The sequence below is a fragment of the Bactrocera dorsalis genome, chromosome 3 (genome assembly GCF_023373825.1).
Source record: "Bactrocera dorsalis isolate Fly_Bdor chromosome 3, ASM2337382v1, whole genome shotgun sequence".
Taxonomy (NCBI): domain Eukaryota; kingdom Metazoa; phylum Arthropoda; class Insecta; order Diptera; family Tephritidae; genus Bactrocera; species Bactrocera dorsalis.
The window spans coordinates 30,957,945-31,030,033 of record NC_064305.1 but is presented as its reverse complement, the minus strand read 5'-3'; the positions used below and the strand labels follow the sequence as shown (position 1 = coordinate 31,030,033).

General features: G+C 38.2%; 2 protein-coding genes and 1 long non-coding RNA gene across 3 annotated transcripts; all 3 read left to right on the top strand.

Moving 5' to 3' along the window:
• Nucleotides 1-9,335: 9,335 nt before the first annotated feature.
• On the top strand, nt 9,336-12,293 carry LOC125777418 (uncharacterized). The gene is made up of 2 exons (XR_007422299.1): nt 9,336-10,184; nt 11,215-12,293. It is a non-coding gene; the product is annotated as an uncharacterized LOC125777418 (long non-coding RNA).
• A 30,348-nt stretch (nt 12,294-42,641) lies between these two features.
• LOC125777379 (putative nuclease HARBI1) lies at nt 42,642-45,446 on the top strand. Its single transcript, XM_049452143.1, has 4 exons — nt 42,642-44,070; nt 44,128-44,425; nt 44,504-45,048; nt 45,311-45,446. The coding sequence occupies exons 1-3, from the start codon at nt 43,820-43,822 to the stop codon at nt 44,642-44,644; spliced, it is 690 nt and encodes a 229-aa protein (XP_049308100.1). The 5' UTR covers nt 42,642-43,819; the 3' UTR covers nt 44,645-45,048; nt 45,311-45,446.
• Nucleotides 45,122-46,134, top strand: LOC125777391 (uncharacterized). Its single transcript, XM_049452155.1, has 2 exons — nt 45,122-45,558; nt 45,624-46,134. The coding sequence occupies exons 1-2, from the start codon at nt 45,316-45,318 to the stop codon at nt 45,810-45,812; spliced, it is 432 nt and encodes a 143-aa protein (XP_049308112.1). The 5' UTR covers nt 45,122-45,315; the 3' UTR covers nt 45,813-46,134.
• Nucleotides 46,135-72,089: the final 25,955 nt, after the last annotated feature.

Below are 72,089 nucleotides of genomic sequence, written 5' to 3'. Positions count from 1 at the left end.
AACAACCGTTATGTGAACAAAACTATAATACTCTCCTTAGCAACTTTGTTGCGAGAGTATAAAAATATTCGTATGACTAATATACATACGACTACTATGAATTCGTATACAAATGCAAGTGAGAATACTCATATGTAAATCAAAAGCATCTTGAGCAAATATAAACACATCTGAAGTTTCTTTTCAAAACTGCAGTGACTTTTTTTACAAGAAATCATATGCAAATTTTCAAATACACATATCACAGCTGCTGTAGCTACATATGGTATATACCCTGCTTGCATAAATCTAGGTATGCAACTGACAGCATATCCAAAGATATCCAAAGTTGGATGGTATGGTAAACAATTGCACTACAACTTATGTACAGTTACACGTATGTACATGCGTCTACAACGTATTTATAGTATATTCAAACACATATTTATGCTTGCAAACAAACAAACTCGAGCAGTGTTTGCCAAAACAAATGCAAAGTTTACACATCAAAAACTGCATGTAAAACCGCATTTCTGTAGTTTGGATTTAGCAAATAAACAGTGCTTGCGAAAATATGACGGGCTTACAAAGCATGTGAGTATATAACTGTGTTATGTGCAACATGGACGGCGGCAGCTCTGAAAGTGGACGCGAAATTTCAAATTGTATACAAAAAAGCAAGGAAGACTCAAAGCCAGGGTAATACCGGAAGGTGTAAAACCAATCATAGAGAGAAAGTCAGTCAGATGTTCGAAAATCTTGATATTAGTTATATAGAGGCTAGAGCAAGTTTTCGCTCAAATTTATGTTTTTTTAGGCACAAAGATACACTGTTAACGAAACATAAAAACGGAGTAAAACACACCCTCTCATTTTCATTGAGATTACTGATGGACCAATATATGATGGACGAAGTCACCCCGAAGTTCAAAAACCTTTATATTAAGTATATGGAGGCTAAGGGAAGTATTGGCCTGATTTAATCCATTTTTGACATACCATACCACTACGAGTATAAGAGAAGGATTACCCCTTAATTTCAGTCCTACTATATATCACACACAATGACCGACATTTTCGATAAAAATACATATTTGGTCATAAGGTCTTCTTCTTTACTGGCGTAGACACCGCTTACGCGATTATAGCCGAGTCAACAACAGCGCGCCAGTCGTTTCTTCTCTTCGCTACGTGGCGCCAATTGGATATTCCAAGCGAGGCCAGGTCCTTCTCCACTTGGTCCTTCCACCGGAGTGGAGGTCTTCCTCTTCCTCTGCTTCCCGCGGCGGGTACTGCGTCGAATACTTTCAGAGCTGGAGTGTTTTCATCCATCCGGACAACATGACCTAGCCAGCGTAGCCGCTGTCTTTTAATTCGCTGAACTATGTCAATGTCGTCGTATATCTCGTACAGCTCATCGTTCCATCGAATGCGATATTCGCCGTGGCCAACGCGCAAAGGACCATAAATCTTTCGCAGAACTTTTCTCTCGAAAACTCGCAACGTCGACTCATCGGTTGTTGTCATCGTCCAAGCCTCTGCACCATATAGCAGGACGGGAATTATGAGCGACTTATAGAGTTTGGTTTTTGTTCGTCGAGAGAGGACTTTACTTTTCAATTGCCTACTCAGTTCCAAGATAGACGAAATTATCTACAACTTCAAAGTTATGACTGTCAACAGTGACGTGACTGCCAAGTCGCGAGTGCGACGACTGTTTGATGACAGGAGATATTTCGTCTTGCCCTCGTTTACTGCCAGACCCATTTGCGTTGCTTCCTTGTTCAGTCTGAAGAAAGCAGAACTAACGGCGCGGGTGTTGAGACCGATGATATCAATATCATCGGCATACGCCAGCAGCTGTACACTCTTATAAAAGATTGTACCTGCTCGGTTCAGTTCTGCAGCTCTAATAATTTTCTCCAGCAGCAGATTGAAAAAGTCGCACGATAGGGAGTCGCCTTGTCTGAAACCTAGTTTGGTATCGAACGGCTCGGAGAGGTCCTTCCCGATCCTGACGGAGCTTTTCGTGTTGCTCAACGTCAGTTTACACAGCCGTATTAGTTTTGCGGGGATACCAAATTCAGACATCGCGGCATAAAGGCAGCTCCTTTTCGTGCTGTCGAAAGCAGCTTTGAAATCGACGAATAGGTGGTGAGTGTCGATTCTCCTTTCACGGGTCTTTTCCAAGATTTGGCGCATGGTGAATATCTGGTCGGTTGTTGATTTACCAGGTCTGAAGCCACACTGATAAGGTCCAATCAGTTTGTTGACGGTGGGCTTTAATCTTTCACACAATACGCTCGATAGAACCTTGTATGCGATGTTGAGGAGGCTTATCCCACGGTAGTTGGCGCAGATTGTGGGGTCTCCTTTTTTATGGATTGGGCAGAGCACACTTAAATTCCAATCGTTGGGCATGCTTTCATCCGACCATATTTTGCAAAGAAGCTGATGCATGCTCCTTATCAGTTCTTCGCCGCCGTGTTTGAATAGCTCGGCCGGCAATCCGTCGGCCCCTGCCGCTTTGTTGTTTTTCAGGCGGGCAATTGCTATTCGAACTTCTTCCTGGTCGGGCAATGGAACGTCTGCTCCATCGTCATCGATTGGGGAATCGGGTTCGTCTTCTCCTGGTGTTGTGCTTTCACCAGGCTGGAGAAGTGTTTCTGGGCATCGGTGGCTAGATCACCTTTGGGGGTTCTACAGGAGTATGCTCCGGTCTTGAAATGTAAGCCGCCGCGCCAGCTTATCAAGCTGCTCGTACTCACGCATTTCGGCCTCTTTTTTCTTCTGTCTGCAAATGCGTCTCGCTTCCCTCTTCAACTCTCGGTATCTGTCCCATCCCGCACGTGTTGTGGTCGATCGTAACGTTGCGAGGTAGGCAGCCTGTTTTCTCTCCGCTGCGACACGGCACTCCTCGTCGTACCAGCTGTTCTTTTGCACTTTCCGAAAACCAATGGTTTCGGTTGCAGCTGTACGTAAGGAGTTTGAAATGCCGTCCCACAGTTCCCTTATACCGAGTTGTTGATGAGTGCTCTCAGAGAGCAGGAGTGCAAGCCGAGTAGAAAATCGTTCGGCTGTCTGTTGTGATTGCAGCTTCTCGACGTCGAACCTTCCTTGTGTTTGTTGGCGTGCGTTTTTTGCTGCACAGAGGCGGGTGCGAATTTTGGCTGCAACAATATAGTGGTCCGAGTCAATGTTAGGTCCTCGGAGCGCATGCACATCTAAAACACTGGAGACGTGTCTTCCGTCTATCACAACATGATCGATCTGGTTGGTGGTTTTTCGATCCGGAGACAGCCAGGTAGCTTGATGTATCTTCTTATGCTGGAATCTAGTACTACAGATAACCATATTTCGGGCCCCGGCGAAGTCGATCAGCCTCAACCCATTTGGGGATGTTTCCTCGTGGAGGCTGAATTTACCGACCGTAGTGCCAAAGATACCTTCTTTGCCCACCCTGGCGTTGAAGTCGCCAAGCACGATTTTGACATCGTGGCGGGGGCATCTCTCATAAGTGCGCTCCAAGCACTCATAAAAAGCATCTTTGGTCACATCGTCCTTCTCTTCCGTCGGGGCGTGGGCGCAAATCAGCGATATGTTGAAGAACCTCGCTTTGATGCGGATTGTGGCTAGACGTTCATTCTCCGGAGTGAATGATAGTACTCGGCGACGGAGTCTCTCTCCCACCACGAATCCAACACCAAACTTGCGCTCCTTTATATGGCCACTGTAGTAAATGTCACAAGGACCTACTCGTTTCTGTCCTTGTCCCGTCCATCGCATTTCTTGGACGGCGGTGATGTCAGCCTTTATCTTTCCGAGGACATCTACCAGCTGGGCAGCGGCACCTTCCCAATTAAGGGACCGGACATTCCAGGTGCATGCCCTCAAATCATAGTCCTTATTTCGTTTGCCATGGTCGTCATCAAAAGGGGGGTCTCTCATCCGAGGCTGTGTGTTGTTTTTCATTGGGGAAGGTTTTTACGTGGCGGGTCCCAAACCCAGCGCACAACCCTATGCAGGGGATTTTTCGCCTTCTCACTTTAGCTCGCCTTCAAACGGATGTTCTTAGGCTGGTCATAAGGTCGCATACATTAAAAACATGATTCGTGCAAAGTCTTATACCGTTATCTTAATTGCTTATTGATTTGCATACTGGAAACTACTCACATAAGTATATGTTTGGATTCTCCATTAGTTACAGATTTATTTAAATTATGTAATTTTGAGCAAAAGAATTTTTTAAACAAAGATGCAAAAGAATTCCAAGCTTTAATCAAATAAGCTTTAAAAATAATCAACTCGTCTCTTCACCTGATTAATTTGATGTGAGGAATCCATATCGGTTTCTTACAAAACACTATTTGTGGGTATTCGAAAAAAGTTTTTTAATATTTATAAACAACTTCAACTTATTTTTTTATACTAATAAATAAATAAACAAATTTGTACCATTTTGTTTGACCTTTTTTTGCAAAAATTATTATTCCGTCAGTGTAAATCGAAATACGAAAAGATTTTTTCGACTACCCGATATGTTTCCAGATTAAGATTGTGAAGATTTTGCTAATGTAATTATTGCTAGGAGTACATTAAATAACGTTATTACTATTGCCAATGACAAACGCTCTAATTAATATGGTTGTAAGTTATTGAATATCCCGATGGAGTCCTCTACTAAAACAATTGGTTGGAGAAACAGCTTTCAAATAATTTTGGAGAGCAGCGGTTAATATTTTCACAAAATTGATGACCCATTATAGGAATGTAGACAGAAAGTATATATAAGTACACATAACATCGAAAATAAAAAATCAGGAGAAAAAAACTTTAATAAAATTCATGTCGATAGCAAAGGAGCAAAATTTGGACCGGTATTTTAGGTTAAGTAAGGTGAGGTAAATAAACTGATTTTTAATGATGCTACGAATAATCCCACTTGGACACTTGGTGCTAAAGACGCTTGTCTATTGTGATGCCTTAACTCTATTCTTCAGAATCGATCTCCAGTAGTCGAAGTCGATTAAGAATCGGTTCTTGACATTCGAAAAATCGATTATTTCACGAGAAACTCGATTCTCGAGTGGAATCGGAATCGAGTTTACTATCCCTACTGGCAGCTATCGGGGCACATATAAAACCTCCGCACAATAACCACCACAGAAAAAAATGATTTTTTTTCCATGTAATTTATATGGAAAACAGAAAATTTGAAATAGGCACCTCTTAATATTAATATTAGGAGCTCATCTTTTGAGTGACTTTTTTTTACACATTTTCGAAAGTTTTGAGCCTGTTTTTCAAATAAAAAAAAGGTTGCCTCAGAATGACACACCCTAATGTACATATATTTTGTTGTAGAAATTTTTCTACAAAAGATTTTTTTTTTATTTTTTAGGAACCATTCTAATATTGTACTGATATTAGACCAGGAGAGATAAATGCGAAAAGAATAAAATTTGTTATAATATGATACCCATTAGAAACGAGATTAAAAATTAAAGGAAGAATTATTTTAAGCGATATGAGGTCGAGAAGAAGAAGGGGAGGAGCGTGGTTAACTCGGTTTCCGACAAAACTACGAGCCCTATGGAAGGGAAGGGAACTTGTATGACAAAGTTATAGGTAGTAAAAAGATCTATAACTTTTGTAACATAACCTCAAAAATTGTGTGAAAAATTTAAGTAAACAAGATTTTATCTTTTTTTATCTTCCCGACCTCAGATCACCCGTATATTATTACTGCCTACTGTTTTGTTATTATGTTACATCAGTCGAGTAAATCTAAAACTTTCAAAAAAATCATATTCTAGTAAATTTTTTTCGCAGATAGAGATCTTCCTGACTTTAAAATCATTTTCCATATATCAAATGTGTCTTACATGATCTTTAGATTCTGTGTTGCACATACGACATGGTGTACTATGTGAATACAGTTTACAAGTATTCTTGTATACAAGTATACTTGTATTTCAAACATGACTTTATCTCCGTAAAACCATTTATGAAAAGGTTTGATATTAAAAAATTATCTAAAAATTTGTTGCATGGCTTTTCGCCAGATGATTATACCAATATTAAGTGTTTATCTGTTTCAGAGATAAAAAATTTATTAGAAAAAACCCATTTAAATATGTGAGAAAAACAATCAGTTAGGCAGGATATAAATCGAAAAAACAGATTCTGTGGAGGGAAGTTGCAAAAATATAATCAGCTTTAGAAATAACGGATGCCATAATATATATGGATGTGCGTACAACAATTATTTAATCATACAAAACCAATTACATAGGTATGGCATGTGAGTCAGCACTTCACTGAGCACACCATTGCACATTTGAACGTACTCAACTATATACATATATATGTATTATATTGTGTGTGAGAATTCATTTTAGTTGAATAAATTTTGATGTACCGCGTGACACTAAACCCAATGAATTGAGAGATAGTGAATTTCCGTTGTGATAATATTGCCATTAAAATGCTTTATATCGTCTGAAGTTTTCGTTTATTTTTTATTGTTGCATGTAATAATGGGATTTGCAACCACCTACTGTATGGACATACATACATACACGTCCGCATATCCACTTATACTCATACGCTCATGCATTCGCTCTCCATATTCAATTCACTCACTTGTTCGATTACACCACGCCAATTCATACTCGAAATGTATTTTAATTTTATGTATGTGAAATATCTCAACAAATGTAATCGTTAAATTTATTCATTGTATTCGAATTTGTCGCAATTTTTTCGCCCATAAATGTGAACGAATTAAACTATAATTGTGTTGAGCGAAGCCCATGCATTAAGAGTGCTGCAAATACGAACGCACAAACACGCAATCAGATGACAGATTTAAGAATGCCCAATAAGAAAATATCATTTAGCTTTAGTAGATAACTTTTGACCTTTTAGAGTTTAGATTTGCTATAAATATATATGGTAGAGTATAAGACAAATAAAAAGATTTTCCAGAGATTCAAATTCAATAACAATAACAATTCAGTTTCACCCAAGGTCACCTTCAATTTCAGTCTTAATCTTAACCTAAACGCCAACCTCAATATCAACCTAAACCTCAATCTCAACTTCAACCTCAACTTCATTCTCAACATTCATCAAAAACTCAATCAACAAAACTAACAATTATAATCAAGCAAGTAAAATTTTTAGTAGACAAGTGGTGTTCATTATGCGTATAATTTTAAACAGATTCTTCCTCAAAAATAATACAATTGCTAAGTATTAGGAATAGCAGAAAAGAACTGCAACCAAATACGCAGTGAAATAGATTATAACTGGCTCAGTAATCAGTCACTGACGTGAATTCCAGCCGACTTTTTCGTCTTTCTACCACAGTGAGGTCCACTAGAATGACTGTCGATTGCACTCCAGTGGGAAACGATGGAACTATGTTTCTATTGTCACATACCGTTGCAAGAATTTTTTTTTATTGCGATTAAAAAGCACTCAAACACTTTTCAGAATCAGTTTTGTTGGATTATGAACTTGCGAGGCACACATTTTGTATAGAGCTTTCGCCTCTTTAGAGCATCATTGTCCTCGGTGCTCATTTCGCCGTTTTCCAGCTTAGCAAAAATATTTTCAACGGGGGATTTCTCGGAGCCCAAATTCAACAGTATTTGCTCCAAAAAAGCATTGCTTTATTAACACACAAAATGCTTTATGATCCACTTTTTTGTAAACTAAGACAAGTTGCTTTACAAAAATGCTGTATCTCATTAAGTAATAGTTAGCAGTAGTATTATCTATGTATCAGCCACAGTGAAGTGTAGACGGGTCTTGTAGTTTTAAATTAATCTGGATCCATATATTTTAAAGGAAAACAATCCATAAACTATAGTGAGAGCGTCGAAATGTGTTAAATATTGAAGAAATACGTATGTGTAGATTCAGGAGAGATTTCTCGTAGTGACAGAGAGGTCTTACCATTGTGTTCAATTAAATTTTGCGGCGTCGTTGTTAGAGTGGACGTATGTGAATATATGATAGATCTGTTAGATATATTTTTCCAACAAGAAGCTATTCTTGCTCATTTAGTACACTAACAACTTGTAGTACTTTACTTGTACATGCGTTCGACTTACACATAAGGTGCATACTAAAATGAAAGGAATCCTGAATCAGCAACTGCAAACGAGGACGGACAGAAATTTTTTGTGCACTTTACACAAACTTTTTTCCATTAGCGTTTCGTGGTGTGGCGCCCCAATGTCTTTACTATGCTGCTGTTCGTAAAAAGTGACCGGATTTCATTTACAGCAATTATAGGAACATTGTCGTGGCAGACATTGTAATTTTTCGCACCTAATTTTTTCCACTTTATTCAAGTGTATTTATGTTGCAAATTCATTGTCACAGCACAACGTGAAAACCACACCTGCAGTACGCCTCTCAATCCACTCCAACAAAGAGACAATCTCAAGCGGCCGAGTTCCTAAATGGGCATGTTTATAATGGACACCCCACATTCAATATGCTGGCTTCAATGTTGCAACAGTATCGCTTTTTGGTTTTTGTTACACAAATTCTGAAACGCCGCATCGCACAGTGGCACCGCTCCATACATTTCTTGGAAAAAAATAGAAGGAATGGTCGTACAACAATGAAACTTTGCAGAAACACTTCTCTGGACTAAATTAAGAAATTTTGAAAAAATCTTGGAAAACCGCCCACTGCCACACCCACCTCCCATATAACTGCAATTGCCAAATTTTTTATTTTTGGACCTAGGGACTTGAAATTCGGGACACTTCTTAATTGAGTTCTCCTGATGAAAAAAACTAAACTTAAACGCAAAGTGACGTTATTTATACCTTTACCTTGATAAAAATCCCATATAATATGCAATGTTTTAATTGAATATGTAACAGGCGTAAAATTGTGTTAGTTTTTATTTGTAATATTATGCAAGCACCATATCTTTAACAATGGGATCTAGTTCTAAAGAAATTTTGTTCGAATGACGCCTTAAGCTACTTATGTAAGGATCCGAAGTTATAAGAAGTCTGTTGAAGTCTTCTACATTAATGTTTTCTGGATAGCATTTTTCTTTTTCAGTCGATAGCTTGTTGTAAGGTGGAAGAATATTATACCCTTCAGATTGCAAAACATTTCTTATGGTATTGTATTGCATCTTTGTTAAATCAGCATCAATTATTAATGCTAATACAATTGAAGAATCAATATAGGCCTGTGGGTTTTTGTCCTTTCCAATCATTTCACTTGCCAGTGAAAGTTGTTGTTGTGGAAATTGTGACGCCAAGGCTGCAGCTTTATACCGTTTCGCGCGATCACTACATTCCTCAAAAGCTTTTGTTTTTCTCCCCTCGCTCTACTTCAATTCCCGAGAGCCTGAAAGTATACTACATTTTTTGTCTTATTGACCATTTGTATGAAATATTGGAAGTGACTTTTGAAATTAAAATCGATGTTACTAAAAGGGACGGTAATTGGCGGTTGTTTTTTTCTTTTTAATTGAAAGTACAGACTCGGAACTTTCATTTTTTTATAGTAAGAGGGCTAAGCAAGGCAAAGCACATAAAGTTTTTTTCCATCAAAAAATGAAAAGTTGATATTTTTTAGTATCATTTTTGAAAAATTATAAAAATTATCTTACTTTGCCAATTTCAATAAATTTTTTTTTATAAACAAGTAGGTGCTATATTTTCACTAAAAAATAAAAGAAAAGCCATAGCTATAAACTTACACACAAAAAAAAGAATCTTTATTTGGACAATTATTTTAATCTGATTTTATTGAATAACTTTCCGTCGAATTCTGTTAGTTTTTTTAACTATAAAATTTCACTTTTTATAAAAAACCTTGTTGAATTTTTCTTATCCAAATATTTCTTTACAAAACAAAATCATTAAAGTTTTGAAATTGGAAAGTGGAAAAATCCTATTTTTTCCGCCGAAATGCCACTGTGCATCGCACTTATCCCTCACTCTTTTTACAGCGAAACATTCGACACATTTTCGATACGCTCGTTTATTTGATGAGTTGTTGCTTGCTCACTATCGTGCATACACGTACGCGTTTATAAACTATATGTTTGCATTATTTTTTGCGAACTCGGTGCAATTATATACCCCGTCTTTTTTAACTATGATTTTTATTGCAACAATTTGATTCACAAATTTTATTACGAATACGTGGTGAGAACGGTAAGAGGGACACAAAACGATGTGCCAGTTATCTTTATAACGGGTGATTTTTTTGAGGTTAGGATTTTCATGCATTAGTATTTGACAGATCACGTGGGATTTCAGACATGGTGTCAAAGAGAAAGATGCTCAGTATGCTTTGACATTTCATCATGAATAGACTTACTAACGAGCAACGCTTGCAAATCATTGAATTTTATTACCAAAATCAGTGTTCGGTTCGAAATGTGTTTCGCGCTTTACGTCCGATTTATTTTGTTCAGCGATGAGGCTCATTTCTGGTTGAATGGCTACGTAAATAAGCAAAATTGCCGCATTTGGGGTGAAGAGCAACCAGAAGCCGTTCAAGAACTGCCCATGCATCCCGAAAAATGCACTGTTTGGTGTGGTTTGTACGCTGGTGGAATCATTGGACCGTATTTTTTCAAAGATGCTGTTGGACGCAACGTTACGGTGAATGGCGATCGCTATCGTTCGATGCTAACAAACTTTTTGTTGCCAAAAATGGAAGAACTGAACTTGGTTGACATGTGGTTTCAACAAGATGGCGCTACATGCCACACAGCTCACGATTCTATGGCCATTTTGAGGGAAAACTTCGGACAACAATTCATCTCAAGAAATGGACCCGTAAGTTGGCCACCAAGATCATGCGATTTAACGCCTTTAGACTATTTTTTGTGGGGCTACGTCAAGTCTAAAGTCTACAGAAATAAGCCAGCAACTATTCCAGCTTTGGAAGACAACATTTCCGAAGAAATTCGGGCTATTCCGGCCGAAATGCTCGAAAAAGTTGCCCAAAATTGGACTTTCCGAATGGACCACCTAAGACGCAGCCGCGGTCAACATTTAAATGAAATTATCTTCAAAAAGTAAATGTCATGAACCAATCTAACGTTTCAAATAAAGAACCGATGAGATTTTGCAAATTTTATGCGTTTTTTTTTTTTAAAAAAGTTATCAAGCTCTTAAAAAATCACCCTTTATTTAGAATATACATACAAAAATACATTTTTTTTTTCGTTTTTAGGGGTGACACGATGACATGCACATGTCGAAGTTGCGAAATGTCATTGCTCAAAGTGGAAATGACAGAAAAGTGATAGCATATCGTAAATTTTAAAATGGCTGGAGGTAGCTAAACGGGTATTGACAGGTATGGTAACGCTCAAACTGGTGTTATATTTATGAGGTTAAAGCGAAATAAATTCGAGCCACTATAAATATTCGCCCCAATCCAACACATCCACTGATATAGTGATTGACTAAAAAGAGCAAAGCAAATGTGTAAAGCTATTTATGCCAACAACTGACAAATTATCACATACATCTTCACACACTCAAAAAAATAAATAAATAAAAGCAATTGGAAAACTATAATGTGAAATCTAGGACATTCATCAGAAAGTCGAGAACTACGAAAACACAACCAACCAACGACAAGACACTATGCCTCTTGAATTCGGAACCATGTCAGATTTTTAAAGCATTAATGAGCATTGGCAGCAGGCAGTTCCTCAACAGAGTTTAATGGTTACATGAATCCGAAACAAAATAAGTGGACCATAAACTCACTTCAATACCTACTTCGTCTGAATCCGAATAGGTATTACAGTTACAGTATAGGGCAATGCTAGACAGATGTTGACTTAACTATTGCATCTCGAAAAAAAACTAGTAAATTAAATCTCAAAATACGAGAAATATTGCTCTCAAATAATAAGACGAGGTTCCTTTTTTGTTTCTAGAGATCTTACTGGCGTCGTTGAAATATCGGAAAGCTCAGTGAAAATTATTTTGAAAGTACATGTGAGTCTAAAAAACTTTACGGTGGGTGCCAAAATCAGTAAACCGACGGGGCATTTCTTTATTTCTTTTTGATTGCGCTAACTGCATTACTGTCATAGCTGGTGGAGAGAAAAAAGTATGCCCAATCGTACACGTGTATTTAAATGTATAAATGTAGGTGTATGTTAGTGCAGTGGTGGTGGCAATGCAACTAATGCGGAACGTTGGAAATATCCCGGAGTGCAATTAAGATATTAACGAACTGTTTGCAAATTCTGCAGAAATGCAAAAAAAAACATGTCCATGTAAATATATTGTAACTGCTACAATAATGTAGATTAATCCATCACTCACACTGCTGTAACGCCATAATCTCGAGTTTTTTGATAATTTTAATATATTTTTATTTGGCCATAAACACTCTACTATTGCTTGAAAGATCAGCGCATTCGCATTGCGACATAAACTCAAGTTTTCAAACGTTGGAACTACCGAGACTAACCATTAAGTTCAGTTAGCCCTCTAGTATAGCATAGAACGATCTACAACACGAGTATGGAAACTTTGCGCAAAAAATCGAGTTTACTAGCCGTTTAAGAGTTTGACATCAAACAATGGCCGCAAACAAGAAAAATTCAAATATTTACATTTAAATTTTGGTGTTCGTTAAGATACAAACCCGCTTTGGAACAGTATTTTGCTCTACTCTTGAAATAATACTGTAGAATCGTTTTCCACATGTAACAATATATCTGGGGACTTCTATCAAGAAAATGAACATAAATTTGAACATTGTTAACAAAAATACAGTTGACGCTCACAAATTAGAACCACTTTGTTTTAAAGGTGATTATATTTTCTGACAAATGCTAATTTCCCAAAGTGTTTATTTGTCTATTAATAAAACCAGAGAACAAAAGCAGCAATACATATCACACATTTTTGTTTAACTGAACATACGTTGTGACAAAAAATCGTTCTGGACGACCTTCGACCTCTCCAATTGATGAAAATATTAAAAAATTTAAGTATATGGTTCTTGAAAATAGGCAGGTAAGTATTAGAGAAATGACTCTCGCGAGTCCATTCCAATGATTTTCGTGGATATTTTTAGTACAAAACTCGTTCTTGTTCAACTCGTCCCGACAAAACTAATTATTTTTTTCAAAAAGAGTACCGTGAACCGGTCTCTTTGGACTAGTTTTATGGTGCGCATTCCGATCATGGGTTTATGAGTATGAAATGTAGACAAGTATATAATCAGCGGAAAGGAGGGAAAACAACGAACCAAATCATAAAAACACGCCAAAGCCGCTCAAAAATGCATGACAACATCTGTCGAAAATGGCCAAAATTGTGGAGAACAATCTGCGGATTTTACGGAATTTAAAGACAAAAAGCAATAACGGATTGTTTCTTGTTCCCCAAACTGAAATTTCTTTTACGTTTTCAAGGTTAAAATAAATGTGATTTTTCTCAAATTGCTACATTTTTTTGTGAACACTATTACCACGCCCCTGTTAGTGATAGAGGGGAGGTTGAGGGCCCCATATTGCCCCAACTGGAGCGAAACAAAAGGAGGGACATGGTGAAAACTGTACTTATCCTTGTTTTTGTGATAATTACTCACCTGTTCAATTTTTATAAGTGACTTACACCTCTAATTAACGTACACACCTGCGGTTACATGAATCACATTGCTAATATAAACAAAATTCGCAGAGAGAGCTGAAGGCCATCCCAAAAAGTTATTATTATGAAAAGTATTTCGAGAGCTGATCGTTGGCATAAGTGTACTTGTATTACATTTGGTGGGCATTACTTTGGACGGAATAAAATAAATATTGGTGAAAGTAGTTTACATTTTATTTACAATTTTCGGGTACTTTTTTGTTATACGCATAATGTATACGTACTGATGTATACTTTATATCAAAAATAGATGTAGGAAAGCAAAGCATAGAGAAGAAATTCAACTAATTTATTTTTTCCCAGTAAAAATAAAGATCAGTACTAATCCTCACTTGACATATAGGCAGTTATATTTTTTGTTTTTCATACTTTTGCATCCAGGTGCGACAGAGTAATATAGTTTTGTTAACCTAACGGTTGTACGTATTACATAAAACTAATCTCGATAGATAGAGGGTTAAATAAATATAAATGATCAGAATGTCAAGAAAGGTTATAATCTGGTTGACTGTCTGTCTGTCCGTCCATCTCTCTGTGCAAGCTGTAAGCTTAGAAATTAAAATATTGGGTTGTCAAAAAGTCTTGGGGTATTTTCGCTAGTTGGCGCTGAAAGCGCGTAGTTCTAGTTTTATTCGTCGCATCGGGTCACGCTATAGCTTTTTGGAAATCTCATTTCACGCGCTAACACGTGTTTGATTGATTGTCGTTTCTTTTAAGTCCTTCGTGAGTTATAGCGTCGCAAACATGGAGCAAAATATAGTGAAAATACGGCATATTTTACAGTACTACTACGATAAAGGCAAAAATGCATCTCAAGCCGCCAATAAAATTTGTGCAGTTTATGGACCCGATGCAGTTTCCATTTCCACCGCACAACGATGGTTTCAACGTTTTCGTTCTGGTGTAGAACGCTCCGGAAGGCCTGTCGTCGAAAATTGCGACAAAATCGCTGAATTGGTCGAAAGAGACTGGCATAGTAGTCATCAAACCGTTATAAACCATTGAAGAAGCTTGGAGTCACTAGAAGCTTGGAGTCACTAAGAAGCTCTGAATCACTAAGAAGCTTGGAGTCACTAAGAAGCTCGATGTATGGGTGCCACACGAATTGATGCAATAAAAATACCGCAAGACTTTTTTGACAACCCAATATATAGTTGTCATACAAAAGGAACTACCGGATTCAAGTGTTTGTGGGAAAAACTTTTTCATTCGTAGAAATATCTTAAGAAAATTCTAAATGAATTTTTGTCTAAAACAACTGTACAATCTCTATAGATTACAGACAAACTCACTATAGCATATAGCTGCCATACAAAGCGTTTAATAAATAATTTATAAAATAATAATTTATAATTATTAAACTAATTCTAAATAGCTTTCACCTACAGCTAGCACGAATATTTAGTAAAAATGTATTGAAATCAAACAATGGACAGAAATTGCCGAAACTACTGAAATTTGCGTAGAATATATTTTAACTTTACTGAAAGCCTTTACATGTTGTATACTATTACATTGTTGTTAAATGAAATTGAGAAATTGCGCTTGAACTCACAATATTGTTGAAAACACTCAGCTTAAAAACACCATTTATCAATATGATTGCCGGGTTGCACAACTTGCACACATTGTTAGCACACTCACGCAGCTCATGATAGCTCGATTTCTCAAAGCGCTCAACTCTACGACTGCCACTCATCCGCAGGTTTGAGTTTTATTTATGTACATCGCATTTATCTATTTATTTATTTATCTATTTGAATATTGAAATTGAAAAATTATTGTAGATCTCTGTTCCAAGGCGTACGTTTTTTGCTAATGCAAACGAAACGAGAGTTATGCCTTTGTTTGGATTTCTGTACGCAGGCGTTCGGACCACACATGTTGCCGAGATAGATTCACATATATTGCGATATTTCAATCCGGTATTCACACAAACGCGAGCAGACTGCGCACGTCCATGCATACTTCCTTAAGTATATTCGATTGCCTATTTATTCAAGCAGTATTGGGAAAGCTTCAACTGTATAACAGCTTAATTTGAATGGATGTTGAATGTGTGCGTTCGTACGGGTATGCGTGTGTGTACAGGATAATGAAGCCGTGTTGGAGAGTTTGTGGGTTTTTGGTTTTTAAATGTTAAATATGTTAATATTTAGCAGAAAGTAAACAAGTGAAAGGAAAACGTAGTTATGTGAAAAACGTGCAAAATGCGCGCCAGAAAGTAACCAATGTTTGGTATGCGAACTATTTCAAAAAATATTTCTTTCCACAATATAGAAAAAGTTACAAAATAATTTGCAAAATTTATTCAATTTAAGCTAAAAAAATCTCCGAAATAAAAATAAACATAAATATTTGAGGTTTTAATATCCTATATCCTCTGAAAAGTATTTAGAATTTCACAATTGCATTCATTTCTTATCATATACATATGTGAAAACATTTTTTAAATTTTATTTTATCTTCCTTTTTATGCTGAATATTGTCAAAATGTATTTATTAGTGCTTCACTTTATAATTTTAATTAAGGCACCAGTAGCTGAATTTCTGGTTGCAGGCAAAAAATATTTCTAATATGCAGAAGTAATTTAAAATCATAACAAATGATCAGTTATCTTCAATTAATGGTGAATTAGTGAACAAAAAATCATTTAATTACATAATTTCTTTAAAAACTGTAGATTTACGCTACTTTTCCTAAGAGTAAAAAAATGGTGGGCTTTTAAAGGCCACACAAATTGAATGAAAGACCTATACGAAGTAGTCTGGAATTTAAATTTGGAGGAACAACTCTTCTGAAACCTTTCACTAAAAAACTTTCATTAGTGATATGCTCCAGATCTATGATGAAGCGACTAATTAGAAGGTTTACTGAAAAGGGCTTTTACTGCATTCGGAGGTAGATGCTCAAAGGCACATGCAACTTAAGTGAAGAGTTATAACGAAATAATATTCCATTTCCACGTCTCCGAATGTGTAGTGAAATGACTTAAGGCGAGGTATAATGACGATACATGCAATACATAGTTACATATTTATAATTGACCTATCTCCAAATCCGAAGAAAACAATAAGAATCTTTGAGCAACTCTTGAATGCACCACCTGCCTACTTTTATGGAAAGCAAGGTTAAAAGAAAGTTCATAAACACTCAATATCTGACAAAGTCAAATTATATATTCTTTCTCATATATGTTTGTGATAGCTATAAGCAAGTAACCATAATATATGGGGAAAAACATGAAATCAATTCTGTGCGAAGCCTAAAATGTTCTCGGTTCTAGCAGCGACGGTAATACAAATTGAAGCAGTGCGTGCCAAATAGTTCGATTACTTGAGTGAAAGTAAAAAGTAACCCGTTTCTAATAAAATTTTGTACAAAATTCAGTTAGTATACATTTTCTTCTTCTTCTTTACTGGCGTAGACACCGCTTACGCGATTATAGCCGAGTCAACAATAGCGCGCCAGTCGTTTCTTCTCTTCGCTACGTGGCGCCAATTGGATATTCCAAGCGAAGCCAGATCCTTGTCCACTTGGTCCTTCCAACGGAGTGGAGGTCTTCCTCTTCCTCTGCTTCCCGCGGCGGGTACTGCGTCGAATACTTTCAGAGCTGGAGTGTTTTCATCCATCCGGACAACATGACCTAGCCAGCGTAGCCGCTGTCTTTTAATTCGCTGAACTATGTCAATGTCGTCGTATATCTCGTACAGCTCATCGTTCCATCGAATGCGATATTCGCCGTGGCCAACGCGCAAAGGACCATAAATCTTTCGCAGAACCTTTCTCTCGAAAACTCGTAACGTCGACTCATCAGTTGTTGTCATCGTCCAAGCCTCTGCACCATATGGCAGGACGGGAATTATGAGCGACTTATAGAGTTTGGCTTTTGTTCGCCGAGAGAGGACTTTACTTTTCAATTGCCTACTCAGTCCGAAGTAGCACCTGTTGGCAAGAGTAATCCTGCGTTGGATTTCCAGGCTGACATTGTTGGTGGTGTTAATACTGGTTCCTAAATAGACGAAATTATCTACAACTTCAAAGTTATGACTGTCAACAGTGACGTGGGAGCCAAGTCGCGAGTGCGACGACTGTTTATTTGATGACAGGAGACTAACGGCGCGGGTGTTGAGGCCAATGATATCAATATCATCGGCATACGCCAGCAAAAAGATTGTACCTCGATTTGTCGATTAAGTTCTGCAGCAGGAACTATTTTCTCTGGCAGCAGATTGAAGAAGTCGCACGATAGGGAGTCGCCTTGTCTGAAACCTCGTTTGGTATCAAACGGCTCAGAGAGGTCCTTCCCGATCCTGACGGAACTTTTCGTGTTGCTCAACGTCAGTTTACACAGCCGTATTAATTTTGCGGGGATACCAAATTCAGACATCGCGGCATAAATGCAGCTCCTTTTCGTGCTGTCGAAAGCAGCTTTGAAATCGACCAATAGGCGGTGAGTGTCGATTCTCCTTTCACGGGTCTTTTCCAAGATTTGGCGCATGGTGAATATCTGGTCGGTTGTTGATTTACCAGGTCTGAAGCCAAACTGATAAGGTTCAATCAGCTTGTTGACGGTGGGCTTTAATCTTTCACACAATACGTTCGACAGAACCTTATATGCGATGTTGAGGAGGCTAATCCCACGGTAGTTGGCGCAGATTGTGGGGTCTCCTTTTTTATGGATTGGGCATAGCACACTTAAATTCCAATCGTTGGGCATACTTTCGTCCGACCATATTTTGCAAAGAAGCTGATGCATGCACCTTATCAGCTCTTCGCCGCCGTATTTGAATAGCTCGGCCGGCAATCCGTCGGCCCCTGCCGCTTTGTTGTTTTTCAGGCGGGCAATTGCTATTCGAACTTCTTCATGGTCGGGCAATGGAACGCCTGCTCCATCGTCATCGATTGGGGTATCGGGTTCGCCTTCTTCTGGTGTTGTGTGTACACTGCCATTCAGCAGGCTGGAGAAGTGTTCCCTCCATAATTTAAGTATGCTCTGGGCATCGGTGGCTAGATCACCTTAGGGGGTTCTACAAGAGTATGCTCCGGTCTCGAAACCTTCTGTAAGTCGCCGCATCTTTTCGTAGAATTTTCGAGCATTACCCCTGTCGGCCAGCTTATCGAGCTGTTCGTACTCACTCATTTCGGCCTCTTTCTTCTTCTGTCTGCAAATGCGTCTCGCTTCCCTCTTCAACTCTCGGTATCTATCCCATCCCGCACGTGTTGTGGTCGATCGTAACGTTGCGAGGTAGGCAGCCTGTTTTCTCTCCGCTGCGACACGGCACTCCTCGTCGTACCAGCTGTTCTTTTGCACTTTCCGAAAACCAATGGTTTCGGTTGCAGCTGTACGTAAGGAGTTTGAAATGCCGTTCCACAGTTCCGTTATACCGAGTTGTTGACGAGTGCTCTCAGAGCAGGAGTGCAAGCCGAGTAGAGAATCGTTCGGCTGTCTGTTGTGATTGCAGCTTCTCGACGTCGAACCTTCCATGTGTTTGTTGGCGTGCGTTTTTTGCTGCACAGAGGCGAGTGCAAATCTTGGCTGCAGCAATATAGTGGTCCGAGTCGATGTTAGGACCTCGGAGCGCACGCACATCTAAAACACTGGAGACTTGTCTTCCGTCTATCACAACATGATCGATATGGTTGGACGTTTTTCGATCCGGAGACAGCCAGGTAGCTTGATGTTTCTTCTTATGCTGGAATCTAGTACTACAGATAACCATATTTCGGGCCCCGGCGAAGTCGATCAGCCTCAACCCATTTGGGGATGTTTCATCGTGGAGGCTGAATTTACCGACCGTAGTGCCAAAGATACCTTCTTTGCCCACCCTGGCGTTAAAATCGCCAAGCACGATTTTGATATCGTGGCGGGGGCATCTCTCATAAGTGCGCTCCAAGCACTCATAAAAGGCATCTTTGGTCACATCGTCCTTCTCTTCGTCGGCGCGTGGCGCAAATAAGCGATATGTTGAAGAACCTCGCTTTGATGCGGATTGTGGCTAGACGTTCATTCACCGGAGTGAATGATAGTACTCGGCGACGGAGTCTCTCTCCCACCACGAAGCCAACACTAAACTTGCGCTCCTTTATATGGCCACTGTAGTAAGTGTCACAAGGACCTACTTGTCTCTGTCCTTGTCCCGTCCATCGCATTTCTTGGACGGCGGTGATGTCAGCCTTTATTTTCACGAGGACATCAACCAGCTGTGCAGCGGCACCTTCCCAATTAAGGGACCGGACATTCTAGGTGCATGCCCTTAGTTCGTAGTCCTTATTTCGTTTGCCATGGTCGTCATCAAAAGAGGGGTTTCTCATCCGAGGCTTATAGTTGATTTTCATTGGGGGTGTTTTTTTACGTGGCGGGTCCCAAACCCAGCGCACAACGCCAAGTAGGGGATATTTCGCCTTCTCACTTTAGCTCACCTCCAAACGGATGTTCTTAGGCTACCCAGAGGATACTTGGTCAAAGACCGGAAGTCGTGAGCTGCTTGAGTCATATGTAAAGAATCGTTTCTGGCCACTCCCAAGTGAATGGCGATCAGAGAACTTTCCTCACTTGCGTGAACTTCTACACATGACTCCATCCTCCTATACATTTTATTAAATAAAATTAATTCTATTGTAAAATTTATTAACATTGTGTCTTTGTAACAGCCTGAACTTTGTAACAGAACTTATTGGTGAAAGCAGCATACGCTCCAGGAAAACAGTTATAATCCTTACGTGCAGTTTCAGCGAAAAGCTGACGCTAGGTAGCAATAAAATAAGATTTAAACTATGCATTCGGTTTGTTATGAGCCACAGCTGGATCGGAGGATGCATAACTGTATTTTAAACCAAAACGGGATATCTATCTTCAAAAGCCGCAGATACAGAATACAACACATTAACCTTCAGACCAACAAAATACCATCAACCAAAGTTGAGTGAGTCTTCAAGTAGATTTTAACCTTTCAATCAATCTGGAAATGTTGATTTCAGTGTCTAGTTCAACTTCAGTCCTATCACCTTTTTTCATTATTTTATTACCTGCAAAACGAGTACAGACGAGTAGCCAGCAGCAGGTTTGCAAGAGAACGAAACTCCTGCTGAGAACGATGTAAGTAAACGCCAACTATGGCTTCCTTGCCAATTTTGTAAAATAAATAAGGAAACTACATGGAGCTGGTATGTATGTATATGAACAATAATGACAACCATTTGGGCGTCAATATTAGCATAACTGTGTGTATGTGCGTACGTGTAGGAAGTGTGCATGCATATACTATAAAGTATATGTAAATTTCTGCAAAATACACTAAACATACACAGCACGCTTGACCTTTAATATTATTAATTATATGTATATATATATTAAGGTGGGCCAAAAATGTTTTTAATTTTTATTTTTCTTAGTTACCATGAATATCTCATCTGACATGACTAAAAACAAATTCTGGTAAGACCTGAGCTCTTAATATTAATATTAAGAGGTGCCTCATCGACATTTTGGATTTCCCATTTAATAACACAGGGAATTTTGTTTATTTTGTTTGGATTTTTAATGTACACAAACAAATAGTTGCTAAGCGAGAATCAACACTTATTCTTATAGGAAATTTACCGATCTACAAAAAAGGTCGATAACTTTTTTTGGACGAGTCAACTCATTCAAAGTTATTCGTAGTTAAAGTCCAACAAAAAATTATAAAAAACTAGCTGGCCCCGCAGCCGTTGTCCTGCGTGAAATTATGTGTTTTGAAATGAAAAGAAAGTTGAATTTATCATTTCATTTTTTTTTTTTCAATGTAACGCAGCTTGATAAACAAAATTTTTTGGTTTCTGTTCCGGTGTACAGAAAAGATGGCTTTCCAACTCGTGTGCACGCCACGTATATCTGGCCGTGTGAAAAACATAGAATTTCCAAACTTATTGCACACACTATGCGACTATCCTTGTGTCCTGTTGAGTGTCATCTCAAATGCAATTTTCGCTGGAAACTGAAATGGCAAATCGTTGGAACTCAAAGAAATTCGTTGAATCAAGCATTCAGCCCTTTGTATTCGATAGCTGCGTCACAATCAGTCGGGTTCCATTACATAGTTTCGGCGCTTGCAGATTGCAAAACATAATAACGACAGATCAAACTTTGAGACGCAAATGATGCGGTGGCATACCAAGCCTCTCCAAAGAATTTAGAAATTCCACTGGATAATTCACGGCGTCGTCTTCATTGTCAAGACGATCGATTGATTTGTATGAGCGCAAGTTTTCCGGAATTTGACTTTGAATCTTCCAGTTTAAGTCAAGAACATCTGTATTTTTTGGCAGTTAATATTGCGCGTGCATTTAAGGAATCATAGTTAAGATAATTTGGCCAATGTCCGAAGATTGGTGATGAGTTCATCTTTCGTTAATTGATAAACCGCAGATGGAATTGATATCAAACCACCGGAAGCATCAACCGGAATTGACCCATTTCCAATTTTTAGCGAATACGATGTAAAATGTCTTCGACAATGTCATTTTTGTTCGTATCTCATAATTGACGCGGATTTAAAGGCTGATATGGTGAAATGATTATCGCGAAAAGTGTGGGAACTTCAGTGGCATTCGAAGTAGCTATCGCATCGTCCAACATTTGTTTCCACTGATTATCGTGTTCCAGCAATTGTAATTGCACACACCATACCATTCACAGTACGCAATACGCCGCGTACATTAATCAGTAGCAACCGAAGGTAGAAGCAATCATCGTTTTTTGGGTGGGTTGTGTAAATTCATCCTAATGCATTAGTTGAGAACACACCTGAATGTCCATCTACTGTTCGGTCTTGCTTTCAGCGTAACTATTTCTTCGACGATGCATTCCATGAATGCAAGGTATTTTCAAATAGAGCAATGTTCTCGTAAGCGGATCACTAACGAAAGTTGAGAAAAAAACTCGTCAATGTTAGTTTTGTTGTTGACGGTGTTACCACCGGCTGTAATGTATTCTCTGGGCTGAAATAAACTCTTTGGCCAATCTCCATATTAACTGCGAGACACACAACAATCGGAAACCGTTCATGAATTGCAAAAGTAAATATCCTACAAAGCGCTTTATTGCAGTTCACGTATGGACCGTATCGTTTAAGACCATTAAGCGCCATGTTGCTTCCCTTGGTGACGTACTTACAAACGTATTTTATAGATTACACCAAACTGCAATACTAAACATTGATATAAGATTAGAATGTGAATTAGACAACAGTGGAGAATATAGTACGATCCATATGTTGTCAACTTCGATATTCACTACTCTAAGTTGTATGGTCGTCTGATGAGCTACGACGATGGAGTGGATATCCATCATTTCCAGTTTGCGATTCCGAAAGAAAAGCAAGCGGATAGTGTTTTCGTGCATTTATTGTTAGACATATAAACCTAAAAGGGATTGTAGTTTCCGCAAGGTCCATGAACCATATAGATTTCAACCACTTCATATAATACTCGATATATCAAACATAAAGTTTTCTCTGAATAATTTTCAATTGTTCAATTCACAACCTTTCGTAAAGCATCGTAAATCGTAATAGTAATAATTTTTCTCTTGAATAGCCGGAATAAAAAAGCAAGCGATCGAGACTGAACTATTCAAATAATTTCCAAATCAAAATATTGAAAAACAAAACAGAAATTGAAAAAAAATGTTTTTGGAAAAAAGTTACTTTTTGGAATTATCCAATTTGCCGACTTTTCATGAAAAATATAAGATGTTTTTATTTTTAAACCTTCCTTAATCTACAACGAACAACCTCTTAAAATTTCATCAATATTGGTTCAGCCGTTCTCTTAGCGTTACTAACGAACAAACATTCATTCGTTTGTATGAGAAAAAGAAAAGGACTGTTTTTAGGGGTTTTCCGGCAATTATTCGAATAATCCCTGAACCTAAACGAATATTTAAAAAAAAGAATTATCAAATTTCGTTCAATCGTATTAAAGTTATGAGCGTACATACATTTTGGCGATTCATTTTTACATACATACATATTTATATAGACGAAGATGTAAGGTTGTTTTTATTGTTTTTTTTTTTTTTTGAAGAAATGAAATATTGAAATGATTCCTACAAACATGAATTTTGAACAAATGCTTATGATTTGAAATATAATTTTTGTATTTATGAGTTGTATTAAATTTTGACATAAAGAGATAAAAAGTATCCTATGTCCGTCTCCTGGCTCTAAGCTACCTCCCTACCAATTTTCAGCCAAATCTGTTCTGCCGTTCTTGAGTTATAAGTGATGTAACTAACACGACTTTCTTTTATATATATAGACTAGCTGGCCCCGCAGCCGTTGTCCTGCGTGAAATTATGTGTTTTGAAATGAAAAGAAAGTTGAATTTATCATTTCATTTTTTTTTTTCAATGTAACGCAGCTTGATAAACAAAATTTTTTGGTTTCTGTTCCGGTGTACAGAAAAGATGGCTTTCCAACTCGTGTGCACGCCACGTATATCTAGCCGTGTGAAAAACATAGAATTTCCAAACTTATTGCACACACTATGCGACTATCCTTGTGTCCTGTTGAGTGTCATCTCAAATGCAATTTTCGCTGGAAACTGAAATGGCAAATCGTTGGAACTCAAAGAAATTCGTTGAATCAAGCATTCAGCCCTTTGTATCCGATAGCTGCGTCACAATCAGACGGGTTCCATTACATAGTTTCGGCGCTTGCAGATTGCAAAACATAATAACGACAGATCAAACTTTGAGACGCAAATGATGCGGTGGCATACCAAGCCTCTCCAAAGAATTTAGAAACTCCACTGGATAATTCACGGCGACGTCTTCAATGGAAAGACGATCGGTCGATTTGTATGAGCGCAAGTCTTCCGGAATTTGACTTTGAATCTTCCAGTTTAAGTCAAGAACATCTGTATTTTTTGGCAGTTAATATTGCGCGTGCATTTAAGGAATCATAGTTAAGATAATTTGGCCAATGTCCGAAGATTGGTGATGAGTTCATCTTTCGTGAATTGATAAACCGCAGATGGAATTGATATCAAACCACCGGAAGCATCAACCGGAATTGACCCATATCCAAATTTTTAGCGAATACGATGTAAAATGTCTTCGACAATGTCATTTTTGTTCGTATCTCATAATTGACGCGGATTTAAAGGCTGATATGGTGAAATGATTATCGCGAAAAGTGTGGGAACTTCAGTGGCATTCGAAGTAGCTATCGCATCGTCCAACATTTGTTTCCACTGATTATCGTGTTCCAGCAATTGTAATTGCACACACCATACCATTCACAGTACGCAATACGCCGCGTACATTAATCAGTAGCAACCGAAGGTAGAAGCAATCATCGTTTTTTGGGTGGGTTGTGTAAATTCATCCTAATGCATTAGTTGAGAACACACCTGAATGTCCATCTACTGTTCGGTCTTGCTTTCAGCGTAACTATTTCTTCGACGATGCATTCCATGAATGCAAGGTATTTTCAAATAGAGCAATGTTCTCGTAAGCGGATCACTGACGAAAGTTGAGAAAAAAACTCGTCAATGTTAGTTTTGTTGTTGGCGGTGTTACCACCGGCTGTAATGTATTCTCTGGGCTGAAGTAAACTCTTTGGCCAATCTCCATATTAACTGCGAGACACACAACAATCGGAAAACGTTCATAAATTGCAAAAAGTTAATATCCTACAAAGCGCTTTATTGCAGTTCACGTATGGACCATATCGTTTAAGACCATTAAGCGCCATGTTGCTTCCCTTGGTGACGTACTTACAAACGTATTTTATAGATTACACCAAACTGCAATACTAAATATTGATATGAGTTTAGAATGTGAATTAGACAACAGTGGAGAATATAGTACGATCCATATGTTGTCAACTTCGATATTCACTACTCTAAGTTGTATGGTCGTCTGATGAGCTACGACGATGGAGTGGATATCCATCATTTCCAGTTTGCGATTCCGAAAGAAAAGCAAGCGGATAGTGTTTCGTGCATTTATTGTTAGACATATAAACCGAAAAGGGATTGTAGTGTCCGCAAGGTCCATGAACCATATTTCTTTCCACCACTTCATATAATACTGGATCTTTCACACGTAAAGTTTTCACTGAATAATTTTCAATTGTTCAATTCACAACCTGTCGTAAAGCATCGTAAATCGTAATAGTAATAATTTTTCTCTTGAATAGCCGGAATAAAAAAGCAAGCGATCGAGACTGAACTATTCAAATAATTTCCAAATCAAAATATTGAAAAACAAAACAGAAATTGAAAAAAAATATTTTGGAAAAAAGTTACTTTTTGGAATTATCCAATTTGCCGACTTTTCATGAAAAGTATAAGATGTTTTTATTTCTAAACCTTCCTTAATCCACAACGAACAACCTCTTAAAATTTCATCAATATTGGTTCAGCCGTTCTCTTAGCGTTACTAACGAACAAACATTCATTCGTTTGTATCGTTTCCGGCAATTATTCGAATAATCCCTGAACCTAAACGAATATTTTAAAAAAAGAATTATCAAATTTCGTTCAGTCGTATTAAAGTTATGAGCGTACATACATTTTGGCGATTCATTTTTACATACATACATATTTATATAGACGAAGATGTAAGGTTGTTTTTATTGTTTTTTTTTTTTTTTTGAAGAAATGAAATATTGAAATGATTCCTACAAACATGAATTTTGAACAAATGCTTATGATTTGAAATATAATTTTTGTATTTATGAGTTGTATTAAATTTTGACATAAAGAGATAAAAAGTATCCTATGTCCGTCTCCTGGCTCTAAGCTACCTCCCTACCAATTTTCAGCCAAATCTGTTCTGCCGTTCTTGAGTTATAAGTGATGTAACTAACACGACTTTCTTTAATATATATAGATATGGATATTGGAAATATTTTTACATTTTATTAATCACAAAAATGCGTTTAAATTTTAAGCCGCTTTAGCAAGCCAAAAAGAACAAAAAAAATGACAACAAAAATCCGAACTAATCTCTTTGACTAAGAGTGCTTGTGAATGCCAAATACTTTTATCGGTACATTTTTTTCGCACAGTAATTACGCACTTTTTATTATATGCTTTTATTGCATAGGATATTTTCAATAAATTTTCATAATTTTTTCCAAATTGTTGTGCTTTACATTATATATACGAGTATTTATATTAAATTTGCAAAGCAAATCCTCTTGTCGTACAAATGGCAAACAAATAGTTGTTGTTATGTTTAATTTTTCCTCATTTCGGCTTAAAACTGCTGCGTCCATCGAAGGTTTGTAAAAAAATAGAAAGGAGAAATTAAAAATTACTACCAGAAAATAAATTTAAACATACAAAACCAAAAAAGTGAAAAGAAAATACCAAAAAAAAAATTAAAATCACTAGCATTTATTATAGGAAATATTTCCATTGAAATATAATAACGCATGAAATTTTTGCGCAAATAAAATTTTCAAAAATATAAACAAAAACATTTTTAAACGTTTTAAGCAAAATATTTTTACAAATGCCAGAAAATAGGGCAATATTACGATTCCTGGGGCGCCGCGATTTGATGGTACGGATGGATAGAGGAGGTCCTCAGGATTAAAAAATGTAGACATTAGTATATATCAAAAATTTGTATTAATTGTATATATTTTAAGAAAATAAATATACTTTAAAACAATTTTGGACATTCGAAGTTTCAAGCGATTTGTGTGTTTACATTTATGACAAATAGCAGTGTTGCCATACTTTGTGTCCTGAATGTATAATCAAAAATTTGTTTTATATAAAGGGTGATTTTTTAAGAGCTTGATAACTTTTTTTTAAAAAAAAAACGCATAAAATTTGCAAAATCTCATCGGTTCTTTATTTGAAACGTTAGATTGGTTCATGACATTTACTTTTTGAAGATAATTTCATTTAAATGTTGACCGCGGCTGCGTCTTAGGTGGTCCATTCGGAAAGTCCAATTTTGGGCAACTTTTTCGAGCATTTCGGCCGGAATAGCCCGAATTTCTTCGGAAATGTTGTCTTCCAAAGCTGGAATAGTTGCTGGCTTATTTCTGTAGACTTTAGACTTGACGTAGCCCCACAAAAAATAGTCTAAAGGCGTTAAATCGCATGATCTTGGTGGCCAACTTACGGGTCCATTTCTTGAGATGAATTGTTGTCCGAAGTTTTCCCTCAAAATGGCCATAGAATCGCGAGCTGTGTGGCATGTAGCGCCATCTTGTTGAAACCACATGTCACCCAAGTTCAGTTCTTCCATTTTTGGCAACAAAAAGTTTGTTAGCATCGAACGATAGCGATCGCCATTCACCGTAACGTTGCGTCCAACAGCATCTTTGAAAAAATACGGTCCAATGATTCCACCAGCGTACAAACCACACCAAACAGTGCATTTTTCGGGATGCATGGGCAGTTCTTGAACGGCTTCTGGTTGCTCTTCACCCCAAATGCGGCAATTTTGCTTATTTACGTAGCCATTCAACCAGAAATGAGCCTCATCGCTGAACAAAATTTGTCGATAAAAACGAAACGAAACACATTTCGAACCGAACACTGATTTTGGTAATAAAATTCAATGATTTGCAAGCGTTGCTCGTTAGTAAGTCTATTCATGATGAAATGTCAAAGCATACTGAGCATCTTTCTCTTTGACACCATGTCTGAAATCCCACGTGATCTGTCAAATACTAATGCATGAAAATCCTAACCTCAAAAAAATCACCCGTTATTTATATGATATATTTATATATACATATAAGGTGTTCGATCGATGAGGGATATTTTTTTTTAAGCGCGGCCGAAGGCCGCCAGTGCAGAAAGTAGTTCGACAAAAAGGAACTATGAATACCCCGGTGTTCGATCGATGAGAGTTATTTTTTTTGAAGCGCGGCCGAAGGCCGCCAGTGCACAAAGTAGTTCGACACAAAGGAATATTATTTTTTATCTTTATTTATCAATTAACATAATATACAAAAACCATTTGTACCATTTTCTATATATATGTTAAACAGAAAAATTTTTAATAGTTTTTTTAAAAGACAATATGTGGCAACACTGGTATTTGTCATGACATGTAAAGAAAAACAAAACAAAATAAGAGTGAATTGCATGTAAAATTGTGGAACTTTGAAGTGAAATGTCTCGAAAACTATGCGTCTGAGGACGCTATATGTGTATATATTTTTTAATCCTGAGGACCTCTTCTATCCATCCGTACCATCAAATCGCGGCGCCCCAAGAATCGTAATCGTGCCGAAAATAGCATCACAGGAATTGAAAAACTGCTGCCATGTGAAGCAAAGAAATTTATTGAAATTCCAATGCAACCATGTGCACACACAATTGTTTGACATGTAGCAATAAATTATGAAAAAAATTGGAATAAATAAAACATTTGGAATAAAATTGAAAACACAAATAATCAAAAGAAGGAATTACATAAAGATGACAAGCAAATTAAACAAAAAATATTTAATCTGCACCCAGCCAAATGTGACAAATTGACGCAGCAGGCCGCCGATAGCCAGGAGCTGGAATAGGCGAATGTACAACGGCATGTTAGGCTGCCAGGGAAGGGGCAAAACGCACATGACTTAGCTGAGCTGCTGGCTAACAAAGCGATTTGTTGCTTAACAAGTTAAATACCGCCAACAACGAACACAACACGGCATCATGCGCTTCGCTTTGTCGCTCGGGGAAATTCTGCTTTACATACTACACGTACCGTTAGATATTTTTTCGCTTCTCTAGTGCTCGTGAGGCAAGAAATCTTCATAACCAAGGTACAACAAAGCCACAAGAAAAGTTGCCATCACACTACTGAGCAAGATGAAAGCATAATCGATAAAATGGAGAGTGAAACATCGGAGAAATATGAAATCGATGGGTTACAAAAGTCAAAAAAGTGTAGAAAAGTTTCTGAGTTAAATCACGGCCGTTCCCTCAAGAACTCGGTTTTACAACTCGATCTGGCTTGCCACCCTTTCTTACTTTTAAATCATTTCGAGATACGCAGATGGTCACCGAAGCAGCAAGAGAAATGTAAAAATTTTAACACATTATTTTCTTAGTGCTCTTACCAATATTATGTGATGATACTCCGAAACTAAGGAAACTTGGAAGAATATTTATCTTTTATCCTTTAAACACGTTAAAGCACTAAAGTACTTCATGGACATATAGCGTCCATTCTTTGGTTCTTTATTAATTAGAGCTTCATTATTTAGGCTGGAACCTAAAGATTTCAGAGTAAAGCTTAAACAGCAGTACAAAGAGCTTTCAGTAGCAAAAAAATTAAATAGATAACTTCAATTTCTTAAAGTAAAGTATAGTTATATTTGTTTAGTTTTCACACCATTTATTGCTTGCATATTTTATAATCTAGCAGTTATATAAAAATCATTTACCAATAGTCTTGAACAGTCGGCACTACCTTTCTGAACTTGTAAACCGCAGTTAGTTGTATAAGACCTTTGAAACTCCAATCTCCTAACCTGTCCTAGATTAATACCTTATTGTTTCTCAGTTTTACGAGCTCCTCTGGGTCGAAACTTCTCTGATTGGTACTGGAGAAATTACTGAAAAGGCTTCATAACGTATTAAAAACACAACAATCTGTTTTTGTTGTAGTTGTAGCATGGCACCGTTAGGCGAATTAATTGGAAAACACTGAAACCATATACAAATTCGCAGTTTTTCCAAACGCCAATTTTTTTAGACTAACAACTATGTACACATTCACAAGTTCATACATATGTATGTATGTATATATCTGCTGTGCTTTAGAATAAATATTTTTTTTATTAACTTTACTATTATTTATTGAATCTATCCTACTTAAGAGCCTAACAATCTTAAACTACTCATTTAATTTACACCCTGATAATTCGGGTGGTGGAGCACGGTGCTCGCTCGTTCCAATGATGTGGTTGGCCGTGGGGAAACGGTTGGCGCAATTATTGCACAGAAATTTTAAATAAAACAGAAGGTTTCATATATATATAATTAATTATAAAAATTTGGAACCACACTTACCACGTCTGTATCGTTAGGATGTCGCAAAAGGAGAGAGCGCGCAACTATTTAGTTAGTGTTTAGTTGCGCGCGAATTAAAACTTCGAAAAAGAGAAAAAGAAAAGATTGATCTGCCGATACAGACGTGGCAAAAGAAATTGGGCGGGGCGGCGTCAACACACCCTACATGGGTGATTATTTTTTTTAAACTGGGCATAAAATATATTACGTCTGGGTTGGTAAATCCTTTCTACGTATTTATGTTCACATGCAAAAACGATCTTGCTAGTTGGTTTGGGTGAACCGATAGTTTTAATGCATATAGTATTTCGTGTTTCGTTGCTCTTTCAGTTCGTACGTCTGGAATTCTTAAGTCGCATTGGATGTACCACGGTGCTTCGGTGATTATACAAAGACTTTTTGATTGCAGACGACGAAGAATTTCGATGTTGCTGCTACGCGCCTTGCCCCACAGCTCACACCCATAGGCCCGGATTTCTTTTAAAACTGTGTTGTATATAATGACATTATACTCCAGACTAAGGGCTGAGCGAGAGATAATAAGCCAGTGGAAAGAACCTGTCATTATCTTAAGCTAAGTCCTTTTAGTCTCTATGTGGTTTCGCCAAGTAAGTCGCCTATCCAGATGGATCCCTAGGTAAGTAACACGATTGCTTTGCGGTATTTGTACGATGTTCAGTGTCAAAGGCGAACAGTTGCTCTTGTTTAGAGTAAATGTAACGTGCTTACATTTTTGTTCGTTAACCTTTACCCTCCACTTTGCGAGCCAGTTGGCCACAGCTTCAATATGATTTCCTAGGAGCGCATTTGCGCGAAGTGGGCACTTGGAGCGGCTGATTATTCCAGTGTCATCGGCAAAAGTAGACATAGTCTGAAGTGTATAAAACATATAACATTAGGCCAAGAACACTGCCTTGTGGTACACCAGCTTCATTCGTTTGCGCTTCAGATGTAGTGGTGTTACATCGAACCACAAAATTTCGATCATAAAGGTAGGACTTAAACCTAAGCGGAAAATGCGAATTTTTTTACGTTTCGTATTTGCTTTTGCATGCTTGTTTTGGCGAGAGCGTTAAGAACACACGTATAAATTATTTGAATATCGAACAAGTAAGGAAGGGCTAAGTTCGGGTGTCACCGAACATTTTATACTCTCGCATGATAAAGTGATAATCGAGATTTCATTTTGCTGTAAAATTAATTAGATTAGTAGCTCCTGAGATATGGTTTTTGGTCCATAAGTGGGCGACGCCACGCCCATTTTCAATTAAAAAAAAGCCTGGGTGCAGCTTCCTTCTGCCATTTCTTCCGTAAAATTTAGTGTTTCTGACGTTTCTTGTTAGTCGGTTAACGCACTTTTAGTGATTTTCAACATAACCTTTGTATGGGAAGTGGGCGTGGTTGTTATCCGATTTCTTCCATTTATGAACTGTATATGGAAGGAAACGACTCTATAGAGTTTGGTTGACATAGCTATAGTAGTTTCCGAGATATGTATAAAAAACTTAGTAGGGGGCGGGGCCACGCCCACTTTTCCAAAAAAATTACGTCCAAATATGCTCCTCCCTAATGCGATCCTTTGTGCCAAATTTCACTATGATATCTTTATTTGTGGCTTTGTTAAGACACTTTATAGGTTTTCGGTTTTCGCCATTTTGTGGGCGTGGCAGTGGGCCGATTTTTCCCATCTTCGAACTAACCCTTCTTATGGAACCAAGAAATACGTGTACTAAGTTTCATCATGATATCTCAATGTTTACTCAAGTTACAGCTTGCACGGACGGACGGACGTACAGACGGACAGACAGACATCCGGATTTCAACTCTACTCGTCACCCTGTTCACTTTGGTATATATAACCCTATATCTGACTCTTTTAGTTTTAGGACTTACAAACAACCGTTATGTGAACAAAACTATAATACTCTCCTTAGCAACTTTGTTGCGAGAGTATAAAAATAATTGAAATGTAAAGGAATAATGTTCGCGAAATAGGTATGTGAGTTTGAAAAAATGTAAAGAGAAATAAATTTTCCAGCTCCGAAGTGATAGAGCAATCACCGCGATGGAGTAATACTCGTATGTGAAGAGTACAATATTATCAATATAGTATCAATATTTTTTTGTTTATTGGATCTGCTTTTTTAAGCTTAACAATAAGTTATAAAATTTTAAATGTATTTAAAAACCAGACAAGCTCAAGCAAAGGAAGTCAATGCATTATTAACTGTTGGAAGATCTGTTCTATATGTGACGTACGTCGTTCATTACATTTTTTACGTTTATCTATCACGATAATCTGTAACTGAAATCTGAAAATTGATAGTATTTAAAACCAAGAATTGCATTGAAGAGTAAAGGGAGCAATATCAAGTAACTCAACCAGCATTTTTGGGGCGTTTTTATCATGTTCTGACGACTTTTTTGGATTAATTCGTTTTATTATTCTAATAATTTCAGAAGGTGCAGTCTTAAAAGACTCGAGCAACTCACGAGCCGCGTTGGGTAAGATTGACAGGTTAAAGTTGTCCTTTGCGTGATTAGAGTGAAATATCTTTTCTAGATGATTTGTAAAACAATTAGCCTTTTTTCTCGTCACTGCGAGCCCAATTTCTACCTAAGTCTCGTATAAGCTAACCGGAATTGACTGGTGGCTTCATTAACGTTTTGGCTTGCTTGAATTTGGGTACAGCTTCTTTAGATATGTTTCGGTGTTGAAATACATTTCAGCTCAATAATTGGAGTTGTTACTACATCCGCACATTATCTTTTACAACAAAAGGAAAAAAAAAGGTTATAAAAAGAAGTTCTTGTATATTTCTAACTGAAAACTACACGTAAAATTCATTAAACATTTCTGATTATAAACAGCACAGGGATATTTCTAACTGAAAACTACAAGTAAAATTCACTAGTCATTTCTGATTTTAAACAGGACATGGATGCTGAAGAGGAGATATAACAGTGCTTGGTGTGATAGGACTTTCTGAAAAATTGTAAATATCTAATATTTCCACACACACTTGCATTCTGTAACTTCTAAGCTCTAGCGAAAGTCCCACTTTAAGCTTCCAACCCGGCCAATAAATATGAAGAATTTTTAAAAACTCACATAAGTTCTGTCTTTCCATTACTTATATTCCAAGCTGTCGATAAACCTTGCATATCTTGCTAGGAACCAATTATTTACAGAAAATCGAAAATTAACTTGCAACAAACGAGTTTATGGGCAACTAAGAAGTTTCATTACACAGTACAACAGCTAATCTGGGGGGTGAGAAATTCCAAGTCAGGGTGATGGTACTAGGTCAGTATAGTAAAACACTCAAAGGGTTTGGCGTTCGTATGTGTCAGTTTTTTTATCACCTTTAAAATTTTTCCCTTATCTTGATGTTTTTTCGCTTAGTTGTAACATTTTGGCAAAAACGTAGTTTAACATAACTTGCGAACCACTTGTCCGATTTTGATGAAACAAATTTGAAAAATTAAGAATTATAGTTTCTTTAATCTGTTTCTATGCTGTTTTCCTATATGTGCAACACTTTCGAAGTTAAAAATGAATGTATGAAGGGATAAAAAGTATTTTTTCCTAAAAATTTAAATATTTTTTTTTTAATTCATAAAAAATCCAGCAACACTGGTTCTGTAATGTTCACATAAAACATGCATTGTCATTATACTTCTTCTCTTTCTCGCACTGGTCTGTGATTTTTGTCATTCAACAAGTGCCGACGAATGCGAACAGTAAAAGTAATTTTTCTCAAATTTTTTAAAAGTGAACAAAAGAGAACAAAATATGGAACTGTGCAAGCCAGATATAAATAGCTTTTGCTACTGCTGTGGCCAATATGTCTCAACACATAAAAAAAATAGTTTAAAAAAACTAAAAAACACGCTTTTAAAGCATATAAACAACTAAAAAGGGGTGCTTGTGACATATTTTTCATATATCGAGCATGCCACGCTTTTCTCACAATAATGCAGGAATTTTTCCTTCATTATTATTGTTAGTTTATACAAAGAAATATTTTTCACTTTTTAGTTTGATATGCTTTAAAAGTGTGTTTTTAGTTTTTTTTTTTTTAAACTATATTTATTTTTAATTTTTTGGTTTGATGTGAGAAACCCCAAAATTTGTTAAAATATGAACTATGACATGAAGTATTGGTTAAGTAAATCGATACTTTGGCAGCATTTAATATCTACTCGTAACATTTCATTGACTAATTGTTACATTATTTGCGACCAAGTTCTGTTGACGACTTTACGAATTATTACTTATGAATCGAATCATTTCTTCTAAAGCTTCACTGTTACATGGGGTTTTACCTGTCAACTTTGAACAGTCCAGTTCTTCAATTCGAATACAGTCCAAAGATCTACAACGACTAAGTGCTACATAAGCTTGTCCAGCAGCAAACAGTCGAGAGACCAGATAAATTACTGCATGTTCTACTGTACAACCTTGCATCTTATAAACGGTCGACGCTCAAATCAGTATGCTATTTAAATGTCACTAAAACCAGTTTTATATAGATGTTGCATACTTTTAAGCGCATCTTTTTGGTGAGCTGCTTAAACTTACTATTGCCTTCCTACAGTGTCGCTCAAATATCACACGTTTCAGTACCACTTAAAAAAGTTACAAACATACATACATACATACAAGTGAAGCTAATAAAAGCGTATTAAAAAGGGGAAATTTCAGTACTGATTTTGTTCAAACATACGAGATGTACTTCAACCAAAATGTTAAAGTGAACGAAAATTGGAAACCAAATATAGTGTGTAAAAGCTGCTACAACCGTCTAATGGATTGGAAAAATAGAAGACGTGAAAGTATGCCATTCGGTATCCCAATGACTTGGACTAATCCTGGCGAAGGTCACAATCCATTGAATATTTATGTATGTGCGAAGGAGCCGCAAAAAGGATAAGAAAATCATATAATTACGTTGGTGTTGCAAGTGCCGCAACACCATTGCCTCATTTGAACCACATTCCTGTGCCAAAAGCTTCTAGCCCAGATATTTTCTCTTTTACGACTGCTCCGACATATCATGCACGTGATGATCTCCATATGAGCCATCAGTATCCAATGAGACAATTTTAATAAATCAAAATAAGCTTGATTCAATTGTTGCCAAGTTGGAATTAACACAGCATAAATCGGAAGAGCTGGCTTCCATTTTGAAATCAAACAATTTGTTGGCACCCGGTGTGAAAATCACAGCTTATCGAAGTCGTCAGGCAACACTCCAAAGTTTATTTCTTGTGAATGATAAAAAAACTTATGCATACTGCCCGGATGTAGGAAAATTGATTAACGCAATGGAAATAAAATATGAAGCACATTTTGAAACTAATTTACCCGGAGACTCTGCGAAAGTAAAATTAAAAAAGGTAAGTATAATATAACATTAATTTCCCATGGTTTTCCATCTTAACAAATTAATTTGTTCCAATCAGGCGTACTAAATGGTCCAGATATACGAAAGCTGATTAAAAGTGACGCATTCAACAATATTTTGATTGACGCTGAATTGAATGCATGGCAGGCAATCAAAGAAGTAAAAGAAGGTTTGTTGGGAAAGCATCGTTCTAACAACTACGATGTTTCTGTCGCAAGGATGTTAAGAGCATTCTCGGAAATTGGTGTCCACATGTCCTTGAAAATCCATTATTTACATCATCATCTGAACTACTTCAGCAAACAATTGGCTACCGAATCTGATGAACAAGGTGAACGCTATCATCAAGTTGCTATGCCATTTGAAATGAGGTAATACTGACTTTTTTTATTTTTTCAAACTCATTTTAATAAAACAAAAACTTACAGATATAGAGGCAAAAAGTCGCCGAGTGCAATAATTGCGGAAATTTGCTGGTGGAGTAGTCCCGAACAACCACCATCGAAAAAGTCTAGGCAATATTTATTAAAATAAATAAAAATAAATAAATAAAATAAAAATAAAAAATTATAAAAATGTTTACTTTGTTTTTTTATTATTTTATGGCCAGAAGCCTGGAGTTATTGGGGAAAATTTATAAAAAAGGGGATAAATGCCACTTTTTTGAATAAAAGCAAATGAAATCAAATAGAAATTGTAATTCTTAATTTTTCTAAATTTGTTTCATCAAAATCGGACAAGTGGTTCGCGAGTTATGTTAAACTACTTTTTTGCCAAAATGTTACAACTAAACGACAAAACATCAAGATAAGGAAAAAATTTAAAAGGTCATAAAAAAAACTGACACATACGAACGCCAAACCTTTTGAGGGTTTTACTATACTAACCTAGTACCATCACCCTGACTTGGAATTTCTCACCCCCAGACAATAATCCCAAAAATGTTCCACAGTGTTATGCTAAGCAGGTGGCTTCAGGGCACAGGAATGGAGAAGACCCGTGCATGTTGTTTGTTTGATTTCAACCAGTGGATAGATGCTGTGCTGCGTTGTCTTTGGAGGTTAGCAGTTGGCAAAATTTTCTCTTTTAACTTTAACTTGTTTCTCTTTTAACTTTAACTTGCAAACTGGTCATCTGCTTAGTTACAGTAATAAATGGTTGTCTACATGGACGTTGTGGCTTTACGAGTATTTGTGGGTTTATTGCCAAAAAATACACCTAGTATGTATACTATATGCGCATACCAGTTTGTTGTTATTTTATGTGTATACATATGTATGTAGTATTTATGTGTATTTATAAATCAGCAACTATATAATTTTGTACTTGCAACTCAAAGTTCGTGGAGTGTCACTTATGATGGAAATAATGCATAACTTTTAACTTTTTAACCCTCGGTAGTTCCAAACCGTGAATCCGCCCTTGTATATAAGCCTATATTGACAAATATTCTTCTGCCGCCGGGCTAGGTCTTCATTCACATTTTCCTTATGAGGTTGAAAGTGGGCGCTTGTCTATGAACCATACGTATATGCTCGCAGGTATGTGAGTGTGTTTGCTTATTTCCAGCATGCAGTTGGTAAATCTGTGAGATGAACAATCGGAAAATTTGCGCTTAAAGTACAACAACAAAAGTTAGATAGCTTTTAAATTTTACGTGTATTCGTTAACAAACGATGACTTTTGCTTTATTTGCGTGCGTGTCTGTGGCTGAAGCAAGAGGGAATTCTTACCGCCAGCAACTGGCAAAATTTGTTCTATTTGCCACCATTAAGCCAATGGCTTGCTGTTGTTGTTTTCTCAACCTTTTTTGCGGTCATTAGGATGCCCAGTGTAGGAAGCAACACATGCAAGAGTGCAGTAGTTGTTGTTGGAAACAGACATCATACTAATATTATAAATGCGAATGTAAGTTTGTTTGTTACGCTTTCACGTAAAAACTACCTAACCGATTATCATGAAACTTTGTACATACTCGTATACTCCTGAAGGTATTAGAAGTAAAATAAGGTACTTTATATTAAAAAAAAAAAATTTAAGAAGGATAAAAAATCTTTTTGCCAAAAAATCGTCAAAGTTAACTACTGCAACTCCATCTAGCATTACAGTAATGAAGTTTCAACCATGAATACTGTAATACCGTCCCACTGTATTACCGGCGGTGACGACAATATCTAATTCAATTGAATATACATACATATGTAGTTTCAACTGTTTCTAATTTTTCTATATTTATTGTTAACCTCGTACCACGGGGAGCAGTAGCCCTTAGAGGTAACTCCAATCTGCTCATTGGGCTTGGCCCTTTGCGGAGATTCGTGGTGGCTGTGGTGAAAACCCAAATCGCGGGAAAAACTGTCTTCGTCAGTTCGAATGTGGAGTTGCATTGCAACCTTGTGCCGTGCACATAGTACGTTAGAGGTTTTAGATGGGCCTCGAACCCTACCTAGGTGGTTTGTGTGTCCATGCCACACTGCCAATTGGTACTGAAAATGTTTACTCAGTTCAGTTCAGTTCAAGGCGCTGATCAACGCATTGTATTGATCCGTTGTGCTTGTGAGCACCGTAGATTTAAGCTGTTCGACAGTAGGAACCTACGTTAAACACACTTCACTAGTTTTCGTTACATCATACTTAATATTATAAATGGGAATGTAAGTTTGTTTGTTACGCATACGCAGAGCTGAGAAGACAAGCAGAGCGACAAAGAGTTTTGAGAGCAACTGAAACGCCTCTTCAGGCACGAGTTCGTTTAGAAAGACGAGCTGCACTGCAGACAACTAAAAGAGCGATAAAAACACAAGAACAATCGCCGGCGAGAAGAATTCATAATGCAGACATGCAGACCACGCGCCGCCGAAATTTCATGCGTAATGATTGGGCTGTGTTTAATGGTACTGGGTTTCAATATGATCCTTCAATTGAATATCATAGTCATCCATTGACTGTTATTGGCTCAATGAATAAAAAAATGTCAGTACTGCGATGCTTTTAATGCTTAACTTATTATTAATGTCCGTCAGAAAAGACCAAAAAATAGCAGTTGCTGTAGCTTCGTCAGGTATTGCCACGACGCTATTAAACGGCGGTCATACGGCACATTCCGTTTTAAAATTACCATTGAATTTAGCACAGGAAGATTCGCCCATCTGCAATTTTAGTAAAAATAGTTACCGAGGTAGGATGCTGCGAGATTGCAAGCTTTTAGTGTGGGATGAAAGTACCATGTCTCACAAGAAGGCTATAGAAGCTTTAAACCGGACTCTCCAAGACTTGCGAGATAGTATCATATTGGCTGGTGATTTCCGTCAAAACCTCCCAGTGATTCAGAGGGGGACACCAGCAGATGAAATTCAAGCGTGCATTAAATTATCACGCTTGTGGTCGACAGTTGAAAACTCCGCCTGAAAACGAATATGAGAGTGCATTTTCATAATGACGTGGATTAAGGACTTTACGCAGAAATGATGTTGAAAATTGGTGATGGTTGTTTAGATGTTGATGTTGAAGGCTACATATTACTGTCAAGAGAATTTTGTTATTTAGTAGAAAGTGATGTGGATCTCATTGCTAATATTTTTCAGGAATTGCAACAAAATTTGTGTAGTGATCACTGGTTGTGTGCAGGAGCAATATTAGCACCAAGAAATGATATTGATAATAGGATCAACACTGATATTTTAAACGGGGTTCAAGGAGAAATTAAGGAATATTTGTCAATGGATACAATTATAGATACGGAACTAAGTACTTCATATCCTGTAGAGTTTTAAAATTCACTTGAACTATAGGGAGTACCGTCACATAAACTTCAATTGAAAATAAATGTACCAGTAATGCGTATGCGAAATCTAGATGCTCCTCGGCTATGTAATGAAAGAAAGCTTCGGATAACAAAATTGGGACAGAACACACTTAGTGCTACTATTTTAACAGGTGTCGGTAAGGGAAATAGTGTTACAATACATCGGATACCAATTATTCCCACTGACCTTCCATTCCAATTTAAAAGGGTTCAGTTTCCCGTCAAGCTTAGCTTTGCTGTTACTATAAACAAGGCACAAGGACAAACATTACAGGTAGCAGGAGTGCATTTAGAAAATCCATGCTTCTCTCATGGTTAACTTTATGACAGGCTACATTCACGTGTATCTAATGCCCAGAATTTACACATATTTGCACCCGACGGGAAAACTTATAACATTGTCTACACAAATATCCTAGATTAATACTTTGTATTTTATTTTTTTAAATTGTTAGAATTCAGAATTATTTATTTTTGTTACGGTGAAATATATTTTAACATTTGTTGTTGCATTTCAATAAGCATATTTTAAGGTGTTGAAACTTCACTGTCTGTAGTAATTTTTAAAAATTTTTGATCTCAGCCAAGCAATAAAATTTAGTTATCATTTTGACTCATTTCTATTATTATACCCATACCCTTTACCTCTCATACTAATTTAATGGCTCCACTGCGGGCGAAGCCGCGGATAAAAAGCTAGTTTATATATATATATTAAATCCATATAACCTACTGTCTACTTATCTACATCCATTATTTTCTCAATCCATGAGTGACTCACAACTTCACTCGCTCTCTCTTTCTTTTCTCCTGCTAGTCGTGATTCTAAATCCTTGTGCTGAAAGCTGTCTAATACGTTCTGTACGAAACGTTCGTTTTATTGCTCTCTTGCGCTGAACCTATGCTTCCTATACATTCATCTACATACATACATATACAGCTTTAATTGTTATGTTAATTTATTTATTTTTTATTTCCAGCTTTTGAGAAGAATTGAGTTCGTTCATAAGATATTAAAACAAATAAATAAAGTGAAATTAAATGCCAATGTTTCATAAAATATCTGAAAACACAGAGAAGTGTATGACTATATAAGATGCGCAAGAAACGTAAAATTTATGGAAGGGATCGAAAGGATAATAGCGGCAGCAATTCATTTGAGAGAATACTAAGAGTTAAGTATTCTAATATAAAGTTAGTCGCCAATAAAAATCTCAACCAAAGTAGATTGGGTAGTCTAAAATAAAAATCATTTTTAAAAAGCGTGGAAAATTAGTTAGGACTTGGTTTTTTGACTCTCTATATAAAATGAAGGGACAATAATACCTTACTAACTTGGGATCAACCATATAGCTGAATCCCATTCCGGAGAAATTGCCCTACTTTAAGAAGTTTTTTTTGGGAAAGAAGGTATTCTAATTTATTGTTTTGTGATCAGTTTTCAAAGTAAAAAATAAACTTTAAGTTCGAGCAAGCACTTAGTAAAAATAAGTATTTTTTGGTGCTTAGATTAACTGATATACAACAAATGAACTGGAGAAGTAGAAGGAGCACTGCCATGACTGACCAAGCTGTACATATGCATACTTCATTTGTTGTTGGCGTTAACAACCATGCATCAGAATCGACAGTATTGTTTATTTGCCCCAACACTCGGATGAAATTAAGCCTCATTGGGGAAGAAGGTTTTCTTAAAAAAATCGTTATCATTATACTCTCGCAACAAAGTTGCTAAAGAGAGTATTATAGTTTTGTTCACATAACGGTTGTTTGTAAGTCCTAAAACTAAAAGAGTCAGATATAGGGTTATATATACCAAAGTGATCAGGGTGACGAGTAGAGTTGAAATCCGGATGTCTGTCTGTCCGTCCGTCCGTCCGTCTGTCCGTCCGTCCGTGCAAGCTGTAACTTGAGTAAAAATTGAGATATCATGATGAAACTTGGTACACGTATTCCTTGGCTCCATAAGAAGGTTAAGTTCGAAGATGGACAAAATCGGCCCACTGCCACGCCCACAAAATGGCGGAAACCGAAAACCTATAAAGTGTCATAACTAAGCCATAGATAAAGATATTAAAGTGAAATTTGGCACATAGGATCGCATTAGGGAGGGGCATATTTGGACGTAGTTTTTTTGGAAAAGTGGGCGTGGCCCCGCCCCCTACTAAGTTTTTTGTACATATCTCGGAAACTACTACAGCTATGTCAACCAAACTCTATAGGGTCGTTTCCTTTAGGCATTTCCATATACAGTTTAAAAATGGAAGAAATCGGATAATAACCACGCCCACCTCCCATACAAAGGTTATGTTGAAAATCACTAAAAGTGCGTTAACCGACTAACAAAAAACGTCAGAAACACAAAATTTTACGAAAAAAATGGCAGAAGGAAGCTACATCCAGACTTTTTTTAAAAATTGAAAATGGGCGTGGCGTCGCCCACTTATGGACCAAAAACCATATCTCAGGAACCGCTCCACCGATTTCAATGAAATTCGGTATATAATATTTTCTTAACACCCTGATGACATGTACGAAATATGGGTGAAATCGGTTCACAACCACGCCTTCTTCCCATATAACGCTATTTTGAATTCCATCTGATGCCTTCTCTGTATAATATATACATTAGGAACCAATGATGATAGCGGAATAAAACTTTACACAATTACGGTATTTGAGCTGAGGTATCCCTTGTGGAAAAATTGTCGTGATCGGACTATAACTTTTCAAGGTCCCTTATATCGAACACGAAAAACTCAGTGCCTAACCTAACCTAACCTAATTTTTCACCGAAAATATCGGTAAATCTCTCAGAATTTAATTCTAAATAATTTTACAGCAAAATAAAAAAATATGTAAATGACGGATAATGAAATCTCGATTATCACTTTATTGTGCGAGAGTATAAAATGTTCGGTGACACCCGAACTTAGCCCTTCCTTACTTGTGATCGTTCATTTTATATGGCAGCTATGTGCTAAGCCAGTTCGATTTGAATAATTTCTTCAGATATTTTTAACTTTGCCTTTGAAAATAATCTGAGTCAAATTTCGTGAAGATATCGTGCCAAATAAAAAAGTTTGCCATACAAGAACTTTGTATTGAGTAAATAAGTTTGTATGGCAGCTATAACCTATAGTGATTCGATTACGACGATTCTGATGAATGAGTGACATATTGAGGAGAAACAGACCTGTGCAAATTTTCAGCTTGTTTTCAAGTGTTTTTAAGACAAAATCCGCAAATTTTCGACGGTGGTTCAATGCTTCAGTTCTTGAGGGAGTACAATTTTATACGGATCCAAACGCAAAATCTGTCAAGTGGTGGTTTGAGATAGTACCAAGTCTTGAGAACGTCTTGAAATCGACAAATTTCGTGTTTAGCAACACTTGCCTGAACGGCAGCAATATCTTCATAACATCGAGAGATTCTTTGCCTTATTGATACTTGAACATGGTGTAAATAAAGTGTACATACGCTCAAAATTTTTAACACTTTGACGAATAGCGAGCACAGGTGGACGATTATTACAAGCACAGAAAGGAAAAAGCGCACGAAAATTCCAAGTGGAGAACGATTATCTTAATAATAAATAACAAATAGTTTGTAAATGTTGTTCTTGAGTATGTCTCTCCATGATGAAATTGTAAACATTACTGCATACAGAGGAAAAACCATTACAGGTCATGACATATTAGAAATGGCCGGAATGACACTTAGAAATTATATCATCCCTATTGGAAAACCCGGTATATATTTAAATATTTAGTTTAAATGCTTACGGCCGTATTATTGACAAGTTTGAAAACTAGTTTAATGTGAAAACTGGTTTAATAGGCTATTTAAAAACTAGTTTTGAGAAGTTTGGTATTATTCACTGTAGTTTTGGGGAAAAAATGAAATGGCACGTCGAGCAGCACTATATGAAATGGGAATAGCCGATTTCTTAGCGGATGAGGACGATAACACCAATTCCAACTCTGACGAAGAATATGAAGCCGTTCGCCCTCATCGACCATATACACTACGAGCCCACGCAGTAGTTGATGAATGGGACGATGTGGCCTTTCATCAGCGATTCCGAATGAAAAAGACCACTTTTCGGCGCCTGGTAGCATTGGTGGAACCGAACATGGTAACGAAGCCAGGGAGGTAAGTGTCTTTATTTGGGTGCTCGCTATTAAATACAAATAATTCGTGTTTCAATAGATGCCGTTCTCTCACCACTGAGCAGAGAGTTTTGATTCTGCTGCGCTTTCTGACGGCTGCCAGCTTTGAGCAGAATGCTGCAGATTTAGTGCGTGTGTCTCAGCCAACTGTCGGTCTGAATTTGCCAATTGTGTGCGATGCGTTGCTCAATTATTTTACCGAATTTATTCGGATGCCACAGACATCGTCGGAGCGACAAGCGGCAGCACTCGCATTGCATTCTCTCGCTGGTTTTCCGCGGACTATCGGAGCAATAGACTGCACCCACATCAAAATATTATCGCCAGGAGGTTTGCAGGTTAATATTGATAACAGTGTTGATTATCTCTTCGCTTTTACAAGGAAACAAATTATTATATATGTATTACTTTTTCAGGCCGAAACATTCCGCAACAGAAAAGGGTACCTTTCTCTCAATGTTCAAACGGTTTCTTCTGCCGATTTGAAGATTTTGGATATTGTTTTTGGATATTGTATTGTTTTGTTTTTGTTATTTGGCCACACCATACACCATTAGTCATCCAGGATTGGCTACTAACCCAATCAAGCGTGTTTACCAAGCCTCTCTGATACGCACTCGGAACGTAGTGGAGCGTATGTACGGCGTATTGAAACGTCGCTTTCCAGTACTTCGGCATGGATTAAACGTATCATTACCCACCGCTCAAAAACTAATTATTGCCGCTGCAATTTTGCAGAATCCCGGGCCAGCGCGATATTTTTTTCCCTAGTATAGGTTGACAGCTGCAACCAACTGTCATCGGCTCGTCTTATACTAAGCTCAGTTTCTATATAGCAGTCGAGCTGTGAACACGTGTTATAACCTCTCTGCGACAACAAAAAGAAATTCGACACTCCGAAAGTTTTTTTCAACTCTGTATACAGTTGATTTTTTTCACATTTTTCAATAAATTCATCCAGGTAAATATGTTTATAATATTAGTTGAGCCTTTAGCCTTCGACACACATAAGAAATTTTGCACGAATTTACATTGTGTTCAATATCCACCGCCATTTTGCAAATATCAGCGTTTGGGGAATGTCGGGCCACATAGTTTTTTACATTTGACATGCTAACTTCATATATTTGACGTGTATAAGTGATTTTTCGTGCAGAATTTCAACAACACAATAGTTTTTCAACATTTCCTGATAGTTTCGTGCTCCGAAAAATTTTTTTTAGTCATTATGCCTCGGTACTATCCCAAACAAGAGAAAATTGTTGATTTCGACAACATTTTGGAGGCGATCAAGTCGGTGAAAATACATCACAACAGCGTTCGACAATCTGCGACGGCACACAAAATTCCGAGGACCAACCTGATGCGTTATATTGCAGCATTTGATGGTGCGAGCATCGACGTTACTACTGCCAATGCCGATGTAATGAAGAATTTGCTGGCTGAAAGCACGACGATGGGCACAAAAACAGTGAGTTCTGCTGGTTTCTTTCTTTTTCTTTCATCGAATAATAAATATTTTTTTTTTTATTTCAGATCTTCAACATCGAACAAGAAAAGGCGCTGATAAGCTACATTCTCCAGGCCAGCGACATCAACTATGGAATTAGTTTGATGGAGCTTCGTAAGCTCGCGTATGAATTTGCTCGGAAAGTTGTCGCGTCGTATCCGGATCCATGGAACGACAATCAACAGGCGGTAAGGATTGGCAGTTGGCGTTCATGAAACGCCACAAAAATTTGTCACTGCGAACACCAGAGCAAGTAAGCCAGAGCCGTGCGAAGCGATTCAACAAAGAAATTTCGATGCATTCTTTGCCAACCTTTCATCCGTTCTCGGTAAGACGCCGTTTGAACCCCACCGAATATGGAACATGGATGAAACCGGGTGCCCGACCGTGCCAACCACACCTGTCAAAACCATCGCGCGAGTTACGTTTTCTGCGACGGCACAGAAAATGTTTTATTTTGAATAAAAGACCTTTCACCGTACTGTGTGGTTTACCGTCAGGTTCTTTATTAAATTATTATTTCATTCTTAAACTATGCTTAGCGTAATTTACTTAGGGCCGTTGTACTGATTCGACATTCCATTATTACTGTCAACGACCCGGCATAACTTAAGTAATCAATTAAATATTTAGGTAATACGATACCAAGAACGTTTATTCGTTTATATGTATATATAAATGTGTGTTTGTATATACACGATCATGGTACCGTATTTGGTTATGCTATTTTGTAACTTTTGTATATATGTATTTATAGTTGCAAAATACACATATTTACAATTATTATTAAATTACATTAAATAATATTTTGGGAGTGGTAGAGTCATCTGATGACGTAATTCGCGCAAAGGACAAAAGCAGGTCGGCTCATCAACATCTGCCGAAAAAGGCACCAATGTGTCTTTGGCTTTGGCCGTCAGCGCTAGTGGCCTGTCTATACCGCCATTCTTCCTCTTTCCCCGAGTCAACATGAAAGCGATTTTTATGACTCATGCGAGTCATGGCGCTGTTGGTGTTGCGAACGGTTCTGGTTACGAGTTCATGTATTCCCTCATTTCATGCGTCATTTCATCAAGCACACCGGTGCTAATGCCGATTCGCCAACCATGTTGCTGCTGGACAACCACGGTTCGCATTTATCGATCAAGGCGATAGATTTGGCGTTGGATCATGGCATCACGTTGCTGTCTTTTCCGCCGAAATGCACGCACAAAATGCAGCCGCTAGATGTAGCGGTATTTGCACCATTTAAAGGCATGATGACCGTGAAGCATGATGCATGGAAAAAGTCCAACATTGGTGTCACTTTCGATCTGCATCATGTGCCGCTCCTTGTCGATCAGTGCCTCGATGTTATGTTAACGCCGAAAACCATCAAATCCGGCTTCCCAACAACTGGCATCTACCCGTTCAACCCCCAAATTTTCACTGAAGTTGACTTTGTCGCTTCGGAACTGAGCGGCGAAAATTTGTTCAGTGACGAAGAGAAAGACGCCGACAATCAACGTCGAGTTCTTGCCTCTGGTGATGCCATTGTGACTGCTGCGAATGAGGAGGTGTCAACGTCGGAGGCATCTACAAGTGCCCCAGCTTCAACAAGTGGTGCTGCATCATCGTCGTTGTCTCTTGTTTCGGCTCCACAGCTCCGTGATGCATTGAAATCGGTTGGCCCGTTGAAATCGGGCACACCTGCGCCGAAATCAAAACGTGGCCGCAAGACAATGGAGTCAACGATTTTGACATCGCCTGAGGTTGTCGCAGATCTGCGTGACAAGGCCGAAAAAAAGCGGCAAAAATTGACGAAGGCAGCCGATGAACCAGCAGCCAAGAAGCAAAAAGGCCGTGGCAAATCGAAGACGCCACGGAAGAGAAGCCCGTCTCCGACCGAAACCGACATCGAAGAGGACTTCGATTTTTGCACGATTTGCAAGAAAAAGATGCCGAAGCACGAGAATCGTCAAAACACGGCCCATTGCATCGTTTGTGATCGAGGGGTTCACTTGAAATGTGCCGGACCGAACCCGAACATTTACACCTGCATCCACTGCGAGTCGGAATAATTTTTTTCGCCAATTCCTATTTTTCTTATTATTTATGAATCTCTCTTTCATTTCCATTGATAAATAAACGTTTCATGCTTTGGAATTTTCACAAAAAATAACTTTTATGTAAAAAAATAACATCTAAACTGAAATAAATACAATACTCAGTTATTCGAATATATGTAATAGTGTTAGTCTGTGTGTTTTTCGCTTGCACTAACTGTGTTTAATGATTCTGCTACTCTGATCGGCGTCATATTTAAACCATCAATCGGCAAACTCGTGCAAAAGCATCGCGTTGCGCCAATAGAACCTCTTTTTGAATGGAAAAAAGGGTTTCTTGGTGGTGAATCATCGTGGCACGTCGATCAAGTTCAAGTTTGTGTAACTGAGCACTTCGATCTCGTTCCAACTGCCGGTCCGTCTCCTTTTCGCGCAACTCTTTTATTTTGGCCTCCATTATCATAGTATCATACTTCATCACCGCTGCGTGTTTTTCGTCTTTTCGACGTTCGGCATTTGCATCAGAAACTGCATCAATGTTGCGTTTACTGGTTCGGCGTTGTGTTTGTGTGGGAAAGTACTGTGATCGCCTAGGGATAGGAGTCTCGCTTATTGATGCTACATTGACTGATAAATTAGATGGAGGCACGCATTCGGTTTCAGAATTCACAAAAACTTCGCCATTGGCCAATTCTAATTCGACTCGAACTGTTTTTGGTAATGAATCTTCGGGATCCTTTACCAAATCGGTCCAATGGTCGGTGACTGTGTCCTCAAACAGATAAGTATTTCCAGGTCCGTCAATCTAACCAGTGACTGGCGCTTCATTAGAAATGTCCAACGTTTGTGAGTCCGAGCTGAATCCAGGCAGACCAGTGACGGAAATCCCCAAAATATTACACAATTCGAAAAATGGACCTGTAATTTCGAATGGCGTTTTTTCTTTGCTCAAAGTGCTTAAGCCACCTCCTGTCGCTAAGATATTGTGGCGTTCAAGCGCATTGTTCTTCCGCAAATGCATTACAATAAATTTATATCGGCCGACCAATGCTTTTTATCTCGTGGTGGATGTAGCTGCGATGAGAACAAAAAAGAAAGATTTCACTCATAAAATTTTCCACTCTGACTCACCGAGTTAAAAAAATCCATGATAGTCGCCCACTGAGTATCTTTTTCTGCGATTGTTGATTTATTGGTCTCCTTTGATAATATGCTACTTCGACCATGTGAAACACAGAGAGACACCAATGTTTCCATTTCGCCTTGGCTTCACTTTTCACCTTTGCTGCGAATACCATCAGACGACGCGGAAGTTATTTTTTTGAAATGGTTTTAGAATGGCGCTGCATATTTTTATCAACACTGTAGTCGTTGAAATAGAACTAAAACAAAATAAATAAAATTTAACACACATTGCAAGCAATATTTATTTAAATCAAACTCACGAAAAATATACAAAACAATATTTTGTGCAGTTAGCAGTCCTTTCGCACACAAAATGTAAACGCTGGCTGCGAAAGCATGGGCTTTGATGCACAAAACTAGTTTTGACAACAAAACCAACCATGCGTTTGAAAACTGAAACTTGTTTTATTTTCAAATGTGAATAATACCAACTTTTTTTTAAAACTAGCTTTGAACGATTTTCAGATTTTTTCCACCAGAACTAATTTTCACGAAAACTAGTTTTCAGGCTGGTTTTATCGAAAGTGAATAACACGGCCGTTAGACTTTACAGCTGATATTTGTTGAGATGCATATGTAAAAAAAGAAGACTCAGAGACCGAGAGAGAAAGACAGAGCAAGGTAGAAAATACTTCATGTATATACAAAATGCTGATTTAGAATTTATTTGTTATAAATTATTACTGACATAAACACCTGTTGTAAACACACTTGTTGACAGATCGTGCTAATTTATAGCATCATAACTAAGGACACTTGTACCAACGAAGGAAAAAAAAATGTACCTGTCTTCCATAATGAAAGGGGAAAATGAAGAATTCCCGATACCTTCTTGACAGGGTGTATAAAGGTTAAAAACAAAATAATATTGCATATTTCTTGACAAAGTGTATAAAGATTAAAAACAAAATAATATTTAAATTTTTATTTTGCTCATTTAATAATATCTTTGTATCCGTTTTCTATATAATACATTTTTTTAGTATCTCTTTATATGCTTTATACACGGTAATTTACTCGAAGCAATTATATTTTTCTCTTTAATCATTTCGTATACGTAACTTGCATCTAAAACTGATTTAAAATCGAGAATAGCTGCAAAGCAATTTAAATATTTTCACATTCCTCAAGCTTTTTCAAATAATCTTTTTGATTATTTAACGTATGCCAAAAGTGTTCTAATGCCTTTTGCATTCAACTGGCACTATTTTGGGTGTATCATGTCGTAATTGTTTATTCTTTTCTTCAATTAAAAACTAATTAAAAGCCATAATTTGAAATGAAGCACGTACTCCACTGAGACGAACTTTAGCTTTTTGTTTCGCCTTAGATGTCACATAAATTATTTTTATGTCGTATATTTATACCCTGAACAGGGTATATTAAGATTGTCACGATGTTTGTAACACCCAGAAGGAAGCCTCGGAAGCACTATAAAGTATATATTTAAATGATCAGTATGTTGAGATGAGTCTATTTAGCCATGTCCGGCTGTCTGTCTGTTTGTATACGAACTAGTCTCTCAGTTTTTAAGATATGCTTTTGAAATTTTACAAACGTCATTTTCTCTTCAAGAAGCTGCTCATTTGTTGGAACGGCCGATATCGGACCACTATAATATATAGCTGCCATATAAACTGAACGATCGGAATCAAGTTCTTGTATAGAAAACTTTCACATTTGACAATGTATCTTCACCAAATTTGGTACACATTATTTTCTAGGGCAACAATGTAATCTCCGAAGAAATTGTTCAGATCGGTTTACTATAGGATATAGCTACCATATAAACTGAGCGATGGGAATCAAGTTCTTCTATAGAAAACTTTCACATTTGACAATGTATATTCACCAAATTTGGTATAGATTATTTTCTAGGGCAACAATGTAATCTCCGAGGAAATTGTTCAGATCGGTTAACTATAGCATATAGCTACCATACAAACTGAGCGATCGGAGTCAAGTTCTTGTATGGGAAAATTTCGCATTTGACGTGGTATCATCACGATATTTGGCATGGATTAAGGTAACAATATAATATCCAAAAAATTGTTCAGAACGAATTAGTATAGCATATAGCTTCCATACAAACCGAACACATAGTTACTAACAGAAATGCACCTGTGAAGGGTATTTAGCTTCGGTGCAACGTTTTTTCTTGTTTTATTTTCATCCTCTTAAACTAGCTTGTCATACATAGAAGGAATTTTCTAAAAAAATATGGCATCCTCTTAGCAACACTTACGTTGCTTATACGATTTATTTTTATTAAGAGCATGAGCTTTTAAGCTTTAAGCGCCGCGTAAGTGGCTATAAAATGAATTATTTGCTAAGGAATATAAGCAATTATTTCGTAATAGCACACAAAGCGAACATACGGGAAAATAAAGATAGCGTAGTGAAAGCCTATATGTGTTGTAAACCTACTATAATTATGGCATCTTGCGCGTTTCACCAGACAATTTAACAGATCATTTTCGACAAAAATGTGCCACTTAATCGCGCTGGTAATAAGCAAAATCCCCAGCGTTCATAAAAAGAACATGCAAGGAAGGGCTAATTTCGAGTATAACCGAACATTTTATACTCTCGCAATTTGTCAGATCAAAGGCTAGAAAATACTTGCAGGCATTGAAAAACTATATAATACAACATGTGGAGTAAGAATTCGTCTTTCATTGTTCAAAAAAATTGAACAGCTTACAATCAAAATTTGGTATCCTATTAATTTCTGCGTATTATAGCTCTTAGACTTTGTTTTATTAATTTTAAAGAAATAAATCCAATAAATTGCAATTAAATAACAAATATTTCCAACATAAACAGTTAGATGGAAAGTTAAAATGGATGGACATCATTAAGTTTGCTAGAATAATTGAAATAAATATATATAGTTTATGTAATTTAGGACCAATTTCACACATTTTCGGAATTTAGCTGTAACATTATAGGTTCACTTAATATTGCTAAGGCACCTTACATATTAATTGATATTTACGCTATAAATTCAAACGAAAATTTAAAATTAATAGGGTGTATAACCTAATGCCGACAATCAAAATCTCGAAATTTAGAATTCCGACCCTGCGGCCTTCGGCCTCCGGCCACGCACAGGATCATAACCCTTAGTCAGTAGAATTCTCTTTCTGTGCTTCGATAGAAATAAGGGCAGACAAAACAAAATATTTTTCACATGTACAAAAGTGTTGCGAGAGTATAAAAAAGCAAAAGCAGGCACATAAAGAAAAGTTTAGCTGCAAGGTAAGTAAGTGGGTGGAAAACAACAAGCGCAAAGTAAAACCCAATTCGATGTAAATGCGAGTGCTACCATTAAGCGAGTGGCTTGCTATCGAAGTAAGTCTATCAATGATTAATTTAATTTCATGCGCCCCTGGATTATACAAATACTGCCAAGGACATATTACTTAATTGCGAACTTGGTGCGAAAATGCTATTTTCTTGGCTACGAAGTACACACACAAAACATAAAAACATACATATGTATTGCGTCACTTTCAAATTGGGGCAGGGAAATGGTGCAGAAACTTCGAGGCAGCACATGGTTGAGTGAGTGTACGCAACGTAATGTTGAAAGTGCTGCGAGAACTTACAGCTTAAAGACATACACACATATATGTATAGGAGAAAGAGGAAGCGTACACTTAAATATGCTTTTGAAGTGCTCCGGTATACTCAGAGGTAATCTGTTAGGAGGTAGCTAAACTACTTAAGTGTGAGAGACACATGCACAAGCAATTTGCTTAAATCTGTTTTCAAGCAAGTAAAATGGCGTCTACACGTTTGTGAAGTTGAAATATGAAATATGTTATAAAAGCAAAAAAAGGGAAATCTCTGTAGCAACAGTTGTGCATCCGACGATCTCTTTAAAATGAAAATACTGTAAGTGGCGCATTGTAATATGCAGAACTGTATTGAAAGAACACAAACCTATATATATCTACATCCACATATAAGTCGCTAAATGTGTGTGTACCACCGCTCCGCGTTATCACAGTCGCTACCTTCAACACATAATTGGATTAATGCGATAATTTGCCTGAATGCAGATAAGGCGATTTCCACTATATTCGGAGCAACTATACTACCCGCAAGCCGATGGTTACTGACTGTGAAAAAACCCATAAAGGTACAAAAAACCGTGACGAAGGAAGAAGTTTATAATAATTTTGTCTGAGTGTCGCGCTGAATGGCTTAATTTTAATTAAAAATATGTAAAATGTCGGCATTTAAACTAAATGATTTCTTTGCAAAAGTTGAGCTCACATAATGTAGTGACTGTGAAATAAATTGGCGGATAATAGGTACTGTAGGGTGTGGAAGGGAAGTGGAAGGGAAGTGGAAGGCAAATGACAGAGAAAATTGCCTGTAACTAAATTAAGAGTTGATTATTGAAACGATGGGAATTTTTTGGAAAAGGAGCAAAATGGAACAGTGTGAAATTGAAACACTTGCCTAAGTTGTAAAAATGTTGCAAACATATATAAACACCACACTAATTAAGTATATCAGGCTGAAACCCAATTGTCTGTGACAAAAAAAATTATTTCGCTATACAAATTAAAAAAAACTTGTTTTTGACCGATCATTTTGTATGACAGCAATACGTTATAGTAGTCCGATCTCACAAGTTTGTTCGAGCACTACTACTGTGGACTAAAAATAGTATCAGTTTTAATATAAATTTCGCGCATTTGTTGAAATATTTGTTTCTAAGTTGGTGTGACTGTCGGTGATATCTGTGCCAAATGTTACATCACAAAATAATCATTAGGGCCTAGCATATGCTTGTTTTTCTGAAGTACATAAAGTGCTTTCGGCGATTTTTACGGCGAGTTAAATTATTCAACAAAGAAGTTTCTTTAAATTTCGTGTGCGGAATCAAATTTCTGGCACCATAACGTTCAGAATATTGTAGAAGGCCTTCGATGATAATTTTTTGTCGCGAGCAAGTGTTTCTCATTGATACGAATTATTCAAAGAGGGTCGAGAACACGTTGACGACGAACCATGTTCAGGACGGCCATCACCATTAACTCATGATCAAAACGTCAATAAAATGAAGAAACTGGTGCTTAAGAATCGAAGATTAACAGCCAGAGATCTTACTGGCATCGTTGAAATTTCGGAACGATCAGTGAAAAGCATTTTGAAAGATCATTTGGTCCATTTACTTGAAAGTGCTTTGTGTATGAACAACTTCATCTCATCTTGAAACACCCATACAGTCGACTGCTGTTTACTTTCGGACTCATACGTATAAATCCACAATTCATCACCTACCACGTTGTCACAGACATGTTTTGAAGCATCGTTATCGAACTTTTTTTAATCATTTCTCTCGACCAATCGACAAGTTCATTTTTTGAGCGGGCAACAAATAGTGTGGATCCCACATAAAAAACTTTTCAACAATCAAATGCTTATGTAATATTTAATGTATGCAGGTCCCACTAATGTCTGTAGTTATCTCTATCTCACGATTGACCATATAACGGACTTTGCAATATCATTTTGCCGCATCAACAGTTTTCGGAACAAGAATTTATTTTGAACGACTTTCACGAAATTCTTCTTGGAATTATCTACGATCTCGATTGAAGTCACCACACCATCGAAATACACTGGCCCTTTGTAGAGCTTCATTGCCAAAAGCTGATTTAAGTTCATCGATGCACTATTGCAGAGATCATCTGCTTCCAGAATTGTGAAAAATAATTGCGATTTAATTCCATTTTTGGCAAAAATGTTCATTTTTATTTCAATTGGTACTTCATTTTACTCCCCATCGAACCTTTGTATTTATTTATATATATTAAGTGGAAAACTGACTAAAGAGTAACAGTTTGTATATTTTACATAGCGAATCATTGACTCTATATCTCTTCACTTGCATATGTTGTTTTTTCATGTTACGTTTTTAGATGTTTTTTCTGTTGCTTTTACTTCACTTGCAACTTGTTCGCGGATAATCACATTTGTACCCAACCCAACTGGCGACACTTCGCATTCCCATGAGCATGTGTGCCTTCACGGCGCAGCAACAACAAAATGACTCTCATACAGTGGTCGGCATTTCATAGCAAAATTTTGCAAACTAACTTCACACGTACGCTTACGGTCTATCCTTCAGTCGTTGTCGAGCCATCAACGAATTAACATTACGCAAGACCATAGCGCAAAACGAAATATGCCCTGCGAGAAATATTTTATGATTCTAATAGGCTAGTTAGTGAACAACGCAGAATCGTGGGTCGTGTCAGCTGGAACGACCTATCTTATGGGCGCGCAATGTAACCGAACAGTGAAAAACGCTACTCCCTTCTCTCTGACGTGACGATGACGTGAGAATCTGCGACATTTGGATTTTGCCGCCGCAAACGTCGCAGCTGATTGCTCTCTCACAACGCAGGCTTGCCAATATCGATATACTGCAGTAATTATCAACTTTTATAATTCAATCTGTTCAATATGTTTGAAATTTTCTTAAAATAACTCAAAATCAGAGTCGAATGCTATTATTTATAAATATATAAACTATTTTTAATAGTTTGTTTTCAGTTTTGATATTTTATATTGTAAAAAATTGTAATTGAAAACAAAGATGTGCTCAAAACTATATATGCGTATTGGGCATTGGCAACATTGTTCAAATGAAAACAAAGCAAAGATGGCTGATTTCTGCGTTTTTACCACGTTCTTGACTGTGCACACATTTTGCCGATAAGGAAGGAAAAGGAAGGAAGGGAGTAGCGTTTTTCACTGGCTAGCCTTTAAATGCCTTTGATGCCATGCCATACCAATTTGTAAATTTTCATTATACTATTAATTAATAATAAAAATTGCTTAATTTTAAGTCCAATTTCTCACTGGGCTACTATTTTTTCGTGCTCACCAATACAGTTACAGATCCTTTCTTGCCGACCACTGCTCTCATAACAGCGGGTAGTTGAGTAAATTTTGTTGCTGACAGCTTGCAAGCCCTCGAAAATTAAGTTAATGTTTGTTTATGAATAAACCAGTGGTCGGCATTTCATAGCAAAATTTTGCAAACTAACTTCACACGTACGCTTACGCTCTATCGTTCAGTCGTTGTCGAGCCATCAACGAATTAACATCACGCAAGACCATAGCGCAAAACGAAATATGCCCTGCGAGAAATATTTTATGATTCTAAATGCCTTTGATGCCACGCAATGCCTTTATGTTCCAAGTCTTTTAAAGATAATAGGGAATATATCCTCAAAAGACAATTTGTTAATTTTCATTATACTATTAATTAATAATAAAAATTGCTTAATTTTAATTCCAATTTCTCACTGGGCTACTATTTTTTCGTGCTCACCAACACAGTGACAGATCCTCTCATGCCGACCACTGCAATAAACAAATAACTGCCTTCAGCTGCCAACAACCAACTGCCAATGGAGAGCTGTTTACGGCCAGCGCATATGCTGCGTGCCGTGTACGACCGTTCAGCGCACTCGCTTATGTTTGTGAGCCTAAATGAGCTCCCGCTCAGCTACGTAAATGTGTATGTATGCATAGCCTCTGAGATGTGTGATTTGTGCTTATAATTAAACGCTTGACGGAATTACTACTTACTCCCCATTCGCAAAAGTAAATAGTATTCACACACATGCTTCCACCTACACAGCAAAAAAATACCTATAACTTGTTTGTAAATAACGTTGGGACTTTTTACGACGAGAACTCAATGCTGTTATGAGCACAGGGGGAAGCAGCAGCAGTTATTCATCCCAGGAGGCGTTGGCCAATATACGCAAACGTGGTTTTACCTTGCTTCTAATATATCTAGTAAAAAGTGAAAGTGCCGCCAACATATACAAGGTCTGCCGCAAAAGAAACAGGACTGTTAAAAAAACAACAAAAAATTCATATTTTTCAAAAGTTATATTCGTTCATTCAAAGTAGTTTCTCTGTGCTTCGATACAGCGTTTAGCCCGGTCAATTAGCATTTCAAATGAGTGTTTAAGGTAATTTTTCGGAATGCTCTTGAGAATATCGGTCGTCGCCTTTTGGCTAGCTGCAATGTCCTGAAACCAGTTGTAACGTGGCTTTCACCACCTTACAATGATTTACTTCAACACTGTACATCATTTACCCTCACCAGACCTCAACGCAGAGCTTTCCACCATGCCAGAATTATCTTGCACGTATTAAATTTCACCTCACCGCACTGACCAAAGCTACGCACACAACTCACCCTACTACACTGACGAAAGCTGCGCTATGCTGCTATATAAGCAAGCACTTCACGCCGATTGCGATCATTTCTTCCAGCTCTCCAGCGAGCATAGATAACTTGATCAGAATCTCTTTTCTTGCTTTCTCGCTTGTCAGCTCGCATTGCACCCTGATCTGTTTTTTGAGCTGGCAACAAAACACAATCAGGGTAACGCCAATCAGCAGTTAGTCAAAAAGGCGGGTTGCCAGAAGAGCAGCGCTATAATTACTTGACGAAATTGATGTGAAATGAAACTGTGCGAACATATTTTGGCAAAATAAATATTAATGTAAATTAATTAATGATTTTGCATTTTAGCATTTATATATTTATGCATTTTCAAAGTGTTTAATTTAGTGTTTTCCATAATTTATTATATACCCAATCTAATATTTTCCAGCAGTGGCATCATTGGCAAATGTTATAAAAAATGCGAGTTTTGACAGCTCTCTCTCGAACCAAAGAGTCTCGTATCAATTTATCTATGCCAGCGAGGACGGTCGCAACCAGCAGCAATAGGCAGGGGTAAGTGGAGTAGTAGTAGTAGCAATAGGTAGTTTTGGGTAGACATTGCGTAGAAAAGGCATCACCGTGGAGTGATGCCAGTGCTCGCAATGGCGCTGCCGTAGTCGCGCTATGATGCAGCGACAGCACAGCTGCGCTGCCTCGAACAGCGTTAGTACCGCTGCTTGCACCGTAGTGCACCGTTACAAACCTAACGCGATTATCAGGCGACTCGCATGTAAGTACCGAGGGGAGGCAATGAATAATGCGGAGTCAGTTGCCAACCGGAGGTCAGCGCGTCCAGTTAGCTTTTTCTTTTGTGCTTCGAAATTAATAACTTCTCCTTCGCAGGGGAGCTACCGTACAAATCGCCGCCGTGCAAATCACCGTTGTACAGATCACCGTCGTACAAATCACCGTTGTACAACTCACCGTCGTACAGATCGCCGTTGGGCAAATCACCGTTGTACAACTCACCGTTCGTTTTCATCACCGTGCCAGCCTCAACAAGCGTCAACGCCTGGCTAGCCAATCTCGTTCGTTTTCATCACCACTGTATACATCACGCTGGTCTGGCTGTCCGCATAAGGGGTGGGGTGTGGATACAACTTTACGAGGATAAAACTCGTATCTTTTTGCTAAGGTTCGTGGGTCCCAAGGCTGACCCTGGAGCGGCTGAGCATACCTCAGCTATGGATGAAACTCCATTACACAGTATCCTTTCATGGCCAAAAGAAGTTTTCCAAATAGGTAAAAATCACAGGGTGCCAGGTCAGGTGAGTAGGGTGAGTGATTAATGGTTAATATGGAGTTTTTTGTCAAAAAATCAGTGACAAGCGTCGATCGATGACACGGCGCATTATCGTGCAACAGGCGCCAGGACCCTGCCTCACGGTATTGTGACGAGCACAACGAATGCGTGACAAAGGATGCTTCATAATACCAAGGTAAAACACAGCATTAATCGTTTGGACAGGTGGGACGAACTCTCGGTGTACAATGCCCTCGGAATCGTAAAAACAAATCAGCATTTTCTGAACTTTTGACTTTGGAAGACGACTTTTTTTCGGCTCTCGTCCTCACGACCTTCTTGGAATCGCTTAAACCACTCATGCACATTACTACGGGATAGAAACTGATCACCATAAACTTTTTTCATCATTTGAAATGTTTCAGTAAACGTTTTCCCAAGTTTAAAACCAAATTTAATATTTGCTCTTTGTTCAAAATGTATTTTACGATCGATGACCAAAAGCTGCTGTCACTTTTTGATCGATAACATCGATTGTAGTTATCCAATTGTCTTAAAATTTTTACGAAATGTCAACAAGAGATCAAACTTTTTTTTTCATATACCCGCCAATAGGTGGCGCTACCAGAAACAGTTATATTTAAAAATTTCTGTTTCTTTTACTTCAGACCTTGTATGTCATGAGTAAAATGAAAGTTCAGCGCCACAGAAAAGAGTTTGAGGGAAATAAAAGCCGACAAAATTCTCAGAGTGGCCATGAAACACTTTAGCGTAATTAAAATGTTTCACAAACAACACGGACAGCATTCGTAACTGAGTATGTTGTTTGATTGAGTATGTGAATAAGACTTTATTTATTTGAAGGAATTGATGAGTGCCAGCTCATTGCATGTTAATGAATTAGCAAATATATTAACTGATAACAACAATGAGTTATAGTAAAATTTTATTGCAATATTTGCCCAGAAAATTGTAAAGCAAATATTGTAAAGTAAGATAAATATATCATATATTTATAATTTGTATTTTCTTATATTAAAAAAGTTATACTAAATATTTGATAGTAAATATTTTATAGCAAAAACAATTTTTGCAAATATTTTAGGTCCACTAAAATATAGTAGGAGCAAAATTTAAACTTTTATGTTGCCTAAAATTTGGTAATCGATCAAAATTATTGTCAATTTTTATATGGCACATATGTATGTATGGCAAAAATATTATACGAAACGAAAAGCAATTATTTCATAAATTTTATTAAAATTTATATGGGCCCTTCACTTGTATAAGTAGAAATGATCAATATATAGGCGCATGTTGGTTATGGATTTAACAAACTTCATAGAACGATATTACTGCCCACACAAACCAAAAGCTTAAAAGATTTGTTAAATTTGACCAACGCTCGACATTCCCAAGCAACATAACTTCGCACTATGGGCTCTTGTTCCAAGAAGATCTGACGTTTCCGAGGAAAATTTTGTTCAGCGATGAGGCTAATTTTTAGCTCAAAAGATAAGTAAACAAGCGAAATTTCCGCATTTGGGACGAAGAGCAACCTGAAGAGATTTAAGAGCTACCATTTCATTTAGAATAAGAAAAAACGTTTACTTCGGTTGCACCGAAGCTAAATACCCTTCACAGGTGCATTTCTGTTAGTAACTATGTGTTCAGTTTGTATGGAAGCTATATGTTATAGCAATCCGTTCTGAACAAGTTTTTTAGAGATTACATTGTTGCCTTAAAAAATAATCTATACCAAATTTCGTGAATAAATCTTGTCAAATGTGAAAGTTGTCCATACAAGAAATTGATTCCGATCGTTCAGTTTGTATGGCAGCTATATGCTATAGTTAACCGATCTTAAGAATTTCTTCGGAGATTACATTGTTGCCTTAGAAAATAATATATAAATAATATATACCAAATTTCGAAAATATATCTTGTCAAATGTGAAAGTTTTCCATACAAGAACTTGATTCCGATCGTTCAGTTTGTATGGCAGCTATATGCTATAGTTAACCGATCTTAAGAATTTCTTCGGAGATTACATTGTCGCCTTAGAAAATAACCTGTGCCAACTTTTGTGAATATATCTTGTCAAATGTGAAAATTTTCCATACAAACATTTAATTCTGATTGTTCAGTTTGTATGGTAGCTATATGCTATAGTTAACCGATCTTGAGAATTTCTTCGGAGATTACATTGTTGTTTTAGAAAATAATATGTATCTACCAAATTTCGTGAATATATCTTGTCAAATGTGAAAGTTGTCCATACAAGAACTTGATTCCGATCGTTCAGTTTGTATGGCAGCTATATGCTATAGTTAACCGATCTTAAGAATTTCTTCGGAGATTACATTGTTGCTTTAGAAAATAATATATACCAAATTTCGTGGATATATCTTGTCAAATGTGAAAGTTTTCCATACAAGCATTTGATTCCGATTGTTCAGTTTGTATGGCATTTATATGTTATAGTGGTCCGATATCGGCCATTCCGACAAATGAGCAGCTTCTTGAAGAGAAAATGACGTTTGCAAAATTTCAAAACGATATCTTAACAAGCTGAAAATTTGCACAGGTCTGTTTCTCCTCAATATGTCACTCATTCATCAGAATCGTCGTAATCGAATCACTATAGGTTATAGCTGCCATACAAACTTATTTACTCAATACAAAGTTCTTGTATGGCAAACTTTTTTATTTGGCACGATATCTTCACGAAATTTGACTCAGATTATTTTCAAAGGCAAAGTTAAAAATATCTGAAGAAATTATTCAAATCGAACTGGCTTAGCACATAGCTGCCATATAAAATGAACGATCACAAGTAAGGAAGGGCTAAGTTCGGGTGTCACCGAACATTTTATACTCTCGCACAATAAAGTGATAATCGAGATTTCATTATCCGTCATTTACATATTTTTTTATTTTGCTGTAAAATTATTTAGAATTAAATTCTGAGAGATTTACCGATATTTTCGGTGAAAAATTAGGTTAGGTTAGGTTGGGCACTGAGTTTTTCGTGTTCGATATAAGGGACCTTGAAAAGTTATAGTCCGATCACGACAATTTTTCCACAAGGGATACCTCAGCTCAAATACCGTATTTGTGTAAAGTTTTATTCCGCTATCATCATTGGTTCCTAATGTATATATTATACAGAGAAGGCATCAGATGGAATTCAAAATAGCGTTATATGGGAAGAAGGCGTGGTTGTGAACCGATTTCACCCATATTTCGTACATGTCATCAGGGTGTTAAGAAAATATTATATACCGAATTTCATTGAAATCGGTCGAGCGGTTCCTGAGATATGGTTTTTGGTCCATAAGTGGGCGACGCCACGCCCATTTTCAATTTTTAAAAAAATTCTGGGTGCAGCTTCCTTCTGCCATATTTTTTGTAAAATTTAATGTTTCTGACGTTTTTTGTTAGTCGGTTAACGCACTTTTAGTGATTTTCAACATAACCTTTGTATGGGAGGTGGGCGTGGTTATTATCCGATTTCTTCCATTTTTAAACTGTATATGGAAATGCCTGAAGGAAACGACTCTGTAGAGTTTGGTTGACATAGCTATAGTAGTTTCCGAGATATGTACAAAAAACTTAGTAGGGGGCGGGGCCACGCCCACTTTTCCAAAAAAACTACGTCCAAATATGCCCCTCCCTAATGCGATCCTATGTGCCAAATTTCACTTTAATATCTTTATCTATGGCTTAGTTATGACACTTTATAGGTTTTCGGTTTCCGCCATTTTGTGGGCGTGGCAATGGGCCGATTTTGTCCATCTTCCCATCTTCGAACTTAACCTTCTTATGGAGCCAAGGAATACGTGTACCAAGTTTCATCATGATATCTCAATTTTTACTCAAGTTACAGCTTGCACGGCCGGACGGACAGACGGACGGACGGACGGACGGACGGACGGACGGACGGACAGACAGACATCCGGATTTCAACTCTACTCGTCACCCTGATCACTTTGGTATATATAACCCTATATCTGACTCTTTTAGTTTTAGGACTTACAAACAACCGTTATGTGAACAAAACTATAATACTCTCTTTAGCAACTTTGTTGCGAGAGTATAAAAACTAAGGGACTAGTTCGTATATATACAGACAGACAGACGGACAGACAGACAGACGGACATGGCTAAATCGACTCAGCTCGACATACTGATCATTTATATATATACTTTGTAGGGTCTCCGACGATTTCTTCTGGGTGTTACAAACTTCGTGACAAACTTAATATACCCTGTTCAGGGTATAAAAAACAACGGTTTGGTGTGGTTGGTGGGCCTGTGGAATCATCAGTCCATATTTCTTTAAAAATAATGCTGGTGAGAAGGTAACCGATATGATAACTATAACTATTTGATGCCTCAAATTAAAGCTCATGATGTCGGCGATATTTGGTTTCAACAATACGGCGCCACTTCCAATACGCCGTATCAATTAATGGATTTATTGACAGAACACTTCGGTGAGCGGATAATTTCACTTCTTAGGCCGTTTTATTAGCCACCAAGATCGTGTGATATCACATTTTAAGACTTTTTCCCCGATTCCGGGGCATAATATCAGAACGATGGAGGTCTAGTTCACTAATATGCCAACAGAGAGACAAAGCTAAATCGTCTCAGCTATACTATATATTTTATAGGGCCTTCGAAGTTTTATTCTGAGTGTTATAAACTTCGTGGCTAAAAAAAAGGGTTTAATATGTATATTTAAAAAATATACAAAAGTAAAATGGAAAACTGAATAAAAAATTTTACTTCCGCACTCAGCTAACACACACACACGCCGGGAAAGTAAAATTCCATAGCATCAACAAAACCATTTTGCTCCATAATTTATGACATGTTTTTCAATCGTAATTCTTTGCTGTTGCTATTTTCAAAAGATTTATGGAAATGCAATTTCCTAATCACAAAAGACATATCCTAGTGCACAAAAATTACATAGGAGAAACCTACTACGAGTATTGGGCGCCATATATTTTACTCAAAGCGCACACGTGTGTGTGTGTGTTACATGCTTGAACTTATGCAAATCTCACTGCAATAGCTAATCAGCTTTTGCTTGAATCCATTGTTGAAACGTTATTGTCGTAGTGTACGAGTACGATAATGTGGGTTCTAATGCAACAGCAACAATAAATATAACGGCGATAAGCCTTGAATAGACTTCCTCCATATTAGCCAATAAATTGCATCACAGTCGCATTGAGATTCACGACAATTTTACACCTTTTATACAATCACAGCAACAAAATAATATTGCTTTCGAATTCGGAGTAGAATCACAATAGAATTACCAACCAACGGGAAAAAACAGTGAACGTTAGAGAAGGAGAAGGACAAAAAGAGAAAGTATGGACTGCAGTTTTCAACTGCCAGCGGCTTAAGTGAATTGCCATGTACAGTCGTATTCCAACATTCGGCTGCATGTTGCATGCCATGTGTATGACAAATAGCCGATGCAATCTGAGCAATTTGTAGCTTAGGCGCGTTGGCATTGACTGTGCGCCGGACGGAAAAACAACAAAAGCAGTAAGCAAACTTGAACTCAAAATTAACAAATACAGAAAATGAGTGAAAATGAATACATAGACGAAAATGAACAAGTGTATGAGTATATGTAAAAGAAATAGAGATCACACGTCATAGTGATGACAACTCGGCCTCTCCTGACAAAACTCGTCCCGAGTTTACGTGGTGTCCACTTCGTCTTCCGAACTATAATTGTCGTCTACTTCCGGAAACGCAGCACACCAAGGTTTCATTTTGTCGGAGGCTGCAATTGTACTGTATCGTCTTCGTGTACATTGCGCCCCATCAACGTCTTCAATCACGTACCTGTCGAACCTTAACGCCTTCTTAACAACGTAGGGCCCCTTGTATTTGGGTTGAAGTTTACGCGACTCTCCAGTACTTTGTGGTGGTGCTTCTAGTAGTACTAGGTCGCCTTCTTGATATGGAACTGGCTTGCTGTACTTGGCGTCGAATTTTGCTTTCCATTTCAGACGCGCCTTTTTGATATTTTCAATCGCCTCAGAACGTCGACCGTTCATATGAAATTGTTCGTTATCATCGTGCAATGCGGCCAACACCCTATTTCCCCTCAGGTCGCGCAATGGAAAATCGTACACCAGATCTATTGGCGCAAATTTGGTAGTGGTATTAACCCTTGTGTTCATTGTCCATTGTAGTTGACGAATATGCGCATCCCAATCTTTGGGATCACTTGTGGACGTTTTCAAGTAAGCCAGCACCGCTTGATTAACCCGCTCCGCTAACCCATTTGACCGTGGTGTTCTCACGGCCACTTTAATGTGTTGCATGCTGTAGGTTTCACAATAAGTTGTGAATGCTGCTGACGTGAATGCTGTGCCACGGTCCGTGACAATTCGTTGCGGTAAGCCAAAATACAGTGTTAGCTGGTTCAAGGCATCAATAACTGGTTTCGTTTTTGTTGACCGGGTCGGCACGACAACTGTATACCTCGTCAGTGCATCGACAATGACTAATACATATTCATACCCATGTCGACTCTTGACAAACGGACCTAAATGATCTAGGTGTATAGTTACAAACGGCAGAGGCGGGATATCCATCCCATAAAGTTCGCATTGCTTCCGTGATGGCTCATGACTATAACAGCAATCGATGCACGACTTAACAAAATATTTTACAAAGTTTCTAAGTCGAGGGAACCAGAAGTGTTGCAGAATTCTCTTAACTGTCCCATCCACTCGCGGATGACCCACATCGTCATGACACATCTTTACTATTCTCCAACGCATTCCCTTTGGCACAACAAGCAACAGCTCCCCCTTCCCAGTTTTGCGAAACAGTCTGTGATTTTTCAACGTGTATTCTGAATTTATATTGGACCTTTGATCGGACTGCACAATCCCTTGCAATACGCCTATAATATGCTTGAGGTTGTCGTCTTGCATTTGCATTATAGCCAGCCAATCATCAACTGACAACATCAATATATTGGCCCCGACATCTTCTACTTTTTCTGACACCTTATTGGTGCCCGACTCATCGCATCAACGTGACCCATAGACGACCCAGCCCGATGTATTATATTGCAATCGTACTCAAGTAACTTAAGGAGCCATCGGGCCACCCTAGGTATCATCGGCTTCGATAGTTTTGCAGTTGTTATTGCTTGGCAATCAGTAACAACATTGAAGCGCTTTCCTAACAGGAACATTCGAAAACGCTGGCACGCTTCCACAACAGCAAGCACCTCTAGTTCGTAGGCATGATATTTCGCTTCTTGGGCTGTACATGCCCAGCTGTAGTAAGCGATCGGCTGCAAACTTGCATTGGCTTCTGTCTGAAGTAGAATTGCGGCGACGTCAACACTGGAGGCATCAGTGTGCAGCCCATGCTCTTTCAAGACGTCGTATATGGTGAGGACTGGCGCTGCTGTCACTGACCGAACCAGATGCCGAAATGCTTCTTCACATGCTGTGGTCCATACGAATTCTGCACTCTTCTTCGTAAGCTGGGTGAGCGGTTTGGCGGTCAAGGCATACCCAGGCACAAATTTGCGGAAAAATCCCGTCAAACCCAAAAAGCGTCGAACATCTAACTGGCTACTCGGTGTCGGATACTCTCTAATGGCTGCCGTTTTCACAGCCCCCGGTTGAATACAATTCGCGTCTACCACATGGCCCAAAAAATTCACACTATGACGAAGAAATGAACATTTCGAAAGCCTCAACGTTAACCCTTCCTCTTGAATAATTTGCAAAAATTGCTCTAAATACCTCACATTCTCTTCCCTTGTATCCGTCGCTATAACAACCTCATCCACATAACACACCACTCTATTCCCCAACGGTTCTATCAGTTGTGACATCATTCGTTGAAACACGCATGGCGCATTCCGAAGCCCAAACGGCATTTGGTTGAACTCGTAATGGCCATTATGAGTCACAAACGCTGTGAAAGGTTTAGCACTTTCTTTCAGTTCTACCTGGTAGTATCCTGACATGAGGTCTAACGTCGTGAAATATTTCTTGCCTGACAACGTGGCTAAAACTCCATCTACCGTGGGCATCAACCATGGCTGTTTCTCTGTTACCGCATTTAGCTCCCGGAAATCGATACATAATCTGTCCTCCCCATTTTGCTTACGCACCAACACAATTGGTGAAGCGTACAATGAGGAAGAGCTGCGAATTATCCCTAGCTGTAGCAACTCTTCAATAATACCCTCTACTACACGTTGTTTTGGAATGGGGATACCATACGGCTTTTTCGAAATCAGCCTCGGTGACGTTACCTGGATATCCATTTTGAACCGCTTCGATTTCCCTAACTCAATTAGCCTTTCTCCAAAACAATGTGCGTACGTATTTAACAACTCAAGTAGTTCTTGCTCAACCCTAAACTGCAACTCACTCCCTACGTCGATGTCACTTCTTTCAATTGCCATTATCCTACACGTATCTCCCTCAATTACCACCTTTCCCTTTGACAGTATGTCAATACCGATTATGGCATCGTAATCCATTACGTCATCATTTATAACCAATAAATCAACTAAACGCGTGACCTTATCAAATTTTATTTTCACCAACACCTTTTCCCTGCAAACTATCCCACTTCTGATATTTGACACTCCGCTTTGAGTCAAATGGACCTTTCGGCTTTATTACTTCTTGTCAACTGACTTTACATTGGCATTGAACTTGAACTCAAAATTAACAAATACAGAAAATGAGTGAAAATGAATACATAGACGAAAATGAACAAGTGTATGAGTATATGTAAAAGAAATAGAGATCACACGTCATAGTGATGACATTTTCTTTTTATTTACTTCACTGCCACTTCAGAATAGATATGCAATAATACTTGCGGAATGTATGCGGATGTAAAAAAAAAAAATGACGCTGCGTTGGACGTTCGCTCGGCTCTGGTCGACGAAAAAAAGGGAAGGTCGTCCTCTCGAACGGTCGGTTTTGACTGTTGGGCAGTGTAGAGTTGTGGTGTGATGTTCGTATGTGTGATATATATTCATGTGTAGTAGTGTGTGGTGTCTTCATGTGGAATGTCTGCATGTGTGGTGTCTTCATTTATGGATCGCGTTAGTGTGGTGTGTTGTCGTGTGGTTGTTCAGTGTCGGATGTATAAAGGGGAGAGCTAACTCATCTAGCCATCCCGGCCCCCCTAGGCGAATATTAGCCTAGCAGTCGCTGTAATTGTTGCAGCGTGGCAACAACGCTGCTAAGACCAGTGGAGCGACGGTTTGATGTACGATGTGGCCGGCGCCGCGGGGATGCTTCATTTCGCCTTGCTCTGGACGATGGAGGAGCAACTAGCCTTCGGTGCCGAATGGGCTGCGGTGACCGGTTCGTGGCAAGCTGGCGCGCTACAGGCCGTTTTGGGGTTCGATGCAGCATGGTGTGGTGCGGCCTAGGGTCACTGATGTGCACTCCTGTGTGGTGTGTACCGTTGCCAAGCAGTTCAGGCAGTGCCCGTGAGCTTGAGCAACCTTCTGCCGTTGCATGGGCTGCATGCTGCGGAAAATGCTTCAGTGTTGCAGCCGGTGTGGGCGCCGACATAGGGGACATCGGCTGCGCTGATGTTCTGCTACGGGTGTTGAGGACGGTGGTAGTGGTCGCGTGCCACTACGAGGAGCGGTAGCAGTGGCGGTTGCCGCTGGAGCTCGAAGCGCTGGAGTTGCCACTGGGCGTGGCACGGTTATGGTTGACCTTACCGTTGGCGTTGGCACAGTTGGCATATCCACATCCATGGTAATCTGTGTGGGAGGAGGAATGTGGTAAAATGTGTATAGCGATCGTGCCACGTTATGTGGCATGAAAGGGTCGTCACGTAGATCGACCATGGCGTTAGGGTTCGAAATAGTTTAAGCGAGTATTTTATTTGCGGGTTTATTACGTCGGGTTTTTGGTTATTTGATTTGCGTTGCGATAGTATCGGCGGTTTTTTCGTTATTTGCGGTTTCGTCAATGTGTGGTAGAAAACATAGTTTCACGAGCGGTCTTGTTAATATACCGCTTTGAGTGCGGAGATCAACGACTCGTACATGACCGTCGGAACCGTAGTGTAGGTTTTCAATGCGGCCAAGCCGCCATTCTGTAGGGGGTAGACAGTCATCATGGATGATGACACAATCTCCAAGCTTTGGCGCCTTTTCTGGACTCTTCCATCTGTACCTTTTATGAAGGTCCTTTATATATTCTTCCTTCCATCGGCGGCTGAAATCGTGATGGAGAATTTTGATTCTCTCCCATTGATTTAATAAGGATAGCGACCCCACGCCTGGCTCAGGTGTGGCCAGAATGGGTGCTCCTTTGAGAAAATGCCCTGGTGTGAGGGCTGTGAAATCAGAGGGATCTTGCGAGAGGGTTGTGAGTGGCCGTGAATTGAGAACGGCTTCAATTCGTACTAACAGTGTGGTGAACTGTTCATAATTAAATTTGTAGTTTCCAGCTACTTTTTTGAAGTGGGATTTAAAGCTTTTTACTGCTGATTCCCATAAACCACCCATATGAGGAGCGCTTGGGGGGATAAATTGCCAGTTAATACCTTGGGGAGCATACCTTTGTACAATCTCTGGTGAGACTTGTTTGATAAAATCCACAAACTCCTTTTCAGTGGCTCTTTGGGCTCCAATGAAGGTCTTACCGTTATCGCTCATCAGTTTTGATGGGAAGCCGCGTCGTCCGACGAAGCGAGCGAATGCCGCGAGAAAAGCCTCCTTTGTCAGATTCGTACACAGCTCGAGGTGCACTGCTTTTGTCGTAAAACAGACAAAGACAGCCACATAGCCTTTCATTAGAGTGGGGGACCTTAGCATGGACGCCTTTATCTGAAAAGGCCCAGCAAAGTCGACACCTGTAACTGTGAAAGGCAGAGCGAAGTTGCAGCGTTCCGGTGGAAGTGCTGCCATAATCTGAGTTCGTAACTTCTGCTTGTGCATCGTGCAGATCTTGCACATGAAAATGCATTTCTTTATTTGGGGCTTAAGTCGGGGAATATAGAACTCTTGACGGACTATATGCTGCATTAGGCGATGTTCAGCGTGAAGCATGAGTAAGTGGATATAATTGAGGAGTAATGTGGCAAGTGGGGATTTCTCTGCTATAATTAGAGGGTGGCGTTCGTTGTACGTCAGGCTTGAGTTAGCAAGCCTACCATTCGCACGAAGCAGACTTTTCGTGTCCAAGAATGGGTTAAGAACCAAGATTGAACTCCTTTTATCAATGGGTTTTGATTCTCTTAATAATGAGATATCGCGGCTGAAGTAGCGCAGTTGAGTGGATGCGATTAGTGCGACCTTTGCCTTTTGGAGTTCTAGGTGCGTTAACGTATCGCATGGGTTAGCTTTTGAGTGAATTCCCTTAATTTTATTTTTGAGTCGCTCTACGAATTTTAGCATGTAGGCGATAACTCGAAGGGCATGAGGGAACGATGAAAATCGCTCAAGGATGTCATTATCATCCAATGTTGCGTGAAAGCAGTCGATTTTTCGACTTTCTGGGGCAATTATATTGCGCATGGGCGATTTTGGCCAAGAATCGGGAGATTCTGTTAACCATCGGGGGCCATTCCACCAGAGGGTGGTGGTGGCAAGGTGCAGCGGCTTGCACCCTCTTGTACCTAAATCGGCAGGATTGTCAGCACTGGCTACGTGTCGCCAAGTGGCTGACCCCACTAGGTCAAGTATTTTTGACGTACGATTAGAAATGTACGTTTTCCATGCGTGTGGTGGTTTTTCCAACCAGGCTAGAACGATTTCAGAATCGGACCAGAGATGCAATCTGCATTTCTTCATGTTTAAGTGGGTCTGCACCATGGAAACCAATTTTGCGAGTAGTAGGGCGCCACAGAGCTCAAGTCGAGGTAGACTTAGCGTTTTTAGAGGAGCCACCTTAGCTTTAGCTACTAATAAGTGGCTTGTGGTCGCGTTATCGCTTTGTGTGCGCACATATAAAGTGGCACAGTATGCCTTCTCAGAGGCATCACAGAAGCCGTGTAATTCGACTTTGTGTTCGGGGGAGTAGTTTACCCACCGTGGGATTTGTATCTGTGAGATATCGTTTAGATTGCTCGCGAACTGTGACCACTTTTCTAAACGAAGTGGTTTTACTTGTTCGTCCCAATCGGTCCCATCTAGCCATAATTCTTGTATCAGGATTTTAGCTTGTATCATAATTGGCGAAAGCCATCCTGCGGGGTCGAAAAGTTTTGCCACAGAGGATAGAAATTGGCGTTTTGTAATGGCGGATACTGCAGATATTGACTCGGTAGTGTACGAAAACTGGTCAGATATCGCATTCCATTGAATCCCCAGAGTCTTTGTTGTACTTTCCTTTTCAAATTTAAGGAAATTAGTATCCAACAAGTTTTCTTTCGGTATATGTTTTACTATATCGGGATGATTAGCAGTAATCTTTTTCAGTGGAAACCCTGCGGTTTTGAGGGCTATTGTAACCTGTGATAAGGATTCGTAAGGAAGACTGTGACTTCCAGACAAGATGTCATCAACATACGTTTGCGTTTTTAACACCTGGGTTGCCAGAGGGAATTCTGACTTGGTGTTTTCTGCCAATTCGTGCAGTGTCCGAATGGCTAAGTATGGGGCACAGTTGACGCCAAAGGTTACTGTTTTTAACTTAAAGTCGCGTAGTGGACTAGTGGGGCATTTTCGGAAAATAATTCGTTGAAAATCTTGATCGTCTTTATGTACGACTATTTGTCTATACATTTTTTCGACATCCCCGTTAAATACGTATTTGAATATACGCCAGTTTAGAATAAGCAGCATTAAATCAGGTTGGAGCGTGGGTCCCGTAAACAGGATATCGTTTAGGGAATTCCCCGAGCTAGTGGATTTTGACGCATTGAAGACAACTCTTACCTTTGTGGTTTTTTTGTCTGGCTTTACTACTGCATGGTGTGGCAAATAAAACGAGTAGTATTTACTTTGTATTATTTTTTCGCCAGCACTGACTTCCTCCATATGATCTAAAAGGAGGTATTCTTCTACGACCCTATCATATTCTGGTTTCAGCTCGCCTTTTTATACTCTCGCAACAAAGTTGCTAAAGAGAGTATTATAGTTTTGTTCACATAACGGTTGTTTGTAAGTCCTAAAACTAAAAGAGTCAGATATAGGGTTATATATAACGGGTGATTTTTTTGAGGTTAGGATTTTCATGCATTAGTATTTGACAGATCACGTGGGATTTCAGACATGGTGTCAAAGAGAAAGATGCTCAGTATGCTTTGACATTTCATCATGAATAGACTTACTAACGAGCAACGCTTGCAAATCATTGAATTTTATTACCAAAATCAGTGTTCGGTTCGAAAATTTTTTATCGACAAATTTTGTTCAGCGATGAGGCTCATTTCTGGTTGAATGGCTACGTAAATAAGCAAAATTGCCGCATTTGGGGTGAAGAGCAACCAGAAGCCGTTCAAGAACTGCCCATGCATCCCGAAAAATGCACTGTTTGGTGTGGTTTGTACGCTGGTGGAATCATTGGACCGTATTTTTTCAAAGATGCTGTTGGACGCAACGTTACGGTGAATGGCGATCGCTATCGTTCGATGCTAACAAACTTTTTGTTGCCAAAAATGGAAGAACTGAACTTGGTTGACATGTGGTTTCAACAAGATGGCGCTACATGCCACACAGCTCGCGATTCTATGGCCATTTTGA

What these genes read in the sequence shown, in the direction of transcription:
- LOC125777379 (XM_049452143.1), top strand. Translation starts at nt 43,820, where the DNA reads ATGGCACGTCGAGCAGCACTATATGAAATGGGAATAGCCGATTTCTTA. An exon ending in ATGGTAACGAAGCCAGGGAG is followed by an intron (nt 44,071 to 44,127) that starts GTAAGTGTCTTT and finishes GTGTTTCAATAG; the next exon opens with ATGCCGTTCTCTCACCACTG. An exon ending in TATCGCCAGGAGGTTTGCAG is followed by an intron (nt 44,426 to 44,503) that starts GTTAATATTGAT and finishes TTACTTTTTCAG; the next exon opens with GCCGAAACATTCCGCAACAG.
- LOC125777391 (XM_049452155.1), top strand. Translation starts at nt 45,316, where the DNA reads ATGCCTCGGTACTATCCCAAACAAGAGAAAATTGTTGATTTCGACAAC. An exon ending in CGACGATGGGCACAAAAACA is followed by an intron (nt 45,559 to 45,623) that starts GTGAGTTCTGCT and finishes TTTTTATTTCAG; the next exon opens with ATCTTCAACATCGAACAAGA.